Genomic DNA, 72089 nt, shown 5'->3' with positions numbered 1-72089 from the left:
TGCTTTCACATTTCTTCTAGAATTCATCTAAGATAACTGAGAGAGAGAAAAAAAAAAAAGAACTGAATAATCAACCTCCAGTGAAGTTAAGAGAATTTTTAAAACATGGACCACAAAATATGAAAAAAGGAAAAGTAAAAAATAAAAAGAATGAAGATAAAATAGAAGTGCCTGGAGGCTCTCTGAGAATATGCTTGTGGTTGTGGATTTCAGAAAGAGTCAATGGATCACCTCTATGAATAGGAAATGGTCCAGTTTAAATTTGCATAATCTGTGTGAGGCTCACAAGGAACATGTCTTTGATTCCCAATTAAACAGAGTCTCAAAAAGCAGAGAAGATAGAGGAATGAAAACTCATATGGAAAAGCCATATTTTGAAAGAGCAATATATATAAAACATGGGTGGAGAAAATTTTTGTTGCAAACGATGCTGCAGTGACAATTTAAAGTTGCATTGGAACAATATGGTGTTAAGAATTCACAGACATATACTAAGCCCTGTGAGTGAAGGAGAATTACTATTTGCCCACAGCACACAACTCTGGCTCATTCCACATCCAAATCTTTTAGAGAAAAACAAAAACAAACTTGCTTAGAAATAACTTACTAGAAGGTCATGTATATATTAGGGATATGCACAAGGCCAGGCAAGACCTGAGAAGATACTAACTTATAGAAAAAGCACAGGTATAAATCTTCATCAATCAATGGTTTCTTAACTGTGAAACCAAAACCATAAGAAATCAACATTTTTTAAAAGATAAATTGTACTTCAATAAAAATAAAAACTTTGTGCTTCAGAGGACATCATCAATAAAGTAAAAGGACAACCCACAGCATAGGATCTCATAATGGACATATACAAAGAGCACTGACCAAAAAAAAAAAAAAAAAAAAATAAGCCCTGGCAACTCAACAATAAAAAGACACAACAATTCAGTTTTAAAAGGTATAAAGAATTTGAATAGACATTTCTTAGAAAAAGATACAATAATGGCATTAGAAAAGATGTTCAACATCATTAGTCTTTAGGGAATTGCAAATCAGAATTACAAAGAGATGAATGGCATTTCACATCTACTAGGATGGCTATAAACAAAAAGATGGACAATAACAAGTGTTGGGAAAGAATGTGAAAAAATTGGAACCCTCATAAAATTTCAACAGGAATACAAAATGATTCAGTACTTCGGAAATAGTCAATTTCTCAAAAAATTATATATAGTTACCATATGTCTCAGTAATTCTATCCCTAGGTACATATACCTAGGAATGTGCATCAACTGATGAATGAATAAACAAACTGTGGCATATTCCTGAACAGAATAATATTCAGTCATAAGAAATAAGAAAGTACAGATATGTTTAACAATACTGATGAAACTTTAAAGCATTATGAGTAAAAGAAGCTACACACAAAATTTCATGTATTGTATGACTTCACACATGAAATATCCAAACTAAGCAAATCCATAGAAACAAAGTATGAGTTGCCAGGGTCTAGTAAGGAGAGATGAATGTAAATGTGTATGGGTGATGAAACAACTAGAATTAGATAAGGGATTCATGCAAAGCTTTGTGACTACACTAAAATTCATTGAATTGTACTGTTTAAAAGAGTAGGTTTTGTTGTATATGAATTACATTTCAATTTTTAAAGTGTATTGTGAGAAAATATGAAAATAGAAAAAATGGAAGTCAAGCGTGTCTGTTGAAAGACCTAGAACAATAAAACAGGAAAACACTACTTACATATGCCATTAAAGGAAAATTTCCAGATATAATTATTTAAATCTTGATATTTAAAAGAAACACCATGTATATAAGGAGGAGGAAATGACACCAAACAAGCAACACTAAAATAGCTTCATGAATTTACTTTAAAAATAAGCACTTAAAGAGTTATATAAAATATTATACTTTCTGTACAGAAAGACAAAGTCAGGACATAGCCACCATATATTCTCAAGGCTAGACTACCTTAGAGCAATGTCCACAAAATCTTCAGAGAAAGGAAGACTTATCAAAGAATTTCCTGTCTAGCCAAATACTGCAAGCACAAAATCAAAATTAAAAAAACAACCACACACACATAGGCATATGAGTGCCCAGGGAGCATTGCTCTTATAAGTCATTCTTGAGGAAACTATTGGAAAATGAACCTCAGCCAAAATTAATGAATTAATTAGTGTGACAAAATTCCAGCTTTAAGTATTGAATACATGAACTGTATGACTAAAACCTAAAATAAATATGGTAATTATGGTTACCAAAAAATGGAAAAATTGTAAATCCTGACAATATAAAAATGATGTAATTTTTTTTAAATTGGAAGGGGAAAGAAGGTAGGACTTTCTGTATATCTCTAGTTTTCTCAATTTTTTTTAAAAAAATACCTGATTGACAAATATAAGTAAGAGCTATTAAGCTATATGTTAGATGTATAGATATATTTGAAATTATAAAGATTAATAACCAAAGAAAAACAATATAATCGGTTAAGTATGTTGATGGAGAAAAAAGAGAAAACCTTATACAATGGTCTTTTTCTGAAAACTTTAAATCCTAGAAATTCTGAAGACAGCAACACTTCAAGAATCATTTAGTTTAAGACTTAATCTGAATATGAGACAACTTATAATCTTTTTCTACACTGTGTGAATGATCACAGAATGATCAGTGATATACTAAAGTAATATTAGCGTGCTCAATTATATGTTAGTATGTAATGCATGTATTATAAGCACCATGTTAAATTTCTAAAAATCTTTTTTTAAGATTTTATTTATTTGAGAGAGAAAGAAAGAGAGAGAGAGTGAGAGAGAGAGGAGGGACAGAAGGACAAGCAGACTCTTCACTGAACATGGAGACCCACATTGGGGCTCAATCTCAAAACCCTGAGATCACGACCTGAGCCAAAATCAAGAGTCAGTCATTTAACCAACTAAGCCACCAGGCACCCCTCTAAAATTCTAAAAATGTTGAATTCTGGACATTTGGCTCCAAAGGTTTTGCCTGAGAAAGGCTTATGTTAATTCCATCATCATATAGAATAGAAAAAAATAGATATTAATTAAAGAGGCTTAAAGATATTTTTTAAAGTTGTGATTAGCTTAGACATTTACTGGAGTAAGTAGTAACAAACAACAAAATTTTAAGGAAGGAAATCCAGAAAGCCAAACATTTGTAAAGCATATTTTTAAAGCCATAAAAAGGGAGCCACTGAGCAAAGAACATCTGAGCAAAGAAATAATATCAAATGTATCTATTATATATAAATAGATATAAATTAACTAAACTCATATGGTAAACAATGAAAATGGAATTTAAAGTAAATATAACTTAAAGTTGTAGATAAGTCATATCCACAAAACAAATCAACTCAAAAAGTTTGTACAAAAAACATTCCAGACAAATGAAAACAAACAAAAACATAAGCATTATAGCCTTACTAAGATGTATGATCGAATTCAGGACTATAAATAAGGAGACCCATAGTTATTACAAAGGTGGACACTTTATAATGATAAACTTTGTATTCACAGTGCAGATCCAAAAGTCATTACTGTCTATGTGAGAATAGCATAGCACCAATATTATAAAAGCAACAACCATAGGGACACAAGGAAAAACAAAAAACAAAAAAAATATTAATTGGAGGAGACAAATTTACCTCTCAATTTTGGCAGATATAAGTGATCATAAATAAGGTTATAGAAAACCAAAAAATAATTAATAATCGATTTGTTACCTTATATAGCTAAGGTGAAATTATTTTGCCAGTGTGAATAAGGTCCCAAATCAACTGACTTCAAGTTAATCAAAAGACAGATTCCCTTAGGTGGGCCTGGCCTAATCGGGCAAGCTCCTTCAAAGAGTTTAGAGGTCAGAGAACAGAGAAGGCACAAAGATGCTCTACCTCTGGCTTTGAAAAAGCAAGCAGGCACGCTATGAACTTTCCATAAGAGATTAATGTTTTAGCCACCCTGAATCAACTGAATAAACCCCTGCTCAAAATTTGGTTCCAATATTAAGACTGGTAACACCACACACATACCAAGAGAGTATGAAAAGTTTTATTACTTACAAAATTGAGGCTTTATGGTGAAAAAAATATGGGCCTCCCATGCTGGTCCAAATATGGCTGGAGAAAGTAAGGAAAGGAGCCTGGCTGGCTTGAGAGTTTTTTAATGTGGTTGGGATGAGGGCAGTGAGAGGCTTCCCACTTGTGAGAAGGGCCTGGCATGGTTTGACTCTCCCACTGGTGGCAGGAGATGGAACATGCAGGCTTTTCTTTTGGCTTTCTCAGATTTGGGGTAGTGAGGGATGATGTAGGCATGAGGCATAAAAGCTGTCAGCAAACCTCAAAAAACTGGAGTCAGACTTATTAAAATCCACTTGTGATATTTGACAGATGATTGAAACATGCTAGTACTATGTTTACTATGTGACTAATAAACTTAGTTAAGTAGGTCATCACAGTGCTCTATGGGGCCTATAACCTGAGGTTAGGAAGGAAGGTGCAGGATCTGTTGAATACTTTAAAAGCCCAATATTGTATGTTCTTAGAAGTGATACAAACACCTTGATCTAAGTAATGTCCTGTAACCCCAGAAGGAAAAAAGGAATGTCCTGTTGAGGCCTTGTTTTGTGGCTTTAGTAAGTATAGAGACATGTGGGAACCTTTGGGTATCTATAAGGCAAAAGATGTTCAGGTTCTTTGAGCTAATCTTTGGTATTTTTTTTTTTAATTTTTATTTACTTATGATAGTCACACAGAGAGAGAGAGAGGCAGAGACACAGGCAGAGAGAGAAGCAGGCTCCATGCACCGGGAGCCCGACGTGGGATTCGATCCCGGGTCTCCAGGATTGCGCCCTGGGCCAAAGGCAGGCGCCAAACCGCTGCGCCACCCAGGGATCCCAATCTTTGGTATTTATCCTTTATCGGGGACCCTGGATCAAGTCCCACATCAGGGTCTCTGCATGGTGCCTGTTTCTCCCTCTGCCTGTGTCTCTGCCTCCCTCTCTCTGTCTATGTGTGTCTCTACGAATAAATAAATAAAGTCTTAAAATAAAAATACATAGAATTTCTTTATAATAAGGAATTGGCTCATGTGGTTATGGAGGTTGAGAGGCCCCAAGATCTGCAGCATGAATTGGCAAGCTGGAAATCCAAGGGAATTGATGATGTAAGTTCTAGTCTAAGTCTGCCACCAGAGGCAGGAAAAGACTACTGACTAAGGTTAAATTCTTTCTTACTCAGTCCTTTTGTTCTAGTTAAGCCCTCGAGGAATTGAATGAGGCACAGTCACATGGAAGACTCTCTGCTTTACTCAGCCTACAGATTAAAATGTTAATGTTATCCAGAAACACCTTCACAGACACTTCCAAAATATTTTTTTTCAGAATAGTGTTTAACCACACAATGTTTAAGCATAAAATACCTTATGGTTCAGTCAAGTTGCATATAAGATTAACCATCACAGATGCACAGATAAATCCAAACTAAGATACATGACTCAAGGCTACTTAAGGAGGCCCCAGTTCCATACTCCTGTCCCTAAATACCTATTAACTCCTGAAACCTCTGGTATAAGTGGACTAAATCTGTGACAGAGGCTTGGTGGGTCTCTGCAAATGTAGCACAGCACAGCCCAATCCCAAGCTTGCCATAGGCCAGCAGGACCAACTAGCTAGCGGCAGCAAGAGCAAGAAGATCCTGGCAGCAGTGGTCATTGACTAGGCATCCTGCTAACAGCACTGATTATTGTTACCACCTGGAAGAGGAGAATGGAGGCCCCCATCCAAAATTTGTCTTGTATGTCACAAAATGACACACACACCAAGAGGGTATGAAAAGATTTATTGCCTATATAATGGAGTCTTTCCCAACAAGTGAACTGCCCCAGCTGGTAAGAAAATGGCTTGAGACAGCAGGGGAAAGAGACAGACTAGATAGACTCGGGGTTTTTCTTGTGATTAGGGGTAGGGTTGAGATGAGGATACTTCACTGGGCAGGGGCTTGGGTGGTTTGAATCTCCTGCCAGTGCCACAAGGGGATGGTACCCAGGATCTCATCACAGTTTGCCTAAGTGTGGGGTGTCAGAAAAGAGAGAAGCCCTCAGACCTGCAGCCATACAAACTGAATCTGCCAACAGTCTGAATCAGCTTGGAAAGGACCACAGAGTCCAGAAGAGAAGATAGGCCAATCTACCCATGGCTTGGGGCCTGTGATTTCCTGGGTGCAGGAACCAGCTAAGATGCCCCCACTCCTAACCCATGAAAATTGTGAGGCCACAAGACTGTATTGCAGGCAAACTTGTGGTAAGTTTCATGCAACATCAAAGAAATAAATGCATTAAGTCACAGCTCTTGAAAACCAAGGTTAAATCATGTTTTACCCCACAAGCATCCATAAAGGTGTTCACAAAAAGTGATGATATATTAATCCACAGCATTATCTGGTAATAATGGGATGTAACTGGAAATTGATGACATAACTGGAAAACAAAACAAAAACAGCAAGTATTCTTTTAACTAAATAGTTAAAAATGTCTTAAATATTTTTTGAGTCAGAAGGAAAATCAAATAAAAGTTATAGACAATATTGAAAGTAACCAAAATTGAAATACTCTGTATTGAAAGAAGACTCAACTACCTCCATTTTGACCTCAAATTTTGTAATTAAGTTCTACTTTCTAGCTTACGTCTTATTCAGGCAGAAGATCCTGTGGGCAAAGCATCCCCTGATGGGAACCCAAACTTCCCCTTCAATAAGAACTGCGCTGAGCCAGGAAGACCCTGACTGTGACCCAGCCCTAGACATTGATGGACTGACCGGACCTTCGATGCCTACCTGCACAGACCCATCAACCTATGTCCCACATTTTCCTTGTTATATAAACCTGGGAGTGTCTTCCGCACTTAGGGAACAGTCTTTGAGGTGTCAGTCTTCCAGGTGTTGGGGTCACTGAAATAAACTTTCTTGTTTGTCCACAGCTTGTTTCTCTGTCTTTGGATTTTGTCAGTGGCATGTGGCTGAACCTGGTCAGAGCCAGGTGCTCGTGCTCTCCTGTGCACCCAGTACAATACCAGGGCTTTGGATCTAGAACTAAAGTTGAAGTGACAGAAAAACGACCTGAAACACTCATGATAATAACGATTTTCAAATGGAATGAAAATAATTTAAGCTCCAACTGAAGAATTAAAAAAAAATTCAGCAATTAAATAAATCTAAGGAAAGTAAATTGATAGATAAGTACAAAATTTATAAATTCAAAATCACTTTTAAAAAGAGTAGAAGTGGGCAGCTCCGGTGGCGCAGCAGTTTAGCGCCGCCTGCAGCCTGGGGTGTGATCTGGAGACCTGGCATCAAGTCCCACATCAGGCAGATCAAGTCCCACATCGGGATCCCTGCATGGAGCCTGCTTCTCCCTCTGCCTGTGTCTCTGCCTCTCTCTCTCTCTCTCTCTCTGACTAAATAAATAAAATCTTAAAAAAAAAAAATAAAAAGAGAAGTTTTTTAAAGATGGAGTTATTTTTCTGATAAACAATGAAATACATAAATGTTTAACACCCAGTGAATAAAAAAATAAAATATTGAAAATCAAGAAATAAAATAATGGAGATATCATGAAAACATGGCAGATTAAAAGAATTCCAAGTGATTATTTGGATCAATTATATGCAAATAAATTTAATAACCTGTATAAAATGAGTAATGATGATAATATCTGAGAGAAAAGCCATTCAAAGAGCTGCCTTCTTGCAACCTCACGCTGTTTCCAAAAAGCTGTGCTTCCAGGTGGATTTACTAGGTAATTATGCCAAACAATTAAGGAACAGATAATGCTAGTGCTGTTAATATTTTCCAGAACTTAGAAAAATAATATTGCAAATTCCCTTACAACATGGGCCGACATTAAAGCAAGACTCCAACATGATCTCACAAGGGAAGAAAATTACGAACCAGTTTACAGTTGAGTCCCATGCTCCACTCTGTAGATATTTAAAATGCACTTAAAGCATCACCATCCATTCTCTTTTTTTAAAGAGAGCTTTTTTAAGCTCTTTTTTTAATAATAAATTTATTTTTATTGGTGTTCAATTTGCCAACATACAGAATAACACCCAGTGCTCATCCCGTCAAGTGCCCCCTTCAGTGCCCGTCACCCATTCACCCCCACCCCCCGCCCTCCTCCCCTTCCACTACCCCTAGTACGTTTCCCAGAAGCTCTTTTTAAGATTTTATTTATTTATTTTATTTATTCATAGAGACACAGAGAGAGAGAGACAGAGACAGAGGCAGAGGCAGAGGCAGAGGGAGAAGCAGGCCCCACGCAGGGAGCCGGACCTGGATCCCGGGTCTCCAGGATCACACCCCGGGCTGCAGGCGGCGCCAAACCGCTGCGCCACCGGGGCTGCCCTAAGCTCTTAAATATAGGAATAGATATATGCTTTTTAAAAAAGCTTTATCTAAATAAATAAATAAATAAATAAATAAATAAATAAATAAATAAATAAAATAAAAAATAAATAAAATAAAAAAGCTTTATCATGATGAATTCCAAAGCAAAATGCTTAACAGAAAGCATTGGAAGTATTCCAGTTGTAGGCAAACACAAGACAAGGGTTTTCAATCACTGCTATAAGGTCATTGCACTGCAAGCAGAGGAATGTTTTCAAGGAATACAATGTCAGTGATGTCTTCTCCCCACTTTGTGCAACTCAGTTTAACTGGACATTTTATATTTGACATTGCTCTGAATGAATTGTCCAGTACAATTAGGCAAGAAGAAGAAATAAGATATAAAAATCAGAAAGTAGATGGTAAAATAATACTTTGTCTACAGATGATATATTTATTTTGTAATCACAAAAAGATTAATGAAAAACTTATATGACATGAGAGTTCATAACATATCTAGGTAGAAAATTACAATGAAGGAATCACTAGTCTGCAATCCACAAACACAAACAATTAGAAGAGGAGATGGGAGGGTGTGTAATATAAAACATCTATGACTAGACCACCCCTCAAATCCAGATCATTGTGAGTAAAAGTTTGAAACACTAGTGAGAGACACAAATGAGGCCATTAGCTGTGGATAGACACACCTGACCTTGGGGGAAAATAATTCAATAAAAATGAAAATTTTCTCGAAGTTTTGAAAGTTAAAGCAGTCACAATGAAATAATGGCAGCATTTTGGAAAAAGAAGAGGGGAAAGGGCAAGGTTTTTAAACCTTATATAGAGAAAAGGAAAGCAAAACAAAAATGACATTTCTGAAGAAAAATACATGGAGGGAAAAGTGATTCGGAGGAGATGGAATAGACACATTCTTCCCACTAATTAAAACTAACAACCCTGGACATTACATACAAAGCAAATATAAGCAGTCTCTTCTTATATTATCTAAGGGCCTTAGAGCCAAAGAAATATGTGGTGATGGTGGTGGTGAGATCCTGGATTTTATTTTTCCTACATATATCTCAAACTGAATACTTGGAGAAGCCAACAACTGGGAAATACTAATGGGCAACAAAACAAAACAAAACAAAACAAAACAAAAAAGAGCAGACAAAAATAAAAGCCGAAGGAAAGTCTGCAGAGTCAGATCAAAAGACCAGAATTCTTTTGATAATAACCATTCTGCTGCAGCCAGCCCCACAGAAAAACTGTGGCCCCCACTTCCCTCCCACCCTTGTCAGGCAGTCACGGGCACCCGAATACCCAGCACTGGTGTTGGAAAAGGTTCCAGTGCAAAGCCAGGATGAGATGGTCGCCAAGCTCCCGGGAGCTTCTGGATGTGATTTGAAACTGGCCTCCTTATTTGCAGGGGGGAGAGAGGAAGAAAGAAGAAGATGGGGAGGGGGCAGGCTCAGTAAGCAAGGGAACTCATGCACGGGGCTTGTCTTGGGCTGTGCAAAACAAGATCTCTGCACCCGCCACATTTTAAGTTTATATAGAGCCCTTGACTGGGCTCAGTCGCGAACCTTTCAGATCTCAGCACCATGTCACCATTTCAAGTCTGTGTCTTTGGAGCAGCCTCTGGGAATGGAAAGGCAAGCAGGATACACATTCTGAGGACAGGAGGAGTGGGAAGCCTCTGACTGTCTGTTCCCAGCTCGCAAATCAAACAGCAGTCATGTCCTCTTGATGAGCTCCCCCACCTCTTCACCCCCCAGTGACCCACTCTTACAATTTCATATGCATCTTCTCCCCACAAAGTCCTCTGCATTGTGCCCTAAGCTGTCAGCAGGAGTTTCATGAGCGTGGCAGTGGCCCTTTAGCAGCACAACAGGCTCATGCAAGAGAAACACAGATTAAGACAATGATTCTCAAAATGAGTGACTTTTTCCAAGAGTTCCATGATCTGAACCACTGATTTATTAAGTCTCCTACACTAAGGCATTCACTTATGTACTCCTGTGGTTTTATAAAACGATATATTAGCAGACTTGTGGACATGAACACATAGCATTCTGTTCAAATAATAGTACAGGTATCTCCTTGTGAGACAGTTATAACGTCCAAGGCCACCCTATATTGGAGAAGGCCCTTTTCATCTGTGGCCCCAGTGTTCAGAAAGGATAGGTTTTGTTACTATCATTCAAGACTTACTAGGTAAATTTATTAAGGGCCTCCATGTATTTGTAATATTCTCCAGACCAATGGAGGGAAAAAAGATGGCAACCATAGGATAAACCAGTAGAAAACAGAGTGTACCCACCTGGCCTTGAGGAGGCGGAGGCTGGCAGATTTTGGAATGTGACCAGGCTATGCACACCGTCTATATTGGGGAGGTAGAACAATTAGGTATGAGGAGATGGTCTGGGAATGGATATTCCATACCAGGACCCCCATCTTCTCTTTCAGTTGTGCAGGTTCCATTCCAGGGATAGTGCATTTCAACAGGTCCAGTTTGCAGCAGGACAGTGGGATCCCAGGAGAGACTGAGTAGTTGCCCCTCATCCAGCAGTGTAAAGTAATGAACCCATTGCAAATTCTAGTAGGTAACTCCTTTCCCAGGTGTAATGGGGCTCAGTGTTTTCAGTAGCATAGCGTGTTAATCCATGAAACTCAGGGCAATTGTTTCCTGTGACTGCTATACACTTAGGATGTTAAGCGTCTCAGCAGAGGTCCCCAGACTGTCACAGGGAGCAACAGGCCCTCTGCTTGATCATTCAAATGTATTAAAGCCTGGGACAGTACTTTAGTCCACCCAGCTAAGGTGGTTTTACATGTTAACAATTTAATGTGCTGCTTTAATACTCATTTTTCATTTTTACAAACTCTGTTGCTTATAGATTTAGAAGAGATGGAAACTCATTTAATGCCATGTTCTTTTGCCTCATCTTACATATCATGACCTCTGAAATGTGACCCCCCAATCACTGTCTATTCCATGTGGGTACCCATACTAAACTCTGCTTCTCTAATCCCCTCATGGTGATAGCCTGGTTTGCACATCCACAGGAGAAAGCTTGGGTCAGGCCAGACGCAGTGTCCACACAAACCAATGCACATTTAGAACCCTCATTCAGAGGCAGGGGGCCAAAATAATCAATTTGTAACTCCCTTACCAGTTAGGAACTACAGTGGATAGTCCCAATCTCCTTTGGCAGTTGCCTTGGGCATTGTCTAAAACACACAGAACATGGTGCTATTGCATTAACCAAATCACTATACTTCAAGGATACATCATCATGCTTAGCAACACACCATCTCACTTGGGCACTGCACTGGCCACTCTTTCTATGCACCCAATCTGCTGTATCTACTGCAGGGTCAGTTGCTAAGGTTTGTACCAGAACTAGGGTATCAGATGTTTGCTTGCCAGGGAGTGTCAGTGGCTTATGAGCTAGGGTGTGCAAAACAGTGAGGACTGCCTCAGGTTCTTGAAGATGGACTCAAATGCTTTTTCATATATCTTGACCCTTTAAGAGCTTATATATAATCATCTACCCCTTGGCTTTTTATTGTCCAAGTCAGTAGTAAATCTTTTTAGAACAGCCCAACTCTCAGTGCAAAGGGATCACCAGTCAAACCACTCTGAGTTCAGTCCACTGGTTGCTGTATCTTCTTCCTTCCTGAGTGCCACCCCCCCCCCCCACCCCGAAGTGGCACTGTGCACACTGCTAGGAGCTGTCACTCTGTGGGAGTCTATCAGGTTCCTGCCACCTTCCAAAGCTAGGACCAAAACTCTAAGGGCACTCTCTCTTTTGTTGCTTCAGCTGCAGTGCCTGACCCACAACTTCCAGAGTCACAGATGCATCTAATTCAAATGGTAGTCCCAGGGTGAATGCCCAGGGCTTTCACCTGCTTCACTGGTATTTTTTGCCTCCTCAAAGGTATTTTGTTGCTCTATCTCTACTCCCACATCCCTACTTTCTTTACAAAATGGTATAAGGAATGGAAGCACCAGGAAGCATAAGAAATAAAAGTTTTCCAAACCCCAACATTCCTACAAAGGCTTGTATCTCCTTTGCAATTTTAGGGCTTGGATAGGCTTGTATCTTATCAAGCCCAATTTCTGGGACTGCATGAGTTTTATCCAACCAAGAGACTCCCAAAACCTTGTGGTGGTGCATGAGCCTTAGATTTTCTGTGGTTTTACCACTCATCCTCTCCTTCACAGATGTTTCAGCAAAGTCTGCAGAATGTCTTGCAACAGGGGGATGTCTTCACATGTTTATACTATATTATTAATGTGGTGAACCCATTTTACTGATGTGGGGAGCAAGCAAGGGGATATATTGCGGGGACGCACAGGTAGCTTTGGGGAAGCACTTGAAAGATTTATTATTGTCTTTCCCACACACACACACAAACTTGATCTTAGCTGTATCAAAAACTTGTCAAAGTCTTTTCCTTAAAAATAAAGCACTTTTGTGGGAATGCTTTCTGTCAAAGCATTGGAGTAAAACAGTAAGTGTCATCAAATGGCAAAGGTCTTAAAAATGGTTATGGTTAAAATTATGATGAGAGTTTATTATAAAGCTTATTATAAAGTACAGAATTTATGTCTGTGATATACACTTTAAACTTATAAATGGTAACATTATACCAAGATATAGCAGATTTTTCTGGAATTTTACATAAAAACTAAAAAAAAATCATCATTTTTTATTTGTCAATGTTTCCCATGAAATTTAACATATACAAAAATTACATTAAAAATTACACAGTTGTCTAAAACTCCTTTTATTCAAGATTCAGTTCCTTGAGTAATTAAAGACCTCATAAAAACAAGGTGCAGAAGCTTTGTTTTCTAGGCAGATTACATCAAAGGTAAAAACAAAACAAAACAAAAGCTTTGTTTTTTTTTTTTTTAATTAAGTAGCAGGCCAGTAATCTAAGGCAACTTTGTTCTTTTAACAGAGAGAAAACCAAGTTCTAAACTTGCCCCAGAATACTTTTGGTATTAAAATTCTTTTTTCTTTTTAACTCTGTGGACAGTGTTTTTGTTATCTATTGGAGTGTTTAACATATGACAAGATTCACAACTATAAAGGACAGAGAAAGTCAAGTTTTCTCCTAGGAACTTTGAAGTAATTGCTATTTAAAATTTTCTTTTGTATTAAGTGTGTGACAGCATGAAACAGTTGGTCTTTCTTCATCACCTCATTCACTTTGTTCTCATTTTTCTGGAGACTCCACTGCTTAACCTCCCAATCAGTCTTTGTTATAAGGACTCAGACCTTAATCTGAGGCAGGTTGTACTTTCTTAGCTTCACAAAATAGCATGCTAAGGTCTTTACCTCTCCCAGAGCCCCGGTACTATCAGAGTCGTAGACACACTTTATTAACCTCAGCTCCTCCAACTTTGTAACCTGAGCTTCAGCTTCTAGTTTAGCATCAGTGGCCAGTGGGAACTGCCCACAGGAGAAGACAGCTCATTGTGTCAGACATGTGCTTCCCCTCTTTGCCATGGGAGCTATGTGCAGCTCCTCGAACAAGTGCATTAGGTCATCTAACATTTTCAGGGCATCCCTGTATTCACATAACAGTTCACAATCATCCACATATGAGTCATCCCTCCCCACATAAAGGTCACTGCCAACTCAAGAATTGAATTCCCCATGAATACCTCTTTCCCAAGACCTATTTCTTCTGTTTCCTGGTTGGCTTAGCAAGTACTGATTCACAAGCTCCTCAGGAATTTCCCAGGTATAATCTGAAACTAGTCCTAGTATTCAGGGCAGGGATAGACGAAGAAAGAAGCAGTCCACTCCAGTTGGTGGGAGCCAGTTTTAATGAGCAAAGGGAACTTACATATGAGGCTTGTCTTGGACAGCTGCGAGATGAGTGGATGTCTTTTTTTTATAATAAATTTATTTTTTATTGGAGTTCAATTTGTCAACATACAGAATAGCACCCAGTGCTCACCCCATCAAGTGCCCCCCTCAGTGCCCATCACCCATTCACCCCTACCCCCCCGCCCTCCTCCCCTTCCACCACCCCTAGTTCATTTCCCAGAGTTAGGAGTCTTTATGTTCTGTCTCCCTTTCTGATATTTCCTAACCATTTCTTCTTCCTTCCCTTATATTCCCTTTAACTATTATTTATATTCCCCAAATGAATGAGAACATATAATGTTTGTCCTTCTCCGATTGACTTACTTCGATGAGTGGATGCCTGCCCCAGCTGTCCAACCCTTTAAAGTTTATACGACCTTAACTGGGCTTAGTGAGGTATACTGTTCAGATAGCCTCCATACTACATCATTGTCTCAGGGCTGTGTCCTTCGGGCAGTTTCTGGGGTGGAAAGGCAAGTAGAATGCAAATTACAAGGATGGTGGAAGGGTAAGGGGTGTCCAAATTGCCCAGGGTCCAGCTCATAGGTCAACCAGCAGTCACGTCCCATCAATGACTTCCCCATAGATTGTCATCCCTACCAGCTTTTGATAAATCTCCTCACTCTTGTCAGTGAAGGTCATGAGGGGGCCCATACTTCCAACATTAATCAACAGTATCAAGGGGGCTCTCTTGCTCCCCACTGGGTGCTGCCAGTTGAGGCCAGATGGTGAATCAGGGCTGTGGGCCCACTGTGCAGTAACAGGGAGCTCCTCTCCTCCCATGTGTCAAAAAAGTCTAGTAGACAGCCTGGATTCCCACATACACCTGGCAGTGATGAAGAAGCACTCCATCACCACCTCTTGTAATGGTGTTAGAGGAGTCTGCTAAAAAAAAAAAAAAAAAATCTAAATAAGAACCAGTATTTCATAATGTAATACTCAAAATGCCCAGGGTTTGATCAAAAATCACTTGTAATACCAAGAACCAGAAAAATCCTAAACTGAATGAGAAAATTTTAAAAAGTCAACAAATGTCAACACTGAGATGAAGCAGATGTTGAAATTATCTGACAAGGATTTCTAAGCAGTCATTATAAAAATGCTTCAGTGAGCAATTTACACCATGCTTCAAACAAGTTTTTAAAAAACATACTCTCAACAAAGATAGAAGATATAAAGTAGTATCAAATGAAAATTTTAGAACTAGAAGTTACAATAAGCAAAATTAAAAGCTCAGATGTGAGTTCAGCAATAGGATGAGGGGGACAGAGGAAAGCATCAGTAAACTTGAACATAGAACAATAGAAACTATCCTTCATGAACAACAGAGAGAAAATAGATGAAAAAAATGGATATAGTCTCAAGAATCTGTTGGACTATAACAAAAGGTCTAGATTTGGCTTATTTGAAAGGAAAAGGAGGATTCAATAGGCTTTCCTTCTCTTGAGTTTTCTAAATGATGATTGATAATTAAAGCAAAAACTAGTACCACACACCTATCAAAACAACTAAAATAACATAAGCGTAATAATGTTAAATTTTGGAGAGGATATAAAAACTGAATCACTCATGTATTACCTGTGGAAATGTAAAATGGTATAGCCAGTCTGGAAAACAGATTTTTAATTTCTCATAAAACCAAATAACTACCATATGACCCAGCAATTTCACTTGAGCACTTACTCTCAAGAAATGAAAAGTCATGCTCACACACACAAAAATATGTACACCAATGTTTTTTTGCAGGTTTATTTTTAATACCGCTACCTGGAAAGGTGCCCTTCAGTGAGTGAATGGTTAGACAAACTGATAGATTTGTAGCTGAGGTTTTAAGCTTCATCAATAAAAGAAATGAGCTATTGACACATGCAGCAACTTAGATGAATCTCAAATCAATAATGATGAGTGAAAAAATAACACCCAATCTCAAAAGTTTATATTGCATATATACTATATGATTCCATTTATCTATAATTCTCTCAATGACAAAATTACAGAGATGGAAATAAGTTATTGGTTGCTTACTAACCTAGAAATTTTAAAACTTTGTATGAACACTTTCCAACATAAAAAGTAAATGCTTTAAATATTAATTTCCTGTAATTTCTGTAAAAGTTTATTCCATTTTTAGGAACCTTTGGGTGAGCATGGTATATTTTAGGAATTATACTTTTGGGAAGAATGCAAAACAATTAGTTTTTAAAAGAAGATCATTATTAAAATTTAAAATACATCATATAAATCCTTGTGCAAAAAAAAGTAATAAAAACAAATTCAATAATAAAACTTGTAAGTGTATTTTTCATTTTTTCCTCCTTTAAAGTTACTTTAAATATCACTGTTGTCTACTTTCTTAAAGTTTAAAGCCTTAGTGGTTATTTTTAACTTCAACATACTACTTATTCTTCCCTCTACCATTCCACAATCCAGAAACTTCATTAGCAGGCATTTAGGGACTCATTCCCTCAGCTCTGCAGGAGAACGAGTGTGATTTCCAGTCTGTGCAAGAGTCATAGATAGAATGTTCTGAACTCATGTGAAATAAAAATTTGGAAGACTGAAGTCTAGTTGAGTACCTGTCATGTGGTGAACAGACAGTAAATAACTATTGAATAAATAAAACAAATATTTCCACTGGAATGTGTTTAGCAAAGTCAACACACATCTCCATTGTGTGTAATCTTCTTAATCTACAATGATAGAATTCATGTCCATGTCCTGCGATTTTTGAAAATTAAGTGATTTTATAAGCCAGTTTTCTATATGTATTTTGACAGCCATAGTACTATCACAGAATCACAGAAAAAAATTAAGATGATAAGTACAATAGGCATTTTATGTGACAGAAGTGCGCAGATAAAGAAAAATTATCATTCTTTTGGATTGTACTTATCTCTAACAGAGGCAATAAGTGACTTAAGAATTGAAAAACAAGAATTGCAAGAAGTGCATGTAATAAAAAATAGCAGTTATTGAAAAAAATAAAAATTAAGAAAGAGCACAAAAATTAACATATTTCTGTCATTAACCTTTGAGGATGCAGAAGAAAACTATCTATAAAAGTAGAAAATCCTTCCAAATTCCAGCTCTTTCTTCAATCTTTGAAGCTGATTGATTATGCATGTTCACCTCCAACGCCTTGTCACTTGAAATTACTTCTTTATATCAAATTATTTTGGTTCAAGAATTACGCACATACTCTCTCAGGCCAATTGACCTTTTCATATCTAAAATTGCAACCGTAGCAAACCATAGGCTTATTTCCCGAGTTTGGGGAGAAGGACAGTTGCAGCTTTTGCCGGTGTAATAAAGAATTAAGAATTACTCTAGATATCATATACAATTTACCAGGAGCCCTTATTAAAGAATGAGATTTCTAAGCCTCAGCTCAGGACCATTGATTTAGGATTTCTGGAGATCCATCTGGAGATTCATCTGGAGAACCTAAGAACCATGTGGAGATCCCAAGATCCTAAGAACACTGAGTTTTCAGAATTGCAGGGCTTCAGCTTTGCTAAAACAAGTATCTTCTCTAGGCAACAATCAAGGCTGTCACAGAGGTCGCACTATTATAATGCACCTCCAACCATTCTCCCTGTATCTGTCATTTTCATTACTTAGCACTAGAGAAGTTACTATTGCCATTAGAGGAAACACAAAGTGCTTCACCTAAGCACTGTAAATAATGAATTACAATAATTAGCTGGAGAGAGATTTTTCTTGAAATTTAATATTTTCTGGAATTTTGAAAGAACAAGGACTATGGAATAGTGTTAAAAGGTAGTTTTCAAAAGGAAAATATTTGTCGGTTCAATTGGAATTAATTGGTCAGTTACAGATTGGTTACACTGTTTAAGATATGTGTAAGAAAAATTAATTAACCTCCACATTACCCCAAATTTCTGTTTCAATCCTACTCTGCTGCTTTGAATGAAGCCTGCTTTGCTTTCAGTTTGGGACCCTGCTTCTGGAGTCCAGGATGCTGAGCAGATTGAGCTCCTATATTTGCCATCAAGCACACTCAAATGTACTTCTATCTTAGGGACCTCAGAGAATGTCAGCCAGATGGGAGGAAGCTAAAAGGATGCTTTCTGCACAATAGAAAGAATAAAATTGTGTCCTTCCAGAATATTAAGCAGTAATAGCAGTAACAGGAAATAAATGGATATGTGAAATCCATCTAAGATGATTAAGAAAAAGCAACATGAATCAGTTTATGAGCTTTGTCTGTCTTCTCTCTTCATGGTAAAATTCATCTTGAAATTTGAAGATAGCTCTCTTTAGAGCTTTTTAAGACTGTATAAATATTTTCAAAGGTAGTTTATCTGAAAATAAAATGTTGGTCATTCTTCCTTACAAAGGAATTTCAAAATTCTAATGTTTGTAGTCATTTAACATATAAATCTTATTTCCATTAACTGTTCATTCATTGATTAGAAAAACTCTGCTAGGAATGATAAAAAGATAAAACATTTATGAAGCTCACATTCCAGCTGGCCGTTAACCAAATAATTACTATAATGCAAAAGATTTAACATATTTTGGGTTTACAACCTGGACCCAAATAAATTTCAATCTATCTAGTTAAAAATGATAAAGCAAAACCTTTATATCTGACCAATTTATATAAAGCTATAACAAAAAAATACAAGTCATTTTTCCCGAATAGCTGCAATACATACTTGGTTAGAATGAATTTAATTAAAATGTACTAAAATGTTGAATGAAATTTGTTTGAAGCACAGTATTAGAATCACATACTTTTCTCCCTCTCTGCTTTTTGGAAGCCAGATACTTACACTGAAATGGGAGAACATTTTTTAGACACCCAAGCTGAAATGCATTCCTTCTAAATTATTGAGGAAGGAGAGTAACTATGCAGCACTCTCTTTCACTAGTTTTTGTTTTGTTTTTATGAAATAGTTATAAGATTTTTTAAGTGAAACTCATAAAGAATCTTTAAAATAATAGCCATTTGTTTATCCATTTGGTGTAAGAAGTAGGGTAGAAATGATGCAATAAAACTGACCTGGTATTCAGAAAATTATATCAGAGACAGGAGATGCTCATGCGGCTGTGCCCTACAGAACTCCAGGCATTCACAAGAGCTGTGGGAGATGTCCAGCAACTTTACATGCATGCTGCTATGCGGTGTGATTTTGGACAATTCGTAGGTCACCCTGAGCGACTTTAAGAAAAAAGTACACAGCCCCAAAACTGACCAGACCATCTCTCATCCCCATTTTAGTTGGAAAGAAACACAGCAGATAATCTGACCCCTATATAGAATATATCAAATTCTTCTCTTGAAAATAGTGCAACAGGAAACTAGATATACCACATAGAGTGTGGTAAATTGTACTGCCTATTTTTTCTGCCTAGAGTGCTTTTCACAAAACTGGCTGCTTCCCCTTTTTAGGATTCAGTCCCAAATCCACTTTTTAGTAAGGCTTTCCTTAAGTATACCAATTAAAGAAGCCCTCCCTCACCTCTGTCCCACCTCCATCACTCTCCAACAAAAGTACATCATTTCCTTTACAGTGCTCACCACTGTTGGAAAAGGTTGTCTTTGTTGATTTAGTGTTTACCCTTCTTTGCCAAAGCTTAACACTTCTTGAGAGAGGGGCCAGCTCCAGCTAAAGAACCATTGTCATTCTTTTGACAAATATTTGTTGATATGTCAGAAGCTGGGTATAAAATGTTGAGTAGAGCAGACATAATCCTTGCCCTCGTGTAGTTTATGCTGCAGTTGGAAAAGCATACTATAGTGCAGCAGAGAAAACTAATACTTAAACAAATGTAAAATTATAAGTGTGATAAGAGCTAGAAAGGAGATTAATAGGAGCTATGAGAGCCTATAATGAAAAATTTAATTTATTAAGTAGATCGAAGAAGTTTTCTCTGAGGAAGAGACTTTTGAGCCAAGATTTTAAAGATGAGTAGATGTTAATTAAGTGAAGACAGTACAAGCTGAGGGAACAGACTGTGGAAAGACTATGTGGCAGGAAAGAAGCTGACACATATGAGAAACTGAAGGAGAGCTGACATAGCTGGAACACTGGAAGCTTTGGATAGTGATATACAAGAATAGATTATGGAGATCTGCATGGGCTAGAATATGTGGGGATTTGTATGAATCGTGACTATAATCTGAGCATGATGGAACTATTGAATATTGTGCATGTGCTAGTGTATGGAGGATGTGTGTTCACAGGAGAGTATAATCAGATCATGTTTTGTTAAGATGATTGTGATTGATCTGTAGAGGACACTCAATTGGAGAGATCTAAAAAAGGGTGCAGGTAGACCACTTAGGATGCCATGGCCATTTTTCTCAGGAGAAATGATAAAAGCCTGGGCTCAGGTAAGTGCTGGTGGGAAAGAAAATAAGTAGGTGGATGCAAAAAATAAAAAGAATAAAATCAGAAGGACTCGGTGTTGGCTTGGTTATAATTATCATGGATAATGAACTTGTTTGAACGGATGAATGGGTTGCCATTCTCTAAGAAAGAAGAAGCAACAAGGAAATATTGTGAGCTATTTGACCATGAGCTGGGCTTTGGCATGTTCATTTGGAGGATGGCATTGGGAGGATGGATAAATTATGACTACATTTTTTGAATTTCTATGAGTGAGAAGTTTAGTTACTCTATTCAACTTAATTATTTTCCATCATTACTTTTTAATAGGCAAATGGTATTCCTGAATTTTATTTCCTACAACCCAAACTTCTGCATAATGTATGAAGCACCAAGTAGTCCTAAAATCAAGCTAGAGGACTTTAACTCTAGTGAGAATTGATGAACTGGTTGTGGTTATTTTATCTGTAAAAAATGTGGGTTAATAACTTGGAACCTGCTATCAAAATCATACGTCAAAAAATCATCGGAACCTTAACATATAATTTCATAGAACTTGAGCAGAAATATTAAAAACCTAGTTGCATTTAATACAGACATCCAACCAAGTCAAATAATATTTCATAATTTCAAATTAGACTAACTATAGCACATCTCAAGTCATATGGAGTTATGACACTCCTGTGATACATTCAGCCTCCACTATTTATTATCTAACCAGTAGGCAACAAAGACAGGTAGGGGATGTTTGAACTAAAATAACATACTTATGCTACTATCTATGTGTGAAGTACTTTTTAAACACAGCCCCAAACTAAACTGTAGGAAAATTATGTTAAAAGCAATTAACTAGAATTTATCTGGAAGGCATTTTGTTCTCTTTACTTATATCATCCTCATTCTATACAAACTCTGAGATAGCACACAGGAATCCTTTCAATCTTTAAAAAATTCACTTTACTATTACTTTTCTGAAAGATTCCTTACATATTTTTTTCAGAATCCCTATCTATCATCTATCTATCTATCTATCTATCTATCTATCTATCTATCTATCTATCATCTTTCTAATCTTCCAACCATCCCTCCATCCGTCCATCTATTCTCACATCTGTATTGTATACTAGCCACTCTAATATATTTGACTAAAAATCTCATGTAAAATCCAAGTACTTTAAAAAATAATAACTTTTTGCAACAGTAACACTAAACTACTATAAAACCAGTATTTTTGACACATTAAAAATATACAAATACATAGGCAAATGATGTAATTTAATAAATGCTATCTTTCTGAGTAAACAAAGTGAATATCAACTTGATAACCTATTTGGGAAAATTCATCAAATAACCTAAACAAGCAATATGTTTACACATATACCTAGTGGCTAAGAAAAAAGGAATTTGTTTATAATCTTAAAGTCTCACAACTTACCATATTTGTTTTGTCATTTTTTTCTTACTTTAGAAAAAAAAATGAGTGTTCTATCACTAATTTAATCTTTATACTGAAGCCAAATGATAGTCCAAAAATTTAATCAGCCTCTATAAATTATAAAAAAATATAAATGCAAGCAACCACCAGAAAAGTAGTAACATGAAATAATGATGTGCTATTGAGTGGGCCAACATGATATATGAGTCCCTTCATTGACAGCCAAGTGTTAGAGAAACACAAATATGTATGTCTCATTTGGAAACAGTAGTAAATAGTCAGTTGTGCTCATCATTGCAAATGGTCATTCCTAATATTTTCTTATGGTTATGCAGTTGGGTTAGAATACAGTCTTACTAACAACTGTGTGTGCTATCCTGGATGTTTAATGCAACAATAGTCACATAAGACTAGTGACATTGATCTGCGAGAATTCACCATCCCTAATTTCTAATGCCTCACATCTTACATTGAAAAATATTTGCTAGTAGTATACAGAAAAGTTTTAACTGAAAGTCATTTAATATTATCTACCCCGTATTGAGGAAAGTAGGGAATATTCTAGCCAAGGTAGGAAATATTCACATTCACAAAATGTGTCCAGTGCTTCTTTTTTTAAAAAAGATTTTATTTATTTATTCATGAGAGACACACACAGAGAGAGGTAGAGACACAGGCAGAGAGAGAAGCAGGCTCCAGGTAGGGAGCCCGATGTGGGAATCGATCCCGCGTCTCCAAGATCAGGCCTTGGGCTGAAGGCAGCTCTAAACCGCTGAGCCACCGGGGCTGCTCTTTTTGTCATAATGTTTATTATTCTCTAATTATACACAAAAACATCATATTAGAAAATTTGAAAAGATACAGAAAAAATATAAAGAAGAAAATTAAAATCACCTATAATTCCATCTCCAGAAATAGTTACTGTTGCCATTTTGAAATATTTCTTCTCAATCTATTATTATAAACATATATATATAACACAACTAAAATCACACCATATATAGATCATTCCACATTGTTAAATATTATTTAAAATCATGCATTGTAAAGTGTACACAATAACAAATTAATTGCACGTACAGCAATATATTTTTAACAAGCAATATGTTTATGGGGGTGTTTTATATTTCCAATGTTCATGATTAAAAATACAATTTTTGCCACTGTTGTCTACATTTCTGAATTCAATTCCCTTTAAACCATTGTTAGGCATCAATTTTTCCTTTCTAAGGCATAATAAATTATTCAACAGACATTTAGAGAGCCTAAATTTTTTTGAAAATATAAAGACTTTTGAAAAGTTTTTGAAAAATAATGTGGATAGGGAAAAAGCTACTTCATACAAATCATTACATTTGAAGACTTATTACTTTAAAAAGGTACATGTTTTCAAAGGCATACTTTTCCAATATTCTCCACGTTGCTGATACCACTCACAGCAATAGTCTGTATAATGAGGAAAATGCCTAATCTTTTGCTGTATGGGTGGCTGCAGAGATACTATCTCATAAATAGGATCTCCAGCAGGTTTCTGTCTTCTTATAATGAAGAAAAGTCATCTGGAATAGCTTAGTACTGAAAGGTGTGGTTCACAAATATAGCACCTCGGCAGGTGGAATCCTCTTGATTATCAGAGTCAGCTATTAACACTGTATAAAATAGTCATTACAACAATATTCATTGAATTTCCATACACAGATAGCGGAGAAATACTTAGCTATAAGGTAAGTTGTCTTTATAGTCAGAGTAAAGTGGAAAAATGAGTGAAACAGTTACCTAGATAATTCAAATTAATATACTTGATAGCATATAGGATACATGTTTTCAACAATTAACTCCACTTTGATTTTTTCTCTTTGATTTTTGAAAATATCAATATTTATTAATTCTATTTCAAATTTATTATATGTAAAAAATTCATAAAAGCCCTTATGTTTTATTAGGATCTATGAAATCCATTATTATTTACTCTTTGTATTACATTTGGTCATTAGTAGTGTCTAAAAAACTAAAATAAGTATTTTAGAAACCATTAGAATAACAACTGTACTATTCAGTGTGTTAGGATTCAAAATATGTAGAAACACTTGTATGCAAACCCACCAGTTCAATCTTCTGTGTAGTATTTGGCACCATACAGAAGCCAGTCAAAGTCAGCAGTGGAACTGAAATAAGTTGTCCAGGACAGGGACTAAATAATTGTTTTCTGTTTGTTTTTGTTAAGGTGGTATCTGATAGTTTTGTCCATTGGAAAATCACTATTTTCCCTTGTAATGAATAAGTATTTGGGGGGAGACACTCTGAGAAGAACTCATTTCTCATACTTGTCCCCATTTATTTTAGCACCCAATGATAATCCTTGCCTGAAACAATCATTACTGTAATATATGTCAAGTAGTAATTCTCTTTTTCCATCTACATTTATTAATTCCTTCTACATTTATTAATTAGAGTACTACAATAAAGAGCTTTCCCTTCTCTCTCATTTGTTTGTTCATTTACTTATTTATATCAATAATGATTAACAGATTTTATTTGCTCCAATGGGCAATTATCTGTTACTATCATTATTTTGTTGCTGAAATTGTCCCAGATTTGGCCAACTGGGTCGTATGTCATTTTGACATATCTCCTCACTTTTTGAGCATTTCTTTCTTTCTTTCTCTTTCACACCATAAGATTGTCCAAGTTCTTTTTTTTTTCTTTTCCTTCCCTGTTCTGGAGCCAACTATTTCATGTTTCCTTTTATTAGAGTAGATATTTTTGTTTCCTGAAAGTACCATAAAAACAAATTTAGAACCTTGCCTCTGACTCTCAGTCTGTTTTATCACTAAACAATGACAAAAATTGTCATGTGACTTTTCAGTTTCTCTTCAGTGGCAGAATTAGAAAAAGTGTTCACAAATTGACTGATGGTTAACAAAACAGGTGAGCAAATATCTTCTCCATCTCAATCCCTTAAGTATGCTTTATATTAAAGCCTTCATCACCATCAAGAAATAACTATTTTTTATCCCTAATGGTTAACATAGTAATTGCTACCTATATTGTTTCATTCTGGTAAGGAAATATCTTTTTTTTTTAAATATCTTTATCAGAGAAAAACTAAAACATACCCACTAGCAGACAGATCTTTTCTTCTTATATCTGAAGGCACAGGTTCAGAATGGAAAAAGGATTTAAACCACCAGCTAGATTCTGCCACATTTAGTAACCCTATCAAATAAAAGTCATATTACTCTCTTCTCAAACACATTTGGAAGACTAGAAACAAAGAAAATATTAAGAGTGATGCTGATAAGAAATAAACCAAATACCTTGTTGGGATTTGTCATCAGGTATGACATTAACAGAATCTGTTAAAGAGCTAACTGAAGATATACTGGTCTCTGAAGGAAACAAATGATAATCAATAAACAAATAAATAATTGGCAAACAAACACAGACATATTATTTATGCATAAACTTCCAAGTGGCAAAGTAGCATGGTTTGAAATTATTTACTCCTGGATCATGACTTCATGAATCAAAAAATGGATTAAACTGTCAATTAAAAAGTCTTCTGGAAAAAGGCATATTCCATGTTACTTTTTTTAAGTTTAAGATAGTTTTTTTTAAAGATGTTATTTATTTATTCATGAAAGACACAGAGAGAGAGGCAGAGACATAGAGGGAGAAGCAGGCTCCCCACAGGGAGCCCAATGCGGGACTCAGTCCCCAGACCTGGGATCACACCCTGAGCCGAAGGCAGACGCTGCTTATGATACACCTAGTTGGCAGTAGCACCCAGGTATTCCAAATAGTCATCTTTTTTCTCTTGTCTGCATAGACTTCTTCTCATTGGCTGTCTTCTGTTTTTGCTGCATTATCTCAGAGTCCTTTGTTTTCTCTAAGAGGTAGTTGAGGTAGTTATCCCCTTTTATTTTTCTCTTCCTAATTTCCGAGGATTTCTTCATGTTTTATGGCAGGAAAGTTCTTGCTGATTTCTGCAGGCCTTACTGACCACTAGACCATGCCTGGGAGAGAGATACTTGGAAGAGCAATGGTCACCTAGCACACTCTTACATTTTCTATTAAAAAGATATATTTCTTTTCATGGTGGATGATTCTTTCTCTCTCTCTCCATAGATAGATGTAGAACTTAAAATATAAATGTCACCAAATTCAAAATCTTAGTAAGTACAAAATCAAGAATAAATTTTATTGTACTACATTAGAAATATTACATGTGCATATATTTAAATGTTCTACAAAAGCTACAAGTTTAGAAGGAAAGGAATTTAAATAATAAAAATTTTATTTGTTTTATCATACGTATATTTTAAACCTATAAGTCTTTTAAATGATCTAAATATAAAAATAACTTCTATGGATATAACACTAAGTAAATGCAAATAGTTTAACAATTTTATAAAAATAATAAGTTAATAGACACGTCCAACTTTTACCTACAAACAATCCCTGAAATTAGAATTTTCTATATGTGGGCATATTTTCAATAAACAATAATTTGTTTCTGAAATGATTGTTTCATTCTATGAAATTTCCAAATTTTCCTTAAGAATCAGTAATTTTCTATTCAGCTATGAATACTCAGAAGTGGATAAATAAATAAAAATAAAACCGGCCAAATAGAAGCTGACCTATTATCCATAGCAGAAAATGGAAATGAAATAATCCTTGAAGCAGTCATATCATCCTTTCTTTTCTAAGAAACAGTCTTTTCTTCATGTAAAATTGTCAGCTTTTAATATATCCTATTAAATGCAAGATACATGAAATTAAAACATAATTATGAAATATAAGATTATTTTCACTTATTTACAAGTGTTGATGGTTTCATTAATATGATATAATATGGCATACTTAAAACAAAGAGATGAGCCCTGACAATATTGATTCAGAGAGGTCTGAATGATCTCTAGTCCTATTTTCTTCACTGTTACAACTGTCAACTTTCCTCCCTTAAGCTCTGACCAGGACATGATATGTATGTCAATAATATCCCACCAACATCACCTCAAATCACATTCTCTAGGAATATCCTCCAGTGATGTTATAACTTACTTCGATAATACTGATTTTTGGCTAGCAGGCAACCAATGGAAGGTACTGATGCCATGGATTTCCCTGTGAACAAGCGCCCGACTATGAACAGCAATCTAGAAACACTGACACAAAACAGATGCTGTTAATCACATGGAGTGTCCTTTTCTTTTTTCCATACCTTTTTTTTTGGCAAAGCAACATAGTCTACCATGTATTAAATATCTGATAAAAAAAAATGAAAAGCTTACACAAAATTGTGATCAAATATTCTACAATAAATAAAAAAAATGCAATTAATGTGGTTTTTGTTTGGAAAAGCAAGAAAAAACATATATATGTATACTTATATGTATATGTACAAATATATACAGATATGTGTGTGTATATACATATGTATGTATATGTGTGTGTGTGTGTGTGTATATAAAACTATCCAAGTACAGACAATGCCCACAACTTGTTCCATCTGAAACAAATCTAAAGTTCAGTCAAAATAGTGTTAACACAGCCATGATATAGTCACTCACCTTTTTGTTTTCTCCAATCTGTTCTTTTAAAATAAACATGTTCTAAGGTTTCCTGAGAAAGCACACACTTGAAGGGTGGACGTGACCCAGCAGGGACAGCAGGCAGGCCAGGAGCACTCTGCAGTGAATGTGGGCTTGCTTTGGGACCCCTGAGCACACCTTATATTTAGAAGGCTGAAACCTGAGCTTTGGGCACAGCACCGAGGGAGGCGAAGGCCTCTGCCTGTCTGCCCTTCCCTGGGCCAGACGCCAAGCAGGGCTGCGGCAGCAGGGACAGACTGTCAGGTCAGAGCTTGGACTCTGGTTTGTGCAGAGTGGAGGGTGACACCCACGCATCCCCCCTCAGCCTTCTCTATGTTCTCCCGCTCTGGGGACGCACCGTGCTAGGCTCCTTGGGAGAAGGGGTCACTGCAGGCCAGCTCACAGAACTGCTCATGCCCCAGACACAGTGATACAAAGCAGAGCCACAGGAAGAGCTCACAAGGAGGAGCTCAGTGAATTAGGAAGTCCTGTGGGAAAGGACATGCGCTGCAGGAATTTATGGACGGTGAATCAGAATTTCCAGGGAGAATGATAAAAGACAGATGGCAATCATGGGTAATGAGGGGAAATTAGTGACTGTATGACATTGTATCGATATTACTTATTGAGTCAAAAGCTCGATTTATATTCTCATTTTAGTAACATCCCTTCTGTGAGCTGTTTGCCATTTCCTGCAGTTTGTCATGAATCAAATTGTGGCTCACCTTATTGAGGGGGTGGGAGGATTCTCAATTTATTGTTTCAATTTATTTAGTGGCTATTGGTTTTACCAGCTTAAAACACAAAATTATTCATGTCATCTATGTTCAAAACATTGATTTTAGTATGCCATCATGGTTCTTTCTGACCATCTAGTCTACCTGATTATGGCTCCTGTAAGTTGCAAGTACTGTTTACTTACACTTTTTCTTTTTGTCTTGATTAGTTTTGCTAGGGGTTTCTCTATTACACTAGATCTGTCAAAGAACTACTCTTCTGTTTCTTGATTTTATATTTCATTATTTTCTGTCTTGCTTTTATTCTTCTTCCTTTTACTCACTTTAGGGTTATTCTTATTGTCATTTATTTCAAAATATTTTTGTTAACTCCAATTATGACATTTTTTGAATGTTTGATTTAAAAGTGCTTTTCTTTTTCCAAATATATACATTTAAAAAATATTTTTTAGTTTATTTCTAAGCCCATTGTATTGTCAAGAGAGAATGTTTCATTTTTATTCATTCTTTGAGATAGTTTTTGAAAATAGCTTTCTGTGTATTTGAAACTCAGTTTGTGACCAAACTGAGCTTTCCAGGGCACAAGGGCTAACATTGCCAAGGCATACATCCCAATAGCTGCTGACTTTCCTAGACAATTCCTCTAAAAAGTGGAAACCCAAATCCAGTCTGCCTTCCAACAAGCAGTTGGTTTAGTTCTGCACTGAGGAAGTTGTTCCCATTCCCTGAGAAGGGAGAGCTGCTAGAACGAAATACATGTTCACCATAAAAACCCTCACCCTGTTTGCCTCTTACAGGAATAGTGAGAGTCTGGGCCAGGAATGTTTTCTCTCATTGACCCTTTGCTCACAAACTTTCCCAACAAATCCTATTTCTCAATCCATAACCATGCAATATGTACGCACTGTCCTGACAGCTATTGGACTCTGGGAAGCCATGCAGAAGGCATCAGGCTTAGAATGTGGCAGGAACTAATTAAACTTGAGCAGGGAAGCATCTGCTCAGGTCACACCTAGGCAGAATAGGAGAGGCCTTCTGTCAGCTATGACCAACTCTCCGATCCAAAGTGCCCAGTGGAACTGACCTTGTTGGTTAAGTCCAGGTCATGTGCTCACATCAGGCTCCATAGAGACAACATATCCTTGCATCAAAAACTGCTAACCATACTTCAGGAACTATTCTTTCTTTCCTTTTTAATATTTATTGGGCATAGTCCACCCAACTGGGAACTACATTTCTCAACCTCTCTTGCGGCTAGGAATCAGTGTGGGCCAGTGAAATGTGAGAATTGAGTGGTTCATCCTCAGGGTCATCTCTTTAAAGATCAATTTCGCTTGCCCTGGACTTCTTGCACAGAGGTAAAGGTCATAACGCAAAGCCTGGTGCGACTGTTCTTACATCAGAATGAAATAAAATTCTCTTTTTAGTCATTGTATCCTGTTACTATTATTCAACTTATACTACATCCTGACCATTAAAAGTACTCTAACTTCTGTAGTGAGTGGTACAGAGTGCCAGATCCCCCAAAATAAGATGTGTCCTCAGATGCTGGACTGCCAGGTATCCAATGGACTGCCATTGTCCCTATTCCTAACATGCAACTGGTATTGAACAGTTTTAGGCACTTTCTTCCACTATGGCAATCTCACCCCACCACCTGCTCTTATTACATGTTTACCTGACCTACAAGTCTCTCTACCCTTTTCCCTGATCCTTTGAAGCAAAGGAGAATTAAGTTCAGTGACTTCTTTATGTCTGGGTAACTGCCAGGTGGAATAATGAGTCAGTTGCCAGTCATACAAATAGTCAAACATAAAAAAAAAAAAAGTCCCAGTCTTTATCCTCCTCACCTTTGGGCCACATTCTCCCTAATCAGGCTCCAAACATTAGTCACAGTGCAAAAACACTGATCACTTATTAATAAACACTGATCTTGATTCTTGAGGTTCCTACCATCTGCAAAGCCACTGGGCAGGTAAGTGGTAGCCAAATCTGTGAGGGCAGGAACCAGTTCCTTCCACAGTGCTAACTCAGAGACAGGAGAAGATGGCTGTCTTTCTTGGTGCAAAGACCATTTCTCAGTGGGCAATGTCTTCAGGATTCTTAGTTGCTAGCTTCCAAACTGCTGTCAGCATTTTCTTTTTTGTGACAAGGCATCTAAATGAACATAATAACTGACAGAACTCCCCAAGGCTCAGCACCCTACATTCATCAGGCCTGGCATGGCACAATATGGAGAACTTATGAGGAGATTCAGGACAATTGCTTTGTCTTCCTAAATGGAGATACTTAGGTGAGCAAATACACTGGAAGTAATAAATATGCTAGAGCCAAAAGGATTTCATTTCAATTTTCTCTTATTTTTATGATTTGAGACATAGATAAATATTCATAATTATCTAAGTCAGTGTTTCCGTCTTGTGAATCCTATGCCTGCTGAGTTAGGTAGTTGGCTGTCAGCAATGATCAGTATAACAACTTCTTGGAGCCGAGTGAAACAGTTTGGAGACATAAACACACTTTCTCTTTCATGTCTCCCACAGCATCTGTAAGATGGAAAAAAAATCATGGGATTATTATTTTTTTTAATTTTAGATTGCTTTTAGATATCAGATCAAAATCCTAAGCATCGCTTTTCTTTGCCTTAATCTAATTACTTTCATTTCCCACAAATTCCAAATCTAAATATGAGTCTGCTTATTTTGATATGCAAAAAGATCCTAATCTGAATGCTTGGAGTACCTTTTGATCTGACTGAGGTGTTTTAGTCTCTGTTCTTAGGAAAACAGATACATCTGCACACAGTTTTCTGGAGACCTCTCCTCCCCAAAAAACAAAAGAATGGAAGGGGAGTAGTGAGAAGAGGTGACCTGTGACCTTGCAGGCTGATTTCATGAAGAAAATAGGGTAGTGCATCTACATTGCTCCTAACTGAGGTAAGGCACCGGGTCTTTGCCCCTATATATCAAGTGAGTCTTTGAATGGGCATGCCAGTGGAAGGGTGAGTACATTCAGCTGACAGAGATCCTTGGAGAACATCTGCAACCTGCCAGCCAGCAAGAAGTCATGATTGTTGGGGATGAGCACCTTTCTCCTAAAGGGAATCTAGGCAGCACAGCCGGATCCCCAGAGGCCACCCCTAACATTGCTTGAATCAAGTGCTTTCCAGTTTAAGTTCATCCTGTTTGGGGCTTCTTTTACTGTGAAAACTTACAAGAGAAAGGTGAGTGGAATGAATTGTAATTCCCACCAGGGAAACTAGACTTATGTCACATCAGGGAGCTATGCTCCCATCCTTTACTGTGCATCCTGTGTTTCCCTTACTCTTGGCTTGTGCCTCTGCTAGTCCAAGTGATCTGCCTGGAAGACTGATCCAGATCTTCATCTTTGAGTTTAATGAGCCACTCTTCATTATGCACTTCTTAAGCTGAGGAAGTTTGTGTGGGGATGGCACATTCCCCAGAAAGACCTATTTTTATGACTGGCCCTTCTTGGCTGGCTCCTGAGAACTGAGCTCCTGGAACGTTCTGTCTCATAAGAGTGTTTTTGCATTTCTTTGGCCTTGAGCCAAACTGCACCAGTTGTTTGGAGGATTTATTCTAATAATGTGATTTATGAGGGTCTGGGGTTTCAGTAACTGAAGAAAGTCATGCAGGGACTATATGTGACTGGCTCTCAATAAAAACCCTGGATTTAGTATGTACCAAGTGAAACTATGAGAAGGAACACCTAGAAGCTTATGCCTGGTTTCTCCAGACTTATCCCAACCAGGGGAATTTTTGGAAGTCCATCATTACCTACAGAATCTAGCTGGTTTCTATAGAGATCAGGCAACTAGACTAAATAGGTATATGATGGTGACCATCACTTATACATTCTTCATAGCTTTAGAAGTAGAATTAATATCAACCATTCCTCCCAAGATACTGTTTTAAAATTTTGCTCTCTTAGGCATGGTGTGTGGGGAGCCAGTTTTGGAGGCTTCCACTGGCTTTTCCTACTAGTCAATCCTATACCACAGGATAATGACCAATATGGTGTTTCTGTCAACCAAGGAAATGGCCATTAGGTCCAGTGAACAGAGGAATGTGATCCAGACCTGGGTCAGGGCTACATTCATGACCTGAGTTCTATAGCTTTCACTCTAATAAGGATGTCATGAATGATGTTTCTGATTCCTGGGAATCAATTTTAATATAGTCCTTTGCTTAGAAGTCTTCAAAATGCCTATGTGTTTCCAATTATTTTCAAATATATACTCCACGATGTTACAGAATCCTAACTCATGGGAACCCAGCCCTCCTTAGAACAATGAATTCCAGGTATGATAACTGTCTAGGGTCCATAGGAATCAGGAGTATTTATTGACGAGCTGCTGTTACGATCATTGATTTTGCCTTAATTGTATAAATTAAGCAATGTTCTTGATACTGCTTACCTATATTGGACCTAGGACCACCATGTTCTACAAGCCATCTCACTGTAGATAAGACTCCCTTTGTGGCTACTCTGACCTTACCACCTATTCTGATTGTATTCGCTGTATTCTGATTGTATTCCGTGAATAGAATTTGCTGTTGTATTCACTGAGCTTCAAATGGTCAAGTGCTATCACCTGATCTCCTTTTGGGGATCTTGTTACCACCATTGCAATTAGGAAGACAATTATATAAGAACACCTTTTATTCTGAGTCTTGAACTATAGAGAAAAGTCCTCACTGCACTTCTTAGTGAAGCTGGTGATCCTCTCTCCCATGCATTCCTTCTCATTTTGTGAAGACAGATTATCTCCTGGGAAATGTAGTCAGTTGGGTCTTCTGGCCTTAAGTTGGATAGCCACTCTAGCATGACCATTTCTATCTCAACCACCTTCCACAGCAATTCTTGAATTTCTCTTTTACTTTGTAGGGGCCATTGTTGCTTCCAAGAATCATCCTGACAATATATTAGCATTGCATGGTGGCCTTGCCAGGGTGTTATATCCTGTATCATTGGAAATGTCACCTTTATTAATAAACTTTCCCATTAGCCAACTTCATAATTGGTATTTCCTGACCCAGCACCATAAAGACCTAGTTACATTTGTATTCGCCCATGTACATGTTAGAAAATCCTGCAGCTCCTCTGTACTTACTTTTCACCTTAGCTGGTCTAACTGCCTCATCTAGCTAACATAAATGACCATAGTTATTTATCCAATTACTAGAATAAGAGGTAGGGAGAGATCTTGATGGGGTATGTAGTATCTTGCAAGCCAGAGGCCTATGTATCACCTTCACAAAAAAGAGTGACTCTGATTTTAACAAAGAAGTGTTGGCCATTTCCATAGACACAGAGTTTTGGGATATCTTGGCAGTCAATATTTTTTAGTGCATTGGTTCAGCTATCCCTATAACAACTCTCAGTATTTAGTTTCATTCCAACTAGATCCCTGAGCTTGGAGAAGCAGACTTGCCAGGGTTGAGAATTCAACTTTCTTTGAACTCTAACCCCCTTCTAATTAAGCCTTTGAGACTAACCCTCTGTTTTTTGTATCTTTTAGTTGTAGGAGATGATAGTCCTTTTATATGCTGCCAAGGAGCCCTTTGACTTTCATCATTTACCTTACTTCAGTTAGGGGCATCTGGGTGGCTCAGTTGGTTGAACATCAGACTCTTGGTTTTGGCTCAGGTCATGATCTCAGGGTCATGAGATGCAGCCCTGCAAGGAGTCCCTCATCAGGCCCTGTACTCAGTGGGGAATCTGCTTGAGATTCTTTCCCTCTGCCCCACTTGCACACAAGTTCTCTCTCTCTCTCTCTCTCTCTCTCCCCCTTATATCAGTTAATAATCACTCTCCTCCTTTCACAGATTTTCTGCACTGTATCAGCAATATCCAGCTACAGACAGCTCATCCTATGGCCCTATAAACTGCTACTTCCTCTGACCCTCTCAACACCTGAGATGTTGTAAATGCTAGTGCATTCCCTTCTACCATTATCCTATCCCAGTTCACCATTGGTAAACATTTTAACAGTTGTCCTGTGTATTCTTTTGCTAGGGCTACTGTAACAAAGTATTAGAGACTGGGTGGCTTAAACAACAAAAAATTATCTTCTCACAACTGTAGAGTTAGAAGTCTAAGACCAAGGTGTCAGGTTACTTGATTCTTCTGAGGCCTGTCTTCTTGACCTGTAGATGGCTGTCTTCTCTCTGTATCCTCATATGTACTTCTGTATGTGTCTGTGTTCTGATCATATCTCTTATATGAATCCAATCATATTATATTAGGGGCCCATGCTAATGACCACATTTGAACTTGGTTACCTCTTTAAAAAGCCTATCTCCAGGAACTAGGAGGTACTAGGGATTAGAGCTCCAATTTGGGGGAAACACAGTCCATCCTGTAGCAATCAACTGAGAGCATGCACCATTGGCACGCCATCTATCACCAAGGACAGGGTCCACATTGATAGCTGAAGGGTGATCCAGCTCTGAAATCTCAGCTCTGCTGTCATACCATCTTTGGCTGGGTTCCCTGGAAAGCAGACTCTGAGATGCATTTGGGGAGGCTTATGGGGCATGCCAGAGGGAAGCCTTAAGCAGCATCTGTTCAAACCATCTAGCTCTTCACCAATTACATTATAATATCACCCAGACAACTTATTAAATAGAAGTAAGATCTCAAATACCAATTGTAAATAAAAGGTAAAAATTTTGATTTTGGCCATGAACCATGCATTTAATTGAATGTCCTGAATTATATCAATTTTTATCTATCTTTACTCATAAATATAAGCATTGCTATTGCTGGAATGTAATATACATAGTTTCTACATAAAATTTCACACACTGCTGTCATCTTTTCACTGATCTTTCAACTAAACTTACACAAAACAATCTCTTCTCTGAATTAAAATCAGAAAAAAAAGTGAGTTTTAGAGGTAGAGATACATGATGCATTTTTAATAACCTCTTGTAATTATCAAAGAGCCCAATTCAACCCAATATGTTGTAAGCATTAGATTGTACATTATTTATCTGAAATAAAAACTTTAAATGGGGTTGGTGTAAAAGTAAAAGAGTGAGACAGAAACTATAGCCTACTTGTCTGCAGTGTTTTCTTTCAAGTTAAAGTACAGAGAGATGGAGACTCTAATCTTGTGAAATGTGTCCATTTCTTTTCTTTTTTTTTAAAAGATGTATGTACTTCAAGGTATATTTTTTATGATAAATTTATTTTTTATTGGTGTTCAACTTGCCAACATACAGAATAACACCCAGTGCTCACCCCGTCAAGTGCCCCCCTCAGTGCCCGTCACCCATTCACCCCCACCCCTGCCCTCCTCTCCTTCCACCACCCCTAGTTCCTTTCCCAGAGTTAGGAGTCTTTATGTTCTGTCTCCCTTTCTGATATTTCCGACCCATTTCTTCTCCCTTCCCTTATATTCCCTTTCACTATTATTTATATTCCCCAAATGAATGAGAACATATAATGTTTGTCCTTCTCGGATTGACTCATTTCACTCAGCATAATACCCTCCAGTTCTATCCACGTTGAAGCAAATGGTGGATATTTGTCATTTCTAATGGCTGAGTAATATTCCATTGTATACATAAACCACATCTTCTTTATCCATTCATCTTTCAATGGACACCGAGGCTCCTTCCACAGTTTGGCTATTGCGGACATTGCTGCTAGAAACATCGGGGTGCAGGTGTCCCGGCGTTTCATTGCATCTGTATCTTTGTGGTAAATCCCCAACAGTGCAATTGCTGGGTCGTAGGGTGGCAGAATTAATATTGTGAAAATGTCAATGTTACCCAGGGCAATATACACGTTTAATGCAATCCCTATCAAAATACCATGGACTTTCTTCAGAGAGTTAGAACAAATTATTTTAAGATTTGTGTGGGATCAGAAAAGACCCCAAATAGCCAGGAGAATTTTAAAAAAGAAAACCATAGCTGGGGGCATCACAATGCTAGATTTCAGGTTGTACTACAAAGCTGTGGTCATCAAGACAGTGTGGTACTGGCACAAAAACAGACACATAGATCAGTGGAACAGAATAGAGAACCCAGAAGTGAACCCTCAACTTTATGGTCAACTAATATTCGATAAAGGAGGAAAGCCTATCCACTGGAAGAAAGACAGTCTCTTCAATAAATGGTGCTGGGAAAATTGGACATCCACATGCAGAAGAATGAAACTAGACCACTCTCTTGCACCATACACAAAGATAAACTCAAAATGGATGAAAGATCTAAATGTGAGACAAGATTCCATCCAAATCCTAGAGGAGAACACAGGCAACACCCTTTTTGAACTCGGCCACAGTAACTTCTTGCAAAATACATCCATGAAGGCAAAAGAAACAAAAGCAAAAATGAACTATTGGGACTTCATCAAGATAAGAAGCTTTTGCACAGCAAAGGATACAGTCAACAAAACTAAAAGACAACCTACAGAATGGGAGAAGATATTTGCAAATGACGTATCAGATAAAGGGCTAGTTTCCAAGATCTATAAAGAACTTATAAAACTCAACACCAAAGAAACAAACAATCCAATCATGAAATGGGCAAAAGACATGAAGAGAAATCTCACAGAGGAAGACCTAGACATGGCCAACAAGCACATGAGAAAATGCTCCACATCACTTGCCATCAGGGATATACAAATCCAAACCACCATGAGATACCACCTCACACCAGTGAGAATGGGGAAAATTAACAAGGCAGGAAACCATAAATGTTGGAGAGGATGCGGAGAAAAGGGAACCCTCTTACACTGTGGGTGGGAATGTGAACTGGTGCAGCCACTCTGGAAAACTGTGTGGAGGTTCCTCAAAGAGTTAAAAATAGACCTGCCCTACCACCCAGCAAATGTGTCCATTTCTAATGGCGCCATAAGAGCAGTTGTTCAGTCCACATCATTATTTTGACTCTACAGTATTTCTCAAATATAGTCTGAAAGCAAAAGAAACATCCCTGATATTACATTGTTACAGTCCAATCAGTGGAGATGATTTTACACACAGTCACCCAGAAAGAGGATCCTTTAGAAAAGAATTTGTAAGAGGTGGAGGTAACATTCTGGTGCTGAGGGAGAGGCAGGGAGAGAGTCTCAGCATGGAGCTGACCTAGTACATTTCCTGGAGTAACATTTCTAAGGTTAAAATTTCTTTGAGGCTCTTGATTACATAAATAAACCAATCATCAAAATTAATTAATCAATTAATTAATTAATTAATAAACCAATCATTTTTTCTGGTTCTGTTTTCTTATGGCGAAGAAATCTCTCTAACAAGAAATCTTTGTAGCTAAAGTAATTTTTTAGATATCCCATTGCAAGCAATGCGCTAACTGTAAAATATGGATCTAAGGGAAATAAAGTGCTTCAATCTTTGTCATATTAGTATTCAGACTGCATTTAAGCTGTAATTAAAACACATTTTTCTTTGCATATTTAATATGCTCAGTAAGATTGATTATTTACCTTGAGCAAGCTGATCTTTTACTTTTTGGTTTCTAAGATGGCACTTGGAATGCTTTCACTGTTTTCATCTCTCACATATTCCAAATGAGGACCCTCAAGCAACAGAAGAATATCTAAACACAGAGTTTGAGTAACACATCATAGAATCACAAATTGTAATAAATGATGTATAATATACTATTTAATTATAAATTGATAATCTTTTCAGTAAGACTACCTTTCACAGAATTAGGAAAAAATATAATTCAGATTTCAGGATTGAAAGAAGTTCTTTTTTTTTTTTTTTTTTTAAGATTTCTCAGTTTATTTACATATATATGTTGTCACACTAGGGAGCCAGCTGCACTTCAGGAGTCCCCAGCTCCCTTCATCCAGCCAACACCCAAAACCTGCACAGAAGACTGAGCCCTAAATAAACAATGCTTAGGACTCAAATGCCAATCTTGAAGGTTATAACAATTCATTTAGCAAAAACAGAGGACTAGAGGCCAGTGCCCATGAGACATCCTTGCCCCATTGTAAACATTGACAACCAGGCCACTGGAGCCTGGAAAAGTGTGCAAACATGAAGGTACCACACTGTGCGACCAGAGGACTAGGGACACAGCTGGCAACAATACCCGTGAAGTCCTAAGGGCTTACACCCGCTGGAGCCTGGCAAGTGCCAGGGGCAGAATCAAGGCAGCTACCCAAAGCCTGAGGGCTCACATGAGCTGGCAGCGGCGCTCTTGCCCATAGGAATTCTCTACCCGGGCAATCTCCTGTTCCAGGTTGAACTTTAAGTTAATCACATAAAGCAAGACAAATATCATTGTATTTAATCCCCACAATATATAATTTTCATTTATACCTGTTGGTAAAGAGGGCTAATGAAATTCAGAAACTAATCCATTTGGTCTGGATTTTGTCTAAATGTGCTGGGGTAAGCAAGACAGCAAATAACTACCCTGTGTCTTTATTTCTTCTTGAGAAAATAGAGCTATTAAAATTTAAATATCTTTCAAAGTATTATATATAGGAATCTTTAAATTATTGTATGCATTTATAAAGCATGACACATTATACCACTTGTTAACAATTTAACCCAATTAGTGTTCTCCTTTTACTTTTAAATTAATCTCTACTTTTACATTAGACATCTGTGAAAGATCATGAACTATTTGCAGCCTCTTTTAGCAAATCCCCAGAGGGATATATCTCCTGGAGTTGGGTTACTGGAGTTTATAATTATATTAGAGGACATGAATGGCTTCCTTCAGCGCACTTCATTAAAACTAACTTCCCTTGATCACTAAAACACAGTTTGCCTTTGTAGCAGCTTTTCTTGGTGAATGTAGCCCTTTTGTGAAGCATCCTACACTGAAATTTGAGATTTGATTTAGAATTAACAGAATTAGCATATCTTCCACGGTGTTTATGCTATCAACATATCATAATAATGACTTCAAATCCACTGATATTATTTTATAAAATTAATCTGGAAAAGGTTTAGAGTACATATAATAGAATCCACTCTTTCATACCTAATAAGAATACTCTGAAAGAGTTTGTTTTAACTTTTAATTAATTAAATTTTTCAGACAAGGGATGGAGTGTTTATGATTTTTCAATAAATATTTATGAAAGTTCATTGTCCAAAATTCACAAGTCTTCATTCAGTCTCATAAAAGAGTTTATGGATATTTCATCAAAAACCAAGATCACAAAATGAACCATTTTGTAATTCTTTCAAGAGCCACAATAAAGAACATCCATGAATTAAAATCATGCATATGTAGGCAAGCATTAGTTTTTTGTTTTTGTTTTATTCCTTCAGAACATATATTACAAATGCCTACTGAGGATCAACAGTGCTTGAGATACCATTATCATTTTAGAAATAGTACTAATGGCTTCATAGCTCCCACATTTTGTCAAAATCTTTCAAAAAAGTTGAGGGAAAAAGACAAAATTCTCATAATGAGTTTAAAGACAATAACTACCATATCCTGAAACAGTAGTAGTGAACTAATATATAATCTAGAAATCATGGATCTGTGCATCATTAGATGACAGACTAAGATTAGAACAAATTTTCCAACATGTAGTTTAATGTAATAGTTATTTATAGAGTGGTTGCTATGTGGCAGGCATTATGCTGATATTTTTATCTCTAAGAATGCTGTAGACTAAGAATATCAGCATTTAATGGAATGTCATATCCCTATCTACAATAGAATGGGAAGGTAAGGATTGAAATCCTAAGTAAATTTTGAAATAGACATCTGCTATTTACCATTCATGGGCATTAGTCATTTGTTTGTTTGCTTTTGTTTTGCTTCATGGACCTTGTTCTACAAACATGGTGAAAGCCAATATTCTACCTGTAAATTCTCAATACCCACTGAATATTTGAGTTCCTTACCACACAGATACTAATGATCATCAATCCATTCATTCATTTAAAGGTATTTTTTGAGTGTATACTATATATCAAGACCTATTATCATTCAGATACCTAAAGTTAATAAGACGAGGTCCTTGATCTCCTAGACTCTAGTTAGTACATAAATTAGTGATATAATCTCCAATAGGAAAACATGCCACAAATCAAATAAACCAAGCAGAAAGAGTGTTGGGGGAAAACCAATTTAGATATGGTCATGAGAAACAGCCTCTCTGAGGAGGGTCCCTTCAGGTGAACTCTAAATGAAGAAGCAAATTCATACATTACATCAGTTTGAGCAAAATTCCAGACAACAAGAACAGGTACGAATGCTCTGAGGAAAGGCAGATCTCAGAAACAGAAAGAAAAACCATTGTGGATTTAATTGGATGAATGAGATGGAGAAAAGGAAGGGAAGTAATAGGAAATGCAGTCAGAGAGGTGAGTGGAGACCAGGTCATATGTGGACTTACAAGAACATTGATTTTGTTTTTGTGAACACAATGGGGGGTTATTTATAGGTTTTCAATAGAAGCATGATATATCTGATTTTTGCATCTAAAAAGCTGTTCTATGGAATAAAGATGTAAGTTGTCAAAGTAGAAGAAAGTAGTAAGTTAGGAAGTTATTGTAAATGTCTAAGAGAAAGAAAATATGAGTTTGGACAAACAAAAATGATTGTGTTGGAGCTCAGATTTCATATTTTAATGGTGGAACTGATAAAAATATGCTTATTAGCATAAGGAATAAAAGATTAAAAACAAAACAAAAACAACTTCAAGGTCTTAGCAACTGAACAACTGATGATGTCATTGACTGAAATAGAGTAGATTACAAGTTGAGTCTGATGTCTTGTGTGTCAGGGCATAGAGACTAAAGGCTCTTATTTGATAAATTCAAAATGCCTGTTTGACAATCAAGTGGAGATGAACACAGTTATCTGGAATTCAGAATAGAGTCCAGGACTGGAGTTGCAATTCTGGGTGTTCCAATCCTGGGTATTACTAATGTAACATGGTAGTTAACACCAAGAGCCTGCATGAGATGATCTAGTGATACGGTATACAGAGACATGAAGGGAACGTGGAGGGCTGAGCCCATGACAGGCTAAACCAATGCTTAGAAATCAAGCAGAAGAGCAGGAGCCAGCACAAGAAATGGAGTCTGAGTAAAAAGTACAGAAGATTTTACAAATTTGGCATCTGAGGAGTAAAGTAAGATCAAGGTGGTGAGGAGTAAGCACTGTCAATTACTTCAAAACAGAATCCATTAATTTGCAATATGGAAGCCACTGATAACTCTGACAGACTATCTAGGTGAAATATGATGAGAGCTTTCAGTAACCGAAACAACAGAATAGCAATGAGGATGGACAGGAAGGAAATAACATGAAGGTTATTTATAAAATAGAACTCAGAAGCCAATTGACCATAGAGTCAAGGATGATTTGCAGAATGAGACCACAGTGCTATTCCCTAAACAAACAAAGAAAAAGACACAAGGAATCTCATTTCAGGAAAATTTTATATGTTTAGTTTTAAACATATTTATATTGAGGTTCAATTTATATTGAAGCATACATGGAGCTGTGAAGAAACTGGAAAACGGCCTCAAGCCAGGGTTAAAAGATATACACAAAAAAATAGAACATTAAGGAACACCAACACCAATGTTGCAAGATTGTATTGGACAAAATGAGCCTGCCCTAGAAAATCAGAAAGAAGAAGGCTGAGAGAATTAATTGACTTATATGTGATATATGCTTCTTGAATGGTGATAAATTATTTTAAGTTCCCTTAAAGTTTCCCAAACTTCTTCATTCTGGCTCCAAATATGTGCCTGAAGAACAGGTAGATTGATCTATAGTTCCTTCTGCTGTGGTAAAAAGAGAAAGAAAAGGCAGAACTTCTAGAAGGGTATTAATATATACCTTCTTCTCAAAAATCAGTTTCTTTTCGAACACAGAATTCCAACAAATATTGGATATTTGAGCATGAAGGAACTATAAGTTCGATGTAGTGGAAAAGAGATAGATCCTGAAAAACTCATCTGAGGTTGAATTCTGATTTTCCCTCTGGTAGAGTCATTGGCAATTGACTCGTTCTCCTTATCTGTGGAGTGAGGATCATTAAACTTCACTAGGTTCCTGTAAATTTTACTTCCAACAATGTAGATGACAGTTCTACCATAGTAGTTGGTGCACAAATGCTTAAGAAGTACTAATTCACTTCCTGTCCCTAGGAGGGTATTTTGAAGAACATTCACTTCTATTAAATCTAAGCTTCAAGAACATAATTATGTTTTCTTTTTTTTTAAGATTTTATTTATTCATGAGAGACACAGAGAAAGGGAGAGAGAGGCAGAAATCCAGACAGAGGGAGAAGCAGGCTCCATGCAGGGAGCCTGATGTGGGACTCCATCCCGGGATCACACCCTGGGCCAAAGGTAGGCACTAAACCACTGAGGCACCCAGGGATCCCCTATAATTATGTTTTCAAACTTATTTTAAAATTTCAATAGTTTTAGTTGGGGGAAAGTTGAAATAACATGTTGTTTTTATTATTTATATTTTCACTACTTTTTATTGAGGTAAAATGTACATAAAGTGGAAGACACATGTCTTAAGTGTATAATTGGGTGGGTTTTGATAAATGTATACACCTGTGTAAGCACCATTCCAGGCAAGGCATATAACACTTCATCACCCCTATACTCCCCAAATGGCCATTGCTCTGAATTACATCACCATTAGTTATGTCTGTTTTGAATTTCATATAAGTGGAAATATACATAAAGCATTCTTTTGTGAATGTTTTTATCACTCACTATATATATATATATATATATACACACACATATACATACATACACTCACACACATAGATATATAATCCATGTTGTTGCATGTATACTTTTTTTGCTTTTTATTGATGAGTAGATATTCCATTAAATTAGTTAATCAACTTATTTATCCATTCTTTTGTTGACAGATGTTTGGGTCGTTTTTGTTTTTTTAGCCTTGTAAAGTTGCTATGAACATTCATTTACAAGTCTTTTTGTAGGGGCACCTGGGTGGCTCAGTGGTTGAGCATCTGCCTTTGGCTCAGATCATGATTCCAGTCCTGAGACTGAGTCCCACATCAGGCTCCCTGCAGAGGAGCCTACTTCTCCTCCCTCTGCTTCGCTCTCTGCCTCTCTCTGTGTGTCTCTTATGAATAAATAAGTAAAATCTTAAAAACAACAACAACAACAACCAGGTCTTTATGTAGACAAGTGTTTTCATTTCTCTTGGGTAGATACTTAGGGATAGAATTACTAGGTCATGGGATGGTATATGCCTCCTATCTACCCTGGTATTAATTGTCAGGGTTTTATTGTTATCCATTCTGTTGGATATGAAGTAGTATCTAATTATTCTTTTAACTTGTATTTCCATAATAATTGATGATGTTGGGCACCTTTTCATGTGTCACTTGGCCATTCAAATATTTTCTTTTGTGATGTATTTAAGTTTTTGCCCATTTTACTTATTTTTTTTAATTAATTATTTATTTATTTATTTATGATAGTCACACACAGAGAGAGAGAGGCAGAGACACAAGCAGAGGGAGAAGCAGGCTCCATGCACCGGGAGCCCGACGTGGGATTCGATCCCGGGTCTCCAGGATCGTGCCCTGAGCCAAAGGCAGGCGCTAAACCACTGCGCCACCCAGGGATCCCAGTTTTTGCCCATTTTAGACAAACTATTTGTCTTTAATTACTGATTAATGATTGTCCTTAATTATTGTAGGAGGTCTTTATTCTAAATACGTATCTTCTATGTGAATATTTGTTTACTATATGTGTGCTCCCTTTTCATTTTCTTCATGATGTCTTCTGATGGACTAAAGTTTTTAATTTTGTCGAAGGATAATCAAAAATTTTAAAAATTATGTGTATGGGATCCCTGGGTGGCTCAGTGGTTTAGCGCCTGCCTTTGGCCCAGGGCATGATCCTGAAGCCCTGGGATCAAGTTCTACATTGGGCTCCCTGCATGGAGCCTGCTTCTTCTTCTGCCTCTGTCTCTGTCTCTGTCTCTCTCTCTCTCTCTCTGTGTCTCTCATGAATAAATAAATAAAATATTTAAAAATAAATAAATAAATAAATAAATAAATAAATAAATAAATAAATAAATATAAATTATGTGTAGTGCCTTTGGAATTTTCACTAAAGAAATTTTTGCCTATCCCAAGTTTGCAAAGATAATTTTATGCAGATGTTTTATGCTTTTAAATTCCATGTTTTATGTATTATCCATCTAAAATTATTTTATATTAAGTAGTAATATTAAACAAATGTGTTTTCATATATTCTAGGTTTTTTTCAGTGGTTAAATTTTTAAATGTCTTATAAGCAGGTGATGTTTATGACTAAGTGTGCAATTTGGGGTTGGAAATATGATCTCCCTTAGAAGCAGACATGTTTCTAATCCTACCAGTTTGACTAGTTACCTTGTAAACTGAGATGTGACTCAATTAGAAAATATTGCACTGTCTGTAAAACTAAAAAAAAAAAAAAAAAGGAACCTGTGTTTCACATTAGCACTCATCAAAAATTGTAGCAACAATAATATGAGTAAAGTACTTCAAGGTTTTCAGAAGATCACATGAATATATATAAATAATAATTAGTATTTAATAATTGTATCTTAAGGGCTCTTTCTTTGAATTTGTTTACAATGTCTGAGGAAATACAAATTCAATACCAGAATTCAGAGAAAACCATTTGATGATCTGAAATATATAAAACAATATACAGACCAATTCTTGTTATTTTACACCGTAATGGAAACATAACCAGGACTTCAAATTATTTTTATACTAACTTTTCAAAAGGTAATGATTTCTAACATTGAAAAGTGAGAGGAAGTCTATTTTATATTATTCTATAATGGAAAATACTATTTCTCTAAATTAAAATAAGAAAATGACAAATTTAAGTGGTCTGACCATAGACATTTTGCAATATGCTCCCCATAGTCATAGTTAATAAATTGTGCCAGTTTTATTATACTTATTTCTAAATACCCTGTATATTGAGCAAATATCTGTCAATTTGACATTGGTCTGCATATGCACAATTAAAACAATGGCTTTTTCCTGCTGTCTACCTAATTTTATACACATTAACTTGGTGCTAGTTTTCTACTAAATTCTATCATCTATCTATCTATCTATCTATCTATCTATCTATCTATCTATCCACCTCTGTACCTACATGTCTGTCTCAAGCAAACATGAGGCCAGAAGTCAATCCTCCTACTTGCTCTGACCTGATACGAATGGCTTGCCCACACTAGGGTGCAAAGAGAAACTGTGAGCAGGCAAGGGGCACCAGGCTACACCCCAGGGCACTACATCTGATTCTCTTGACAACCACACAATGCCTGCCAAATTTCTGTTTTTCCTAATCTAGTGGATCCACATGACCACACTTGTTGCTCCTGAAGCAAAAGAAGAGCTACTCTGTCCAAGTGTCCTCTCCTGCTGCCAAGACTCAGGGACTCCAGATGCTTACTCTTTGGCTCCAAGGCTATCAATGACTGAAAATGAAGGCACTGTCTCTGTCCACTGCTCCAGAACCAGTAGCACCCAGAAATTTCAGCATATTCTGGATGATTGCAGCAAAATTGCACTTTTAATTTTCTGTACTTTTAAATATGGTCTTCCTATCATGATGCATGGATGGTTCTATAGGTGCTCAGCCTGAGGAGACTATGCCAAGAACCAGCACTTTCATTTGCCCTGACTGCTATCCTAACCCAAACAGGAAAGTATCTTCCTTTCCTTTCCTTAGGATTTGTCTGCCCCAGAAATTTTTGTCAACACCTGTATGTAGAAAGGGCACTGGAGGACCAATGTCACCAGGTACACAGGTTGTGATTGTGGCCAGGAAACTTCCTGGGACTCAAAGGATAGCCTGCCCATATACATATCTCTAGAAATAGGGTATTAGCTCTCTCCTTCCAAACCTGCTGGCCTGGTCCTCGTTCCCTGGCTTTCTGCACCCCCTATCCAAGCCCCAGCTGCTAATCCCAGTCTCAAAATTTCTGCTTTTGCAACATCTGTGAATGCTCTTCTGGCACAGAGAAGCCCAACTTGTGATGGAAATGAGGAGAGTAAAGAGCTTTGCAGGGGAAATAATGTCAGCAGGATGAATTTTACCTCTCAGATTGATTTTTCAATGAGGAAGATTAGAAACCCCCAGAGCATGTGCCATTGTCAAATCACTTCAATATACAATTTACTGAATTTGTTGTGTTAATTCAAATAGAAAAAGATTAGTAAAGTTATACTTCTAAAACACTTCTAATTCAATGTAATTATGCTTCATCCCTTCAAATATATTAAATACTTTCTTCAATTATAATTCCTTAAAATAGTGAGATAGGATTATTGGCTGGAACAGTCATTCAAGGCCTAATTACTTAAAAGATAAAATCCTGGTGACACAGAACTGCTGATTTGCTCACACCAACTTACCTGGTACAGGTTTTCAGTGACCATACCTGTGGTGGCTTCTGCCTCAGGACTCACACAGGTTAGCTAAATATTTATATTTAAGTGAGAATAAATCATATACAATAACCATGAATACCACATAGTGATTTCTCATAAAACTTTAGCTCCTCCTCATTAAACTCAAACTGAAAGGTCTAATAGAATCACTCTTATCTGGTCAGAAGTCTCCTGGTGAAGGCCTACTGCCTCTGGGTTCCTCACACACTCTTTTTGTTTCTTGCCCACTATCACTCTCTCAACTTCTCAGTCTCTCATATCTGAAGGTAAACATTTCATCTCAGTATAGGCTTTCCCAATTCAGAGCTATAGCTTCTTTGAAATATTCTTTTTAAAAAGGGCCCTATGAACATAGGGGCCAGATAATTCTGTGTTGAGGGTGGAAGGTTGGTCTTCTCATTGCATAAAGTAACAGCACCCACATGAGCTCCATCATCCTATTACTTTCTGGCACCATCATGAGGGATGGCAGTGAGTGCCCACCCTCCTGCGTAACCTGTGCAAGCAAGGGGCTGCTTGGAGGGGGTTCCTAACCAACAGGTGATAGTAACCTGTAGGCCAGTGTCTCTGTCTCTGTCTCAGTGTTGATCACTCTGTTTAAAAATACTTGCCTTGGGCTTATCATCTTGTACCACTATAATTCTCCTAAAGTAAGTAGCTCAGAAGAGCATCACTATAGATTTTACAACCACTATTAGTTGGACTACATTCTGCTAAAGCAACCCATTACTAAAATCCCAATTCATGAAGTGATACTCATCCAACTGAACAATGATGATTGACCTAATATCTTATGGCCAGAAGACATGAAACTTATCATCTCTCAATATCATAAGTCAAATAGGATATAGATTCTAAAACAATTTTTCTTTTCTATTTCTTACCATTTTAGATGCTTGGATGAGATTGCTTGGTGGCTAAGTCATTGAATGCCCTAGCTAGACAGTTATATACTACAGTATATAATAGAAATATATTTTTGTTACTAGTCTTGTCATTTAAATTGAGATACTCACATGTATTCACATGCACACAGAAACACGTACACACTCCTATGCATGAATGATGAGAAAGAACCCTAGGGAACTCTGCATCCAGCCACATCCCATATCCAGGTGGCTTTATCTCAGCCACTGGAAGGATGATAGCTATGATTATTATGTTTTTTCTCTGACCATAATCCAAATTTAGCCAGATACTAAGGCAGCTGAATGGCTCATTCATCATGATCAAATTGAAAAACATAGTGGAAAGGTGGCTTTTTTATCCTCAAATATCTAGCTCTCTTTCCAAGTGGCCTCACTTATTCATACTTATGTAAATGAGATGTATATGGGGATGTATTTGGAAATTCACAATACAGTTCCAAATTTAGAGATGTTGACAAGCCAAAAAAAGTATTCCAACTACAAAAACACTCTTAAGACTAGAAACTGTTTAGTTTAAAAAATACCTGGGTTCCCTAGGGCAAAAATATCTACCCTATTATGTAATAAAAATATGTTTCAGCCTATTAAAAGAAGATAAACTTACAAATAAGAGAGGATATATTTAAGAGAAGATAGAAAAGGTTGTGATATGAATGATTGCTAACAGGTAGACATGGAAGCATAGAAAGAAAACGTTGCACATTAGTTCAGTGCTAAGATACTTGTGTTGACACAGGTGATGTAAGTGTGACAGATGAAATTGTCTATAGTGGGAAACTGTTCATGTCTCTTCACGTGCTTTATCTTCCACCCCATTTAGAGGGGGCTGGAGGATATTAGGGCACAATTTACTTACCAGGCTACTTTAGAATCTTTTTCAGGACTTTCTTTGTGTGGGGAAGGATCGAGTTTGGTTTGTTTCTCTTTGAATCTAAGAATTATAGGGTCAGTTTGAATACACCTTTCAAACACAGCTATCTTTTTCAAAGATGATTTTCAAAACCTGTTTTCAATAGGCACCACCTTTTCACACTGGTCAGGTTTGGATCCTTTACTGGGTTTTCCTAGGTCTGCTTCTTATGGAGTTCTGAGGGAGTCACTCTCCTCTGGGTATTAGCAAAGCACTCACATAAAAGGATGACGTCCATTCCATCAGTCTCAGAAGAAAAGCAGGCTTACTTTGTCAAACCAAAAGGCTGGCTGGTTATTCTAAATGAAGCCCATCTGCTGAGACATTTTGAAAGCCCAAAGTTTCCCCCACAAATTTCCCCCTGGTTGAGGTCCTCATTATAGAGGGCTGCTGGTGGACTTGTGGAGAAAGCATACTTCTATTGTTAATATCAACAACTTTTACTTTATACAGATGCACTGGGAGTATTTCATCATATTCGAAAAGTTAATAAGCCAAAACAAGCTTTTGATAATGTAGCTCTCAGAGCTGGAATTTCTCCTTTTCTTTCTGTCTAAGCCAGCACAGTGTTTATTCACTTGACTATAAGCCCTATAGCCTTATATTTATCATGGACTAAGCATAGAGATATGGTGCATTTTGCTATGCCTTTGCTTTCAAGATAATCTGTGCACATGGCAAGGTTCAAATATCATTATCCAAGAAGCAAATAAAAGGAAATTTGGAATCACATGGCAAGCAAACTGATGAGCATCTTCTGTACAGGAGGATTTGTACTAGAGACAGTGTGGGAGAGACAGCAGAGCAGCAGCATTGGTGTCAGAACAGGATTTGAATCCTGGTTCTACCACTTGCGATGATAAGCGCAATACTTTATCTCTTGAATCCCAGCTATCTGCAACTATAACATACTGACTTCCAAAGATCTTTATAAGAATTTAAAGATTAAGCCATATAAATTACCTACTCAATGCTGGTATGAAACTTTATTTCTTATTCTCCTTTCTTAGAAGGTGCAGATGCAAGGAAATATAGCAGCCCCTGGGATGAAGGAAAGCTGCAATTCCTAAGGAAAGAGAACACAAAAATTGAGTTTATAAAATGAAAAGCAGTAAAAGGTCAGTTACATAAGAGTTGGAAATTAGAATTATTCAAATTCCAATCGCAACCTAAGGCATATAATCATGCCTTTGGTGAGAAGATTAATTTAGTATTATAGACCCCCTGGGAAAAAAATATTTACATGTGCTTACCTGCCTTCTGGGTATAGATATATGTTTACCTAGTGCTTCACATTTGAGTTCATCAGCACCTGCTTCTTGATATTTGGTACATTCTGAATCTTCTATGAGGTCTCAGGAATGCTAAATTTAGAAAATATATCTTATGACTAAATACTCACCCACTGCCCAGAAGGAAATTGTTGAGGGTGAGACCCTTTCAACTTCCTCCTCCCATTTCTACCTTTCCTATGGCCCAGACCCATAACTACAAAGAAAGGCTCACTGCCATCACAGCTCAGTGAAGAGCAAAAGCATTCCCAATGTAGAAAACACAGGACAAATGGCTTTCTTGGTCACATGCTGTGGTGAGAAAGATAACATCAGGCTGTTGGGACTGCAGAGACTGTGTCACCATGGGCCTGCCGGCCAGACTCACAGTGGAAACAGAGACAGTGGTGACATGCACATGTCCTATTTCTCCTCTAGGTTTTATGAATGTGGGGTGTGGGGTGTCCACTGTCTGAGTATTATTACCTTCGTGATTAGTTTGAACTATACAAATTACCGCTATTTGGTCACTTTTGACCTATAAAAATGACTTTTTGTGTGATCCAGTCTGATAGCTCCTACTTAGACTTTCAGCCTCAGCTCAGACTTCAGCTGTCCAGGTATCCACCTCTAATGGGACAGCTGGGTTACTCATCCCTCCTCTGCATTTTCAGTGCATCCTAGAAGCTGGTCATTGAACTTACTTCCCTACATTAGAATTATTGGTGCTTCAGACTTCCTCATTCTTAGATCACTGGGCATGATACCAGGGTGCTAGCTTCAAAAAGACAGGTCTAAAGAGAGGATCATGCACTATTTCAAAATAAGTGGTTTCAAAACTGCTAAAAGCTGGTTCAACATTAGTTCTCACCAAGACTAAGGAGCTAAAATGACACAAATAATGCATGCACCTAGATTGTCATGCACATAATACATACACATGTAAACATATATAGTTTTCTTAAGTAATTTTCAGGTTAAAATTTTAATAATCTTGCACTTTATGAGTAAAAGTTATCTATAACTAGCAGCTTCATTAATTAGAGAGAGGGAAGGGGAGCATTTAAACATGTCCTTAGACCTAATCACAATTTTCCTAGAACCTAACAACCTGTTCCACATGATTGAGGCCCAAATCTTCAGAAATAACTTCCCTTTACAAAACTATTTAAAATAGACTAATGCTGTGATGTAAAATCAGATGTAAAATCAAACTCACCTCCCTGAATTTCCTGGGTTAATAGAGTATGGGTTTCTGCAAACACCCTCTTGTTTTTTTACCCACTTAGCTAATAATCTAAGGTAAAAGGCACTATGCCCTCTTTATACAACAACTGATTTCCAGAAAGAATGTTTAGTAGAAGTAAAGAAGAGACATGGGCCAGCCAAATGCCACGTGTCCATTTGGGGAGTAATTACACCAAATTTTCTACTGCTGGTCTGAGGATAGAAACTGGTATGCAATGGGGTCCCCCTTAGACATAGGTTCTTAGGGCTTGAATATATGCTATCTATTGATCAATGATAGCTTGGGACTTGGGATCTTCTGGGGTTCTGAACTCTGGGATGAGTCCATGGCTTCAAAACAAGAGTGTTTACTGTCCCCCCAAAACCCCAAAACACTAATGTGGAAAGGTATATGCACCCTGATGTTTATTGTGGTAATATTTACAATAGCCAGAATATGGAAGTAACCTAAGTGTATTTTTATAAATGAATAGCTAAATAAGATATCACACATACACACACACACACACACACAAGCACGCACACACACACACATGCACACACACAGGAATATTACTTAGCTATTAAAAAAATGAGATCTTGCCATTTGCCACAACATGGATATGTCTATAGGGCATTACGCTAAGTGAAATAAATCAGACTAAGAAAGATAAATGCCATACGATTCCAATTACATGTAGAATCTAAAAAATAAAACAAACCTTCAAACAAACAAAAAACATAACTAAAATCGTAAGTACAGAGAACTGGTGGTTGCCAGAGCCAAGGGGATTGGAGAGAAAGTAGAAAAGCTGAAGGGGATCAATTTGTATAAACTTCCAGTTAAATAAATAAATCATAAGGATGAAAACTACAGCATAGGGAATATAGTCAATAATATTGTAACAACATTGTGACATGGTAACTACACTTTCTGTCATGAGCATAGTGTAATGCATACAATTATTGAATCACTATGTTGTACAGTTGAAATGAATATAACATTGTATGTCATCTATACTCCAAACTTTTTTAAAGTGGGTGTTATTTAAAATTTGGAGCCAAAAGCTAAGTCTTTGAGTGAGACTTCTTGGTATGAATCCTGGGCTAACTGTTTAATAGTTTGTAGCATTAGGCAAGTTATTTAAACTTTTGTGGCTTAGATCTTTCATCTGTAAACTCAAGAGACCAATAATAATACTGTATAAGGATAAGGGGCATATTTCCTGTCAAGAGTCTAACCTTGACAAAAGTAGGAGCACAATTACTGAAAGCTATATTTAATGAAAAAAGCATTTAATAAATTTGGAGTATAATTGGGATGTTGGTCTACTCCCTTTGTATAATGCTAGTTAATAGAAATTAATGACAGCAGGTGTTATTATTGACATAGAAATGTAGAAAAAATGTTAAAAATTATTTTCTGCTACAATGAAATTTAATACTTTCATAAAGAATAGTATATTCTTCATATAATAATAAAAATACACATTTTTCTTTTAGTTTTGAAGTGACTTTTGCTGATATCTCCTATGTCTCCTGGACTTAAATTTATCTACACTGATTTCTTCACCCACATAATTAAGCCTTTCTCCAGGAATAAAAAATAATAAGAATAGCATTCATTGGCTACATATTTCACACATATTTAAATCCTCATGATAAGCTAGGAGGTCCATGCCATTGTTACTATCACTTGATGATGACATAGGCATGAGGTGGTGAGTCTTCTTGTTGCATAGCTCATGGGTAACCTGAGCAACAATAAGCTCATCGCATGTACTACAAAGGATCTTCCACTCATCTCAATCACAGCACCACCTATTCTGCACCGTCTGCCTTATGTTGTCTGATTTCTTCATCTGCATCTGTTAGGTAATAAGGAGAACAAAAGTTTTTAAAGATACCTCACAGAGAACCATCCTGCAAACCAAGGAATTTTATTCTGGTGACAATGTGGTAAAATATGGTTTGACCAGGAAGTCCCATTGTTGGAATTTGACTTCTCCACACTCCCTCTAACTGTATTTCAAATGCTCATCCTTAAAATTCACTGTGGACCTTGATGAAACATGTAGGTGTAAGGCCTTATGTTCTAAGAGGAAAAGGGAAGTCACAAACAAAGAAAACTTTAGGACAGAACATCTTAGGTTACTCCCTCAGTCCCTTTCTACTCATCCTAAGACTACATATGTAGATATTTATAATTTCTTTGCCCTTCCTGAACCTGAACCTTTTGTCTATGTTTGGCAACTTCCCACCTATGGTATTGTTAGGATATAGCATCCATTTCCCATGATGGAAGCAAAAAAGATAGGTAATTACTTTCCCAACTCCCCTTGCATCCAGAGCAAGGGTAAGTAGTCTCAATCCAGCAAGTGTGGCAAGACCAGTGAAACATCTATTCTGGGAGTTGCAGAATCAAGGTAAAAGTAACTTCCAGTTTTAAACCAAACTGTGGCAATAATAATTAATGCCATCAATAGAGATACACTGGCTTCAGCATCTACTGGTCAACAATAGTGATGCTGCCATTGAACTGATTCTGTGGTGTGATTTTAATTGTGACTTTGACAGTCAAGTCATCTTTTATCCTACCCCATTATGCTTCATTATCTACACCTCATTCCCCATATCTATGTCTCCACTATATGAATTATATATTATATATATAATATATATATTCTTCCCATCATAAAGTAGAATCTAATTTTCCATTCCTTGAATCTGATCTGGCATTCTGACTTGCTTAGGCAAAAATAATATTTAGAAATTAGGAAATTATCACTTTGCAGACAGATTTATTTGCAAGAAGCTTTACAAGTTTTCCACTAAATATTTTAGAATTATTTCCAACCATCATCTCAATGGGTCTTGGCAACTACCCTGGAGCAGTCATGCAATCCAGAGGTGAGCCTCCCAATCAGGCAACCTAGACATGGAAGTTGACTGTGGTCTAGTGGAAACTAGGAAGTCCATCAACATTAGCCTAGCACAAATTTTCATGCCACTAAATCATGAACCAGATATCTGGCTCTTGTTTTAAGGCACTATGTTTTAGGATGATTTATTACACAACATAAGCTAATATAGTTGACCTTAGTTGACCTCTATTATTTACACCTAAAAATCTTGACTATCCTGTGTTCTGTGAGACCAATAAACAATACTTTGAAGTGGCTATCAGCAGAGGAAATAACCTCAGGAAACTTTCCTATAGCTCACTAGCTCATCAGTAAGCTTTTTGAGGGCAATATTGTTCATTTCTAGCAAAGAAGATAGCACTTGACAGGTGTTCAACAAGAATAGATGCATACATACAAAATGGATCCTAATGGTTTGAAATAATCAATTGTCTGACAAATACAAAGAATCAGCTATAGATTAAGATTAATCCAGTGTATTTAATGTCATTCAATTTTCAATATTATAAAAATAAAATTATAGTTATCAATTATTGCCTACATCCTCAGATGAGGTAGTATTGTTTTCCTTGCCTTTTTATTTATTTTTCTTTTCTTTGATAAAGTTGATATTTATAAAGATATTCAGCCAATTATATTCATTAGTGGAATCCATATTTGTGAATGCATTTATTCACTAAATTTATCTGCAACACCCAAATCAATAGTCATGGCACTTTTATGGTCATTTACGAATGTGTGTAGAGGTGCAAATCATTTGAGTTACCTGATGTGTGCCTTCCCAATGAGGTCAAACAAGGTGATTCTCTGCCTTCTTGTTTCAAATTTCATACTCCAAATAAGTGTCTTCTTCATGGTCTATTAAAATGTTCTGTTTTGTTTTGTTTTGCATTTTTGTGCTTTTAATTTTCCTGTTTAAAATATTCCCTGTGCATAGTGCTGAAGTGTTTTCTAGTGTCCCTCAGGACAAGGCTGTGGTATGCTTAGGAAGAAAATATATGTGATACATAAGCTTTGTTTAGGCATGAGTTATGGTGTTGTTGGCTGTGATTTCAATGATAATAAATCAACAATATACATTAAATAAGTTTTTATTAAAAAAAATATTTTATTTATTTATTTACAAGACAAGCAGAGAGCATGAGCAGGGAGGGAAGTCAAAAGGGAAGAGGCAAAGGGAGAAGAAGACTCCCCACTGAGCAGGGAGCCTGATGCAGGTCTTGATCCTAGGACATGAGCCAAAGGCAGGTGCTAAACTGACTGAGCCACCCAGGAACCCCATTAAATTATCTTTATCTATACAAAGTTATAAGGATCAAGGCAGTTTGGTACTGGCACAAAAACAGACACACAGATAAAGGGAACAGAACAGAGAACCCAGAAATGGAACCTCAACTATGGTCAACTAACCTTCATCAAAGCAAGAAAGACTATCCACTGGAACAAAGACAGTCTCTTCAAGAAATGATGTTGAGAAAATTGGACAGCCACATGCAGAAGAGTAAAACTGGACCAATTCCTTACACCATGCACAAAAATAAACCCAAATGGATGAAAGACCTAAATGTGAGACAGAAATCGATCAAAATCCTGGAAGAGAACACAGGCAGCAATCTCTGTGACCTTACCTACAGTACCTTCTTACTAGACACATCTCCAAAGTGAAACAAAGCAAAAATGAATTATTGGGACTTCATCAAGATGAAAAACTTTTGCATAGAAAAGTAAACAGTGGACAAAACCAAAAGACAGCCAACAAAAATGAGAGAAGATATTTTCAAATGTCTTCTCAGATAAAGGGCTAGTATCCAAAATCTATAAAAACCTTATCAAACTCAACACCCAAACAACAAATAATCCATTCAAGAAATGGGCCAAAGACATGAACAGACATTTCTCCAAAGAGGACATACAAATGTCCAACAGACACGTGAAAAAATGCTCCACATCACTCAGTATCAGAGAAATACAAATCAAAACTACAATGAGACACCATCTCACAATGGTCAGAATGGCTAAAATTAATGGGACAGGAAACAACAGATGTTGGTGAAGATGTAGAGAAAAAGGAACTCTTTCACACTGTTGAGGGGAATGCAAACTGGTGCAGCCACTCTGGAAAACACCCTGGTGGTTACTCAAAGAGTTGAAGATAGATACCCTATGACCTAGCAAATGCACTGCTAGGTATTTACTCCAATAATACAAATGTGGTGATCTGAAGGGGCACCTATATACAATGTTTATAGCAGCAATGTCCACAATAGCCAAACTATGGAAAGAACTGATCGACAGATGAATGGATAAAGAAGATGTGGTGTGGTACATGTATGCAATGGAATACTACTCAACCATCAGAAAAGAAAAATGAAATCTTGCTATTTGGAACAATGTGGTTGGGACTAGAGAGCATTATGCTAAGCAAAATAAGTCAATCAGCGAAAGACACTTATCATATGATCTCACTCATACATAGAATTTAAGAAACAAAACAGAAGATCATAGGGGAAAAGAGGGAAAAAATAAAATAAGATGAAATCAGAGAGGGAGACAAACCATAAGAGGCTCGTAATCATAGGAAACAAACTGAGGGTTGCTGGAGGGGGGGAGGGTTGGGGAAAGGGGTAACTAGGTGGTGGACATTAAGGAAGGCATGTGATGTAATGAGCACTGGATATTATATAAGACTGTTGAATCACTGACCTCTACCTTTGAAACTAACAATACATTATAGCTAATTCACTGAATTTAGATTTTAAAAATTAGAAAATAAAAAATAGACGGGAACATATAAAACAAGTTGATGTATCAACCAGTTGATAAAATGTTGTGACTAGAGTCTTGCAGGAACCTGACCCTGTATTTCCCCTAAAAACAATGCTTTGTCTCCACTAAATTAGTGTTTGTGGTAATTAGAACATAACTAGAACACAACTATGTGTTTAGAACATAACTACTTCAAATAATGAGAATTTACTGTCTACTATTTAATCAGTCATTACGATGTCTAAACAACTAGCCACTTAGTGCCTTTAGATCCATTCTAACGCAGGCTGAAAAGTTGTATGTTAAATTGGATTCCAGGATCCAGATCAAAAGATCTAGAATAAATCTTAGTCGTCATCTTGTCTTAATTTCTTATTTACAGATGAGAATCCTGAGGCCCAGAAAAGTGGCATGGCTATGGTCACACAGTGCAAAAGCCCCTTATGGGCATCTCTTTAATAGTTCAGATTTCTACTACTTGTCTACCTGACCATACAGCCTGGCCATTGGCTACTGCCCATAAGTTGGTAAAAACCTAACCATAAGGGTTTTATCATTGTTCAATTCTTTCATCACTAGTAGGAAAACAACATGCAATTCAACTTATGGAGTTAATTTAGTTTTACACTCTTTAATCAGAGTCTTTCCATCCACTGGTCTTTTTAAAAAGATTTTAATTATTTATTTGAGAGAGAAAGAAAGAGAGAGAGAGTGCACATATGAGTGGGGGACAGGGGCAGAAGTAGAAGCAGACTCTCCGCTGAGCAGGGAGCCCAATGTGGGGCTCAATCCCAGGACCCCAGGATCATGACCTGAGCCACAGGCAGAAGCTTAATTGACTGAGCCACCCAGGTGCTCCCACACACACACACATACCCTGATCTTAATGCAAACAGAATGCTGCTCATTCACCTTGGAACTGCCTTTAGTAAACAAACACCTCGTTGTTGTTCAACTGAGAGCTATTCACAGCGCATTCAATTCTGGCAATTCCTCAAGTAGCTCTAATGTTGGTCCTAGAGGGAAAATAGCTGCCTGCTCTTGGATGTGGTGGATACCTCCTTGCATTTCCCTGGCAGTGTGCTTCTGTATGAACCGTTTCCATTGTGTTATGGAATTCTTCTGAGTACTGCCTTCTGTATTAGAATGTTTCTCTGACATCTCCCAACAAGACATTAAAGTTATCTCAGGTCTCACAATTATTTTATGAGTCATCAAAGCAGTCTCCATTAAATCCAGTTATTGTTTCTCAAATGATGTATACACAGCAGCATCTGGGAATTTTCTCATTCAAAACCCAACAGCTGCTGCTGGGAAGCATTCATGGGTTTTCACCATAAGCAGCTCTAGTCTGCATGAGAACGCAGCAGACAATTCCAAAATCATATCTGAATGGGGGTCAAGATGGCTTGAGACAGCTACCATTTTTTTGTAATTCAGACATGGCCTGAAATATAGGCCCCCCACTGAAATACAACTTTCTTTCAGGTAATCTTAAAGATAGGAACTAACATTCTGTTAATTTGTATTCCCAAATGTTGAAAATGTGTTCTCCAAAATCCAACAAACAAATGCTGGGCTTCTTGTTTGGTCCTGGGGGTAGTTAGTTAATAGCAGTTTATTTTTTGTCACTTGTGGAATATCCTGGGTGGCTCCTGCCCAGATTATTCCTAAGAATGTTGCCATTTGGGTAGGTCCTTGCACCTTTGCTGGTTGCAGTAACTACTTAGTTCCAGTTGACCATGCATATCATCATTGTATTCAAATCAGTCCTGGTTTGTTCTTCAGTTTCCGGTACTGTCATGCTATCACCAATATGGCATATTATTGCACTTGAGACCTGCATGAAACTCAAATCCCTTTTGACCAATTTATGACAGCAAACTGCTAAATTGAGATAACACTATGGCACACAATACAATAGTGTCCCCTTATTATGGGGGCTATAATCCTAGACCTCCAATAGAGCCCTGAAACCATGCATAGTACCAAACAAATATATATATATATATATATACTAGTTTCTTCTTGTACATACATATATATGATAAAGTTTAACTTATAAATTAAGCACAGTAAGAAATTAACAAGAACTAGTAATAAAATAAAACAATTATAATAATATAGTGAAACTTAAGTGATTGTGGTCTTCCCTCCATCTCCCAAAAAAACTTATTATACTGTACTCACTCTTCACCTTATGATGATGTAAGAGGATAAAAGGCCTATGTGATGAGATAAGGTGAGGTATAGGCATATGATGTAGCATTAAGCTACCATTGACCTTCTTTTTTTTTTTTTTAATTTTTATTTATTTATGATAGTCACAGAGAGAGAGAGAGAGAGAGAGGCAGAGACACAGGCAGAGGGAGAAGCAGGCTTCACGCACCGGGAGCCCGACGTGGGATTCGATCCCGGGTCTCCAGGATCGCGCCCTGGGCCAAAGGCAGGCGCCAAACCGCTGCGCCACCCAGGGATCCCTACCATTGACCTTCTGACAATGTGTCAGAAAGAGGATCATCTGCTTCTGAATCTCAGTTGATCTAAGGTACCTGAAACTGTGGAAAGCAAAACCATGGATATAGGCCGACTACTGTAAAAGTAAACTACTGTCTTTCCCGTGTGAAGGTAAACTGTAGTTGTCCCTTTCCTGAGGCTGAGATAGAGAAGGAAGCACTTATGTGGTCAATCACTAAGTACCAGCCTCTGTTAGCCAGTTATGTTTTCTGTATTGTTGAGACCACATCCGAAGCTGTTGCAGCTGTGAGTGGTACAATTTCATTTCAGCCCTGATAGTCTGTTGTTAGTCTCCATGAACCATCATCTTTACCATAGGCCACACAAGACAACAAATTCATTGAGACCACTATTTTCAGCTTCTAATATATCATTAATTGTTAATTTCTGTTTGCCCACCAGGTATTCTAGAATTCTTCAAGTTAACCACGTATGTGGGCTTCGGAGCAGTTTTCCATTTAGCATGCCCAATTAAAACTGGCCTGAGGGTGGGCTCACATGCCTTCTGTTTTACAATATTAGGTAGGAGAAGCAACCCAGACAGACATCATATCCACCTCAATAATATATTATTGCTAAAAAAAGATATGACCACCTCACACAAAATCTGTTCAAAAATCCCAATTTTAACCCAAATATTCACCTTAATCCCATCAACTATTGCATCTCTATTTATTCTCAGTATAACCTTTGCCCACTGAGACTTCAAAATCACAGTGCATCGGGCTTCTGTGTGAAAGAGCTCTAGAAAAATCTCTTCTCCCCACCCTAGCTATTCTATCCACACATGTGCACATGGCTTTAGGCCTCTACATAGGTCTTTATCTTGATTCATTGGCTTAATCGTCACACCAGTTGATTTCTGTTCAGGTTTCATATTGGAATCCTTGCCGTCCTACTTATAAATTGTTCCAAACTGAAGTAAATAGCAAAAATTACTCTGGACTCTTTAATGTCAGGGGACAAAAAGGGGGTCCCATTGGCCCTCCCAATATTTGATAGTGCCATATCAACACTTAGTTTCAGTTCCACTGATGTTTGCTTTATTCATCCCATTTCTCAAGAACTATCTAAAGAATTCCACCCTCAGTCTCTTTACTCTCCCCTTCATCTCTCCTTATTTTCTTGCTAATTGCCTTAATGTTCTGGGTATCAGTATGACCTATGTGAGAAATCTGAGATAACAAATTTTGGAAGGCTTCTAGAAATGTTAGATTTTGCAGCAGTAAGTTACATGGGGTATCTATGCAAAAGGAGCTGCCTTAATCATGCATTTACCCTAACTTCAGTAATGGGTGTATTCAGTCATCATAAAACAAACTAAACCAACAAAATGCAGAGGCTGTATCATGCTGTATCACTGGTGACTACATAACCATCCAGAAATCAAAGTTTCCTCATCCTTGATCTTTTCATCCTTTCTCTTCTCAAATCACATGTCTCTATAAGCCAGGGCCATTCTTGCAAATCCCACTTCACTGACACAAACTACAATTTTGACACAATTATATATGTGGCTTTGCCCCATGCACCAAGTAATTATGAAACACCAGTTTAGTGTCGTAGGATTCAACTCAATTCTGGAATTACCTGGAGATAGCATTAGGTTCCACAGGTTAAGGGGCTCAGTCCTACAAACCGCCCCCCCATTGCCCAGTGTAGATGTCAATCACAGGTCCATGTTTTCACACATGCTCCTCACATACTCCAACAGTCTCCTTCTTGGGTTTAATTAATTTGCTTAATCACCTCACAGAACTCAGAGAAATATTTTAATTATCAGATTATCCAGCTTATTATAAAAGGGCAAAACTCAGGAACAGCCAGATGGAAGAGATGCAGAGGGAAAGGTATGTGGCAAGGGGCACAGAGCTTCCATGCTATCTGAAGGCTACACTCTCCCTAATTTCCACATATTCACTATCTGGAAACTCTCCAACCCCATCCTTTTGGGGTTTTTATGGAAGCTTCATTACATGGGCATGATTGATTAAAAAATTGGCCATTGTTATTCGACCTCCATCCTTTCTTTTCTCTCTGAAGGTGGGCTGGGTATGGAATTGAAGGTTCCACCCTCTAATCTCAAGGCCATCCCTTGACAACCTGCTCCCATACTTAGGTATTTTCCAAAGGTCACCTCATCGACATAACAAAAGACACTTTTTATCCCTCACCTCACTCAGGAAATTTTAAGGGTTTTATGAACCCTGCACCAGAAACTAGACAAAGATCAAATACATATTTTTTATTATAAAAAAAATCACACACCTTAATAAATTACTTTTGTAAAGTATAGGTGAAAAAAAAGACAAATTCTAGTAAAGAATAGCCAGCCTCTTACAAAACGTCAGAATTGGTTTAGCTGTCCTGAGTTATTTTCCTAGAAACAATTTTAAGAATCAATGAATATAGGGCAGAAAAGAGGCTTTCATTATGAAGTAGAGGAAGATCCACGAAAATGGTTCTAGTCTTCAAAGATTTGCATTATCAGATAAAATGTACTGTATAGAGAACATGCCATAGGAGTGCATGGGTGTCTCAGTGGTTGAGGGTCTGCCTTTGGTTCAGGTTGTGATCCCGGGGTCTTGGGATCGAGTTCTGCATCAGGCTCCCCACAAGGAGCCTGGTTCTCCCTCTGCCTATGTCTCTGCCTTTCTCTGTGTCTTTCATGAATAAATAAATAAAATCTTTAAAAAAGAGAGAGGATATGCCTAAAAGTGTTATTCATGAATGTAACCAATACTGCTACCTTTAAAGTAGCATAATACCTTACGTATAAAGGCACACAAATACTAAATGCCTTTGAAACTGCCTAGAAAACATCAAGAAAATGATAGGCAAAATTTCACCTAATGGTTACTTGGTACAATGGTACAGAGAAAATCCTGTACAGATGGTGCACAGATGGTGGACATATGACCATTGATTCATTATTATTTATACCTTACCAGTTTGTTATAAACATTTGTTTGTAAATTTTCAAAATTTCATTCATTTTTTAAAAAAGAGTTTAGTGAATGAAAAAACTTTAAGAGGGTACCCAATGCTTTAGTATCTTGCTGATACTCTGGCTTTTTTAGTTTTAGATAAGTAATTTTTAAAATAATGGATATTTTTATTTATTTTTATTTAATTTTTGTTGGAGTTCAATTTGCCAACATATAGCATAACACCAAGTGCTCATCCAGCCAAATGCCCCCCTCAGTGCCCATCACACAGTCACCCCAACCCCCCGCCCACCTCCCTTTCCACTACCCCTTGTTCCTTTCCCAGAATTAAGGTCTCTCATGTTTTGTCACCCTCACTGATATTTTCACTCATTTTCTCTCCTTTCCCTTTATTCCCTTTCGCTAACTTTTATATTCCCCAAATGAATGAGACCATGTTTGTCCTTCTCTGAAGGGACTTATTTCACTCAGCATAATACCTTCCAGTTCCATCCACGTCAAAGCAAATGGTGGGTATTTGTCATGTCTAATGGCTGAGGAATATTCCATTGTATACATAGACCACATCTTCTTTATCCATTCATCTTTCGATGGACACCGAGGCTCCTTCCACAGTTTGGCTATTGTGGACATTGCTGCTAAAAACACTGGGGAGCAGGTGTTCTGGCATTTCACTACATCTGTATCTTTGGAGTAAATCCCCAGCAGTACAATTGCTGGGTCATAAGGAAATCCTATTTTTAACTCTTTGAGGAACTTCCACACAGTTTTCCAGAGTGGCTGCACCAATTCACATTCCCCCCAACAGTGCAAGAGGGTTCCCCTTTCTCCATCCTCTCCAACATTGGTTGTTTCCTGCCTTGTTAATGTTCCCCATTCTCACAGGTGTGAGGTGGTATCACATTGTGGTTTTGATTTGTATTTCCCTGAGGGCTGGCAATGTGGAGCATTTTCTCATGTGCTTGATGGCCATATCTATGGCTTCCTCTGTGAGATTTCTGTTCATGTCTTTTGCCCATTTCATAACTGGATAGTTTGTTTCTTTGCTGTTGAGTTTAATAAGTTCTTTATAGATCTTGGATACTAGCCCTTTATCTGATACGTCATTTTCAGCTATCATTTCCCATTCTGTAGGCTGTTTTCTGGTTTTGTTAACTGTTTCTTTTGCTGTGCAGAAGCTTTTTATCCTACTTAAGTACCAATAATTCATTTTTGCTTTTGTTTCTCTTGCCTTCATGGATATATCCTGCAAGAAGTTGTTGTGGCCAAATTCAAAAAGGGTGTTGTCTGTGTTCTCCTCTAGGATTTTGATGGAATCTTGTCTCACATTTAGATCTTTCATCCATTTTGAGTTTATCTTTGTGTCTGGTGTAAGAGAATGGTCTAGTTTCATTCTTCTGCATGTGGATGTCCAATTTTCTCAGCACCATTTATTGAGGAGACTGTCTTTTCTCCAGTGGATAGTCTTTTCTCCTTTGTTGAATATTAGCTGACCCTAAAGTTGAGGGTCCACTTCTGGGTTCTCTATTCTGTTCCACTGATCTATGTGTCTGTTTTTGTGCCGGTACCACACTGTCTTGATGACCACAGCTTTGTAGTACAACCTGAAATCTGGCATTGTGATGCCCCAGATATGGTTTTCTTTTTTAATGTCCCCCTGGCTATTCAGGGTCTTTTCTGATTCCACACAAATCTTAAGATGATTTATTCCGACTCTCTGAAGAAAGTCCGTGGTATTTTGATAGGGATTGCATTAAATGTGTAAATTGCCCTGAGTAGCATTGACATTTTCACAATATTAATCCTTCCAATCCATGAGCATGGAATATTTTTCCATCTCTTTGTGTTTTCTTCAATTTCTTTCAGAAGTGTTCTGTGGTTCTTAGGGTATATGTCTTTTACCTCTTTGGTTCAGTTTGTTCTTAAGTATCTTATGCTTTGGGGTACAATTGTAAATGGGATTGACTCCTTAATTTCTCCTTCTTCAGTCTCATTGTTAGTGTATAGAAATGCCACTGATTTCTGTGCATTGATTTTGTGTCCTGCCACACTGCCGAATCACTGTATGAGCTCTAACAATCTTGGGATGGAGTCTTTTGAGTTTTCTATGTACAATATAATGTCATCTGTGAAGAGAGAGTGTTTGACTTCTTCTTTGCAAATTTGAATGCCTTTTATTTCTTTTTGTTGCCTGATTGCTGAGGCTACGACTTCTAGTACTATGTTGAATAGCAGTGGTGAGAGTGGATATCCCTGTCATGTTCCTGAGCTTAGGGGAAAGGCTCCCAGCCCAGTGTTTCTCCATTGAGAATGATATTTGCTGTGGGCTTTTCATAGATGGCTTTTAAGATGCTGAGGAATTTTCCCTCTATCCCTATACTCTGAAGAGTTCTGATCAGGAATGGATGCTGTATTTTGTCAAATGCTTTCTCTGCATCTAATGAGAGGATCATATGGTTCTTGGTTTTTCTCTTGCTGATATGATGAATCACATTGATTGTTTTACGAGTGTTGAACCAGCCTTGTGTCCCGGGGATAAATCCTACTTGGTCATGGTGAATAATTTTCTTAATGTACTGTTGGATCCTATTGGCTACTATCTTGTTGAGAATTTTTGCATCCATGTTCATCAGGGATATGGGTCTGTAATTCTCCTTTTTGGTAGGGTCTTTGGTTTTGGAATTAAGGTTATGCTGGCCTCATAGAACGAATTTGGAAGTACTCCATCTCTTTCTATCTTTCCAAACAGCTTTAGGAGAATAGGTATGGTTTCTTCTTTAAACGTTTGATAGAATTCCCCAGGGAAGCCATCTGGCCTTGGACTTCTGTGTCTTGGGAGGTTTTTGATGACTGCTTCAATTTCCTCCCTGGTTATTGGCCTGTTCAGGTTTTCTATTTCTTCCAGTTCCAGTTTTGGTAGTTTGTGGTTTTCCAGAAATGCGCCCATTTCTTCTAGATTGCCTAATTATTGACATATAGCTGCTCATAGTAAGTTTTAAAATCGTTTGTATTTCCTTGATATTGGTGGTGATCTCTCCTTTCTCATTCATGATTTTATTAATTTGAGTCTTTTCTCTCTTCTTTTTAATAAGGCTGCCTAATGGTTTATCTGTCTTAATTCTTTCAAAAAAACCGAACTGCTGATTTTGTTGATCTGTTCCAGAGTTCTTCTGGTCTCTATTTCATTGAGTTTGCTGGAGTTTTTATTATCTGTCTTCTGCTGGGTGACGGTTTTATTCGCTGTTTCTTCTCCAGCTCCTTTAGGTCCAAGGTTACCTTGTGTATTTGAGTTCTTTCCAGTTTTTGGAAGGATGTTTGTATTGCAATGTATTTCCCCCTCAGGATTGCTTTTGCTGTATCCCAAAGACTTTGAATGGTTGTATCTTCATTCTCATTAGTTTCCATGAATCTTTTAAAGTCTTCTCTAATTTCCTGGTTGACCCTTTCATCTTTTAGCAGGATGGTCTTTAACCTCCACGTGTTTGAAATCCTTCCAAACTTCTTGTAGTTTAGTTCTAGTTTCAAAATATTATGGTCTGAAAATATGCAGGGGACGATCCCAATCTTTTGGTATCATTTGTGACCCAGTATGTGGTCTATTCTGGCGAAAGTTCCATGTGCACTTGAGAAGAATGTGTATTCAGTTGCGTTTGGATGTAAAGTTCTGTAAATATCTGTGAAATCCATCTGGCCCAGTGTATCATTTAAAGCTCTTGTTTCAAAAAAAAAAAAAATAATAAAGTTCTTGTTTCTTGGAGATTTTGTGCTTAGAATATCTATCGATTGTAGAAAGCACTGTGTTCAAGTCTCCAAGTATAGGTGTATTATATCTAAGTATGTCTTAACTTTGGTTATTAATTGATTGATATACTTGGCAGCTCCCACATTCGGGGCATAAATATTCATGATTGTTAGGTCCTCTTGTTGGATAGATCCTTTAAGTATGATATAGTGTCCCTCTTCACCTCTTATTACAGTCTTTGAGATACACTTTAATTTATCTGATATGAGGATGGCTACCCCTGCTTTCTTTCAGGACCATTTGAATGGTAAATGGTTCTCCAACCTTTTATTTTCAGGCTGTAGGTGTCCTTACATCTAAAATGAGTCTCTTGTAGACAGCAAATAGATGGGTTCTGCTTTTTTATCCAGTCTGAAACCCTGCGCCTTTTGATGGGATCATTAAGCCCATTCACGTTCAGAGTTACTATTGAAAGATATGAATCCTATTCAGTCCCTGTTTCTGTGGATTGTTTCCTTGGACTTCCTCTTTCTTTACAGAGTCCCCCTTAATATTTCTTGCAGAGCTGGTTTGGAGGTCACATACACTTTCAGTTTCTGCCTATCTTGGAGGCTCTTTATCTCTCCATCTTTTCTGAATGAGAGCCTTGCTGGATAAAGTATTCTTGGCTGCATGTTCTTCTCATTTAGGACCCTGAATATATCCTGCCAGCCCTTTCTGGCCTGCCAGTTCTCTGTGGAGAAGTCTGCTGTTAACCTAATACTTCTCCTCATAAAGTTTAGGGATCTCTTGTCTCTTGCTGCTTTAAGGATCTTCTCTTTATCTTTGGAATTTGCAAGTTTCACTATTAAATGTCGGGGTGTTGAATGGTTTTTATTGATTTTAGTTGGGGGGGTGGGGAATCTTTCTATCTCCTGGATCTGAATGCCTGTTTCCCTTCCCAAGTTAGGGAAGTTCTCAGCTATGATTTGTTCAAATACACTTTCTGGTCCTCTGTCCCTTTTGGCATCCTCTGGAACCCCAATTTAAACGTAGATTTTTCCTTCTGAGGCTGTCATTTATTTCCCTTAACCTATCCTCGTGATATTTTAATTGTTTTTCTCTTTTTTCCTCAGCCTCCTTCCTTGCCATCTTCTTGTCTTCTATGTCACTCACTCGTTCTTCTATCTTGTTAACCCTCATCGTTAGGACCTCCAGTTTGGATTGCATCTCATTTAATTGAGTTTTAATTTTGGCCTGATTAGATCTAAATTCTGCAGTCATGAATTCTCTTGAATCCTTATGCTTTTTTCCAGAGTCACCAGTAGTTTTATATTGTGCTTCTGAATTGGCTTTCTGACATTGAATTGTAATCCAAATTTCGTAACTCTGTGTAACAGAGTATTGTTTCTGTGATTATTTCTTTTGTGGTGAGTTTTTCCTTTTAGTCAGTTTGCTCAGTGCAGACTGGCTAAAAACAAGTTGTACTGGAAAAAGGAGAAAAAGGGAAAAAAGGGGGGGACAAACAAAAAACAAAGACGGTTTCCTCTGATTCTATATACTGTAAGTTCCTAGACTTCCCTTGGATCTTTCCAGGGCTGCTGGGTCAATAACTTGGTCTTGCCCTTCCAGCTGGTTTTCTGGGGGAGGGGCCTGCTGTGCTGATTCTCAGGTGTGTGCACCTGGGGGAGCTGTCCCACTCCCTGCCAGGTGCACAACTCAGTGGGAGCTGTTAACCCTGTGAGGCTCCTGCTCCCTGGTTGCCCCACTCAGACCCAGGCACAAGGTGACACCAGGAGGAACAACAATAGTGGTGGCAGCCAGCTCTCCAACCCTGGAGACAGCCCCCACAGTAACTACCGCAGTCTCCCAGTCTGCGGGGTCCTGGATGCTCTGGGGGCAGGGGTCAGTCATCTGCACATCCCGGGAGGCTGAGCTGCAGGAGCGTCCTTGCTGCCCTGTGCCCTCCCGGACTCCGCCTTTCCCTGGATCTTGGGCTGTGTCCCCTGGTGCCTGTGCTCCAGGGCCTGCATCATTGGAATCCCGCTCTCAGGGCCACGCAGTCCTCTCCATGAAGCCGCCACCTGAGCTACCGCCTGAGCTGCTCCCAGACCCGCCAGGCGCACGCTCTACCCCTTTAGGGAGCTCGACCTGTGGCGTGTGGTGCACTCTCCCCCAGAGTACAGTTCCTCTGTTAGTGACCCTGGAAGCCTAGGGGCACCCCCACTCTCCTGGGATCCTGCCCGAGCTCCCTGAGAGTGCCTTTCCATCTGGGAAGATTGGTAAAGTTCCTGCTTCTCCAGAACTGGGCTTTCCTGTCCTGGAGGCTCTCCCCATCCCCCTTAGCCTGGCTCCTTGGGAGAGCCGCTCCCCCTTGGATGCTTTTTTATTTGTTTATTTTTTTCCCTCTCCCTACCTGATAGAAGCGTGAATTCTTCTCACTGTAGCATTCCAGCTGTTCTCTCTTTAAATCTCAGGCTGAATTCGTAGGTTTTCAGGATAATTTGAAAGTTATCTAGGTTAGTTGGTGGGGATGGGTGACTTGGGGATCCTACTCCTCTGCCGTCTTGCCCCATCTCTTGATATTTTTATTTTTATTAACTCTCAAATCGCATGTCACATAGAAGTGCACAAATTTAGCAACTTTTAAACTCAATAAAACTAAACTATAAATACAAGTGACTTGTTCAGGGTCACTTAACTAGAAAGTTTCTGAAGTCAACTTAGGTTGTGTTAGTTATAGGTCACTGAATATTCTTGAGTATTAATCACCGTGAACTTCACTGAATTTCAACACTCTCCATATGAGTGATTAACCTGGCCAGCAACTCCAGCTGTCCATGCATGAAACATGAGGTGAGGAATTTTATCTTTATATCTATTCTTGAGCCAAAATAGTCACCTGTGTATACAAGTGTTTAGATTAATGGAGTAAAGATATCTTAGTTTTAAAAAGCTATTTTTCAGTACTTTGCCTTTAGTGTCCATAAAGAGCCATGAGCTTTATGAAGAGTTATTCAAGGCTGAATTACCTTTGGTTGTTTTTAATCCCAAATCACTTTGCCAACAATTTTATTTTACTTCCCAGTGATAAATCATTCCTCTGTATTCAGTTACAGAATGAGATTTTACTGGGCTCTTTGAATGAATTTAGAACAGTGCAGTGCTAGTTCAGTGTATTTCAATAAACTTCACCTGAGTCTAGACCAACAAAAGACAAGACTGCAAATGGCAAAATAAAATATGTACATCTATTTGGAGTTTTAGATATTGCAGTCTGGGAGACATAGAGTCAACTGAAGTCAAAAGCATGCTCCTGAAAGACAAAGGATGCTAGAGCTTTTAAAGAGGAAAAGGGAATCTATATAAGTTGTTTTGAACAAAATGTGATTGGTGCTGTTAGCTATAATTATACTATCTATACATGATTGGTTGCTAGGGCTAATGCTGGGCAGAAAGTCCATTTCTGCCTATTCTAATTTGTAGCAGATGCTTTGGCTTTTACCTAAGTTCAGCATTCTGAGAATTTGAGCAGGAGACAAGGTGCTCAAGCCCTACCCTTTCAATGTCTTCCTGGCTCCATTCTAAATACCTCCTTGAGCAATGTTTACTCCATTTTACTCTCTCCATTATCATAAGTTAATAACTTATTTTGTTATTTTAATTTTCTTTTAAAAATTAAAGTTTACCAGCAAGGAAGGGAAATAAAAGTGATATTGAAAGAGATTCTTAGGTTTGTTGGTGGCACTTGTTTCCAGAGGCTGCCTTCTTCTCTAACCTTCTTTAGACTTCCTTTCTTTGTACACATCATCCCTTATAGTACTTAAGCAAGGAATCTAGTTATTTAAAAAATAAGGGAGTTGGTTAATTTTTAAAATACTCTAGGGTCTCTGATCGAGAGCACGCACAGTCCACAACAGGCAGAATCAGTGTAGACAACTGCATTAAAAGGAAAACTGACTCAGACATAAGGGCAGGGCAAAAGCAACACACATAGGATAGTCTCCTGAAGTGCCAGGTTCTGGTGAACAGAGGATACTGCACTGCAGAACACCCCAGGACCCCCTCTTCATAAAGTCACTACTTTCAAACATGTAAGACACAACTAACTTTCTTAATACAGAGAAGCAGACACAGAAAGTCAGACAAAATGAGGAGAGAGAGAAATTTATCCCAGATGAAAGAACAGGACAAGGCCACATCCAGAGATCTAAGTGAAACAGATAGAAGTAACATGATTGATAGAGAATTTAAAGCATTGATCATTAGGATATCCACTGGACTTGAGACAAGTATGAAAGACATGAGTGACACCCTTAACACAGAGGTAAGGAATAACATAGTAAAGAAAATGGGCTCCAGAGGCCAGAGTAATGAAAAGTAATCAAGCTGAACAAAAAGGAGAAAAAGAATTACACAAAACAAAAATAGACTTAGGGAATTCAGTAACTCCATTAAACATAATGACATTCATAGTATAGGAGTCCCAGAAGAAGAAGAGAGGAAAGGGGGCTAAAAATTTATTTGAAGAAATATTAACTGAAAACTTTCTTCATCTGGGAAGTAAACAGATATCCAGATCCAGGAGGCACAGAAATATCCCACCAAAATCAAGAAAAACATACCCACACCAAAACATATTAAAAATCTTAGAAGCAGCAAGAAAAAGAAGTCACTAACTTATAAGGGAAAAGCCATAAGGCTACCAGGAGATTTTTCAACAGAACTTTTCAAGCAAGAAGGGAATGTTCAAAGTGCTGAATGGGGAAAATCTGCATCCAAAAATACCATCAAGGCTATCTTTCAGAATAGAAGGAAACATAAAGAATTTCCCAGACAAACAAAAACTAAAGGACTTTGTAACCACTAAACCAAACTTGTAAGAAATATTATAGAGCACACTTTGAATGGAATGGAAGGACCAAAAGTGACAGTAAAAGGTTAAGAAACACAGAAGCAATAAAAATGAATATTTCTGTAAAAAATCAGTCAAGGGAAAAAAGGGGATATAAAATATAATAACATACACCTAAAATGTAGGGAGGAGAAGAGAATTCAAACTTGAACTACCATCAATTTAATATAGACTGCTATATGCAGAAGGTTATATACAAACCTGATGGATCAAAAGCCACTAACATACATGCAAAGAATAAAGGGAAAGAAACCCAAACATATCACTAAAGAAAATCAGGAAAACATGAAAGAGAGAGAGATAAGAAAGGATCAGTTAAATCTACAGAAAAAAACAGTAAAACAAGTAATAAAATAGCAATAAATACATTTATATGTAATTACTTTGAATGTAAATGGACTCAAAGCCCCATCAAAAGCCATAGGATGACAGAATGAATAAAACAAGATGCATTGATATGTTTTCTACAAGACACTCATTTTAAACCTAAAGCCACTTGCAAACTGAAAGGGAAAGAATGAAGAAACATCTATCACGCAAATGGATGTCAAAAGAAAGCCAGAGTAACAATACTTATATTGGACAAGACTTTAAAACAAAGGTTGTAACAAGAGACAAAGAAGGGTGCTATATAATAATTTAAAGGACAATACAACAAGAAGATACAACAATTGTAAATAATTATGCACCCAACTTGGAGCACCTTTCAAAGACATAAAAAACAATTACTAAAAATATATAGAAGAACTAATAAATAATAATATAATAATAATAGTAGGGGACTTTTACACTGCATGCACATCAATGGACATATCCTCTAAATAGAATATCAACAAGGGAGCAATGGCTTTGAATGACACACTGGAACAGATTGATTTAACAGATATATGTAGAACATTCCATCCTTAGCAGAATACACATTCTTTTTGAGTGCACACAGAACATTCTCCAGAATAGATCACATATCAGGCCACCAAACCTGCCTCAACAAATTCAAGAAGATTGAAGTCATACCTTGTATCTTTTCTGACCACAATGCTATGAAACAGGAAGTCAACCACAAGAAAAAA

At 37.4% G+C, this 72089-nt stretch overlaps 1 protein-coding gene and 1 long non-coding RNA gene across 4 annotated transcripts; both read right to left on the bottom strand.

Moving 5' to 3' along the window:
- Positions 1-22887: 22887 nt before the first annotated feature.
- PPDPFL (pancreatic progenitor cell differentiation and proliferation factor like) lies at positions 22888-28104 on the bottom strand. 2 transcript variants are annotated; one of them, XM_038579272.1, is made up of 5 exons: positions 27672-28104; positions 27163-27266; positions 25413-25484; positions 25212-25311; positions 22888-23744 (listed from the first exon to the last, which is right to left on the bottom strand). In XM_038579272.1, the coding sequence occupies exons 2-5, from the start codon at positions 27215-27217 to the stop codon at positions 23732-23734; spliced, it is 240 nt and encodes a 79-aa protein (XP_038435200.1). In that variant the 5' UTR covers positions 27218-27266; positions 27672-28104; the 3' UTR covers positions 22888-23731. The 2 variants fall into 2 exon arrangements, with proteins under 2 accessions (XP_038435200.1, XP_038435199.1); XM_038579271.1 differs by having other exon boundaries at positions 22888-25311.
- A 2690-nt stretch (positions 28105-30794) lies between these two features.
- Positions 30795-58008, bottom strand: LOC111093204. Of its 2 annotated transcripts, none has more exons than XR_005380836.1 (5): positions 57795-58008; positions 49984-50094; positions 49694-49796; positions 37910-38022; positions 30795-30975 (listed from the first exon to the last, which is right to left on the bottom strand). It is a non-coding gene; the product is annotated as an uncharacterized LOC111093204 (long non-coding RNA). The 2 variants fall into 2 exon arrangements; XR_005380835.1 differs by having other exon boundaries at positions 57831-58008.
- Between the last annotated feature and the right edge of the window lie 14081 nt (positions 58009-72089).

The sequence above is a fragment of the Canis lupus genome, chromosome 29, assembly GCF_011100685.1.
Source record: "Canis lupus familiaris isolate Mischka breed German Shepherd chromosome 29, alternate assembly UU_Cfam_GSD_1.0, whole genome shotgun sequence".
NCBI lineage: Eukaryota > Metazoa > Chordata > Mammalia > Carnivora > Canidae > Canis > Canis lupus.
The sequence above is the reverse complement of the archived record's forward strand: the minus strand, read 5'-3'. Positions and strand labels throughout refer to the sequence as shown.

Coding starts and splice junctions, on each gene's coding strand:
- PPDPFL (XM_038579271.1), bottom strand. CDS start 27,217: ATGGCATCAGTACCTTCCATTGGTTGCCTGCTAGCCAAAAATCAGTAT. Junction 25,485..27,162: donor CAAAAATCAGTATTATCGAA/GTAAGTTATAAC, acceptor TGTTTCCTTCAG/AGACCAGTATATCTTCAGTT. Junction 25,312..25,412: donor TGATGACAAATCCCAACAAG/GTATTTGGTTTA, acceptor TTTATTTGATAG/GGTTACTAAATGTGGCAGAA.